Source organism: Thalia democratica, chromosome 5, assembly GCF_965202585.1.
Source record: "Thalia democratica chromosome 5, ktThaDemo2.hap1.1, whole genome shotgun sequence".
NCBI lineage: Eukaryota > Metazoa > Chordata > Thaliacea > Salpida > Salpidae > Thalia > Thalia democratica.
Window position 1 is genome coordinate 63,581,689 of NC_139169.1, and position 72,089 is coordinate 63,653,777.

The 72,089-nt window shown below is 26.0% G+C and overlaps 3 protein-coding genes across 3 annotated transcripts; 2 read left to right on the forward strand and 1 right to left on the reverse strand.

Moving 5' to 3' along the window:
- Positions 1-3,268: 3,268 nt before the first annotated feature.
- Positions 3,269-9,875, forward strand: LOC145836741 (multidrug resistance-associated protein 1-like). The gene is made up of 14 exons (XM_082944517.1): positions 3,269-3,396; positions 3,833-3,923; positions 4,113-4,199; positions 4,592-4,721; positions 5,024-5,178; positions 5,482-5,637; positions 5,981-6,180; positions 6,541-6,667; positions 6,965-7,066; positions 7,274-7,420; positions 8,227-8,385; positions 8,815-8,981; positions 9,230-9,424; positions 9,764-9,875. The coding sequence occupies exons 1-14, from the start codon at positions 3,269-3,271 to the stop codon at positions 9,873-9,875; spliced, it is 1,956 nt and encodes a 651-aa protein (XP_082800643.1).
- Positions 9,876-30,998: 21,123 nt separating this feature from the next.
- On the forward strand, positions 30,999-37,597 carry LOC145836742 (ATP-binding cassette sub-family C member 3-like). Its single transcript, XM_082944518.1, has 14 exons — positions 30,999-31,126; positions 31,561-31,651; positions 31,840-31,930; positions 32,324-32,449; positions 32,748-32,902; positions 33,205-33,360; positions 33,705-33,904; positions 34,264-34,390; positions 34,688-34,789; positions 34,997-35,143; positions 35,950-36,108; positions 36,537-36,703; positions 36,952-37,146; positions 37,486-37,597. The coding sequence occupies exons 1-14, from the start codon at positions 30,999-31,001 to the stop codon at positions 37,595-37,597; spliced, it is 1,956 nt and encodes a 651-aa protein (XP_082800644.1).
- A 2,981-nt stretch (positions 37,598-40,578) lies between these two features.
- LOC145836157 (peptidase inhibitor 15-A-like) lies at positions 40,579-43,332 on the reverse strand. The gene is made up of 4 exons (XM_082943970.1): positions 43,077-43,332; positions 42,480-42,653; positions 41,609-41,713; positions 40,579-41,187 (listed from the first exon to the last, which is right to left on the reverse strand). Exons 1-4 carry the CDS (start codon positions 43,320-43,322, stop codon positions 40,645-40,647), a joined length of 1,068 nt encoding a protein of 355 aa, XP_082800096.1. The 5' UTR covers positions 43,323-43,332; the 3' UTR covers positions 40,579-40,644.
- Positions 43,333-72,089: the final 28,757 nt, after the last annotated feature.

The following is a 72,089-nucleotide window of genomic DNA, read 5'->3' on the forward strand; positions in this document are numbered from 1 at the left end:
TAGCTCTATATCACCATTATAAGTAATTGACAACATAGACAACATTATTAATGTTTAAGTAACTAATAAAGGTTAAATTATTTTTATTTTTTATCTTTTTTATTATTTCTTGGTTTAAAGCTTTTAATAAAGTTTAGGTTTTAAAATAGACATCATATTAATGTTAGTAAACTAGTAAACTGTCCATTTTATTAGTCACTTAATTACAAATTATTACCCAAAGGCTTTTAAATGTTCTTAAGTGTTAAGATGACGTAACAATCAAGTTACCTGACTTTAGTTTTATTTATTCATTCGCTTTTTGTACTAAAACATTATCAAGTCTATTTTTATCTTTCCTATAAACTGTTTAGATTCTATCTTTAAAATGAGGAAGTTTTCTAGCTATTCATGACAATCAAAACCTTGTAAAAATCTACTTAAACTTGCATTAAATGATAATAATAATAACAATATACTTACTTTACGTTTATCAAAGTTTAAACCTATAACTTATCTTACTAGTTACTAATGAACTAATGATATATATTGTATTGAAGTTAACTGTCTTTGAAAGGTATAAAAAGCATCAAAGTGTGTCTAATGTTGTATTTATATACTTTTTTTAAATTCATCCATGGTACTGTGCTTATTCCAATAAAATATTTTGGGTCTCATTGATAGTTGTCAAGCTTTTTATTTTAGGCATAAGCGCTACAAACTTGTAAACAATTTAACAATATAATAAACTAATTAAGTTATATTCATTTAAATTATATTGCTCGAAAACATGGTGTTTTCATGTGGAATGATGGCGTAAAGGTCATCTCTCGTGTCTTTTGGTACAGAGACCCGAGTTCGAGCCCTCGCTGCATAACATTTCACCAACATAATTTCTTTCATTTTAAACTTTGTTAGCTTAGTTGTAGTTCTTATTTTTTAGTTGATGGATCAATTTATATTGAAGTGTGTAACTCATAAACACTTTAATTTCAGAATTGTTTTAAAATACCGAAAAATATTAATTAAATTAAGATATATACTGGCGTTTACATAGACAAACTTTTTGATTTGGTAACATTTAAATTCATATCTTTATTTTTGCTTTGTACAATGTTAGTCTGTTTCGAGTAAAGGTTAATGATATAATATATTAACACCAATAACAGCTTGTTCAAATGTATAGTTTTTTTTACGATTCTTTATGATTGCATTTTGATGGTTTGTTTTTAGCTAAGAATCTACACTTAAAATAGTAAACACTTTATTTATCGAAATCATAGTCACCAAATGGTAATAAACTTTTTTTTTTGGTTTTATTTTACTTTTGGTTGCAAAACTGTTACTAATAAGTTTGTAAGTCTTAGTGATCCTAAAACTATGTTCTTTTTCGATTAGTTCATTAAGTTGGTTTTATTAAAAATTTATGGGTCAGCGCAAACAGCATATGCTTGTTAAATATGCAATCGATAAATACTTTTCTATTGGATGTCTATTTAAAGTTTTAAATATTTAAGAAACTCATGAATCAGAAATCACAAGCTGTAAGCTTCAGTAACACACAAGGATCTAATCTTTATCAACGCCGATATGAAGTCGCAATTGAACAACTTTAAAAAAAAATAACTATTTTTGGTTGTACTAAAATACTTTAGATTTTACAACCATTAAAGAAAAACAAGTTATAATAAAAAAAATTATCATAAAAATAAGTTAAGTTTGTTAAATTCCACAATAAGTTTAAATCAGTTTAAATCTTAAAAGCTACTTCTTTTATTTCAATTAAAGAGCAAACTTATTTATTTAAATTTTTTACTTTTCCTACTATATCATTTTAAACTTGATCCTTTTAAAATAGATTAGAGATGGGTAACGTTTTGTATTTATACTATTTTATATGGTATTGTATACTTATTTGTCTATTAGTTTGGTATCTATAATATTTCAGCGCATGTAGCCCTTTTTGGTAAAAAACTCTGTTTTAAATTTGTTTTTACTTTCAATGTTAGTTTGAAACTTAAACTTACATATTAGCGTGAACACATCTCTAACATTAAAATTCTAGTTTGAATAATACCTTGAAAACAGAAAGTCCTCCAATTAAAGGGACACGCTTCGTTCCGACCCTAGCAAAATTCCCACCTTTATATTCCTCGAATCAAATAAGCTGACAAGCAGTCCGGTGGCCGAGTTTTTAAGGCGGTGAAATCGCAATCCATATTTAATGTGTTCGAATCCGACATGTGTCAGACTTTTTGGTTTCTAACCTGTCAATTTAAAATTACTTGCGAGATGTTATTCTGTGTGTATGTATAAATAGAGCTTTAAACTATTTTTAAATAACAATTTAATGGTTAACTATAATTAATAAAATAAAAATTATCAATGTTTAAATTTGCCTCTTAGGCTAGTTGTTTATTTTTGAAGTTTTTGTTTTTTACTTTAGTTGACAAGTTATATTTAAATATAGTTAAACTAAACTTTTTATGGTAGTTAGTTTTTTTCCCAAGGTAAAATGTTCACTATTTATTTCTTTGCAAAAACTTAAGTTAAGTTACAAACGAGATTCATTCAAATTTCTTTAAGCCTTTTTTTTTTGATAATATATTCATTATAAATATAAAGTTTAATTTAGACCTCAAGTTAAACAATTTACGATATACAATCAAGCATCACAAAATAACCTTTAAATTTAAATTAAATTACAAACAGGATTCATTCAAATTGCTTTAAGCACATTTATTTTATAATAACATACTATTCATTGTAAATATAAAGTTTAATTAAGACCTCAAATTAAACGAATTATAAGATGCTCCATAATCAAGTATCACAGTAGTTTGATTTTGGATGCATTACTTAATAAGAGTTATAATGTGGAATGGGTAATTTTACTTACATCTAAACGTTAGATCTTTAGAAATCTATGCATGTGTTTGTTTAAGTGAAGCAGTTGTTTACAAATTTAGTATTTTTTTCCTTTATTTTTACTTTATAACGTAACTCATTCTACAAGTAATCCTACTTTGAGTTATCTTATCTAATTACTCTACATCTAATTTAATTAAAAAACTATGTTTATTTCCAATATAAATAAATATTTTTTTTCGCTTATAATAGACTAGTGTAGTTTTTTATAATTATACAAACTTCTATAACTTTTCTCTACTTAAAATAAACACTTTTTTTTGCTTACAGATACTTTTAGCCGCTTATAATTAATTCGTAGTATTAAAAGTTGTCCAGTTTGTTTCTTATTCTTTGAAAACTTCTTTTGTTTTAGTTATAAATGTTAAAAAATAAAGGAAGTACGACATCTGAAAAATTAAACGACGAGTTTTATGACAACTATCTTGATGAAAAATCGGCAAAAGAAAAATTAAAAGAACAATTTATTAGAGTTAAGAAAAGTCTAAGGTACGTTTTAGTGTTACTATTTTTCAAAGCGTTTTTAATTTTTACTTGATAAATTAATACAAAACTTTGTTAAATAAGATACTTATGCAATGCTGCTTATACTAATTCCTTTTTTGTTAGTTCTATTTAAAAAAAACTTCATCTCTGTATATAGCACAACTAGTCTACATTCTAAAATAACTATGACCACTGTTATGTTATTAGCTACAAGGTTTTAGATAGATTCTAAAAAAACATAATTTTTTAAATTTATGCTTCAACTTTATGTCTTTAAATAATTTATCAATCTGTATTGTACGAAGATAAATTCTTTAATGATCAAATTTAATTCTGGAAAGAAAACGAAACTGCCTACTTAAAAGATAAAAATATTATATTTAGCATATTTATTATTTAAAAAGTACTTTTTTAAATTTTTATATCTAAATTTGTTTAGTAAAACTGGTACTCTAAAAAAAGAAACTAAAAATGAAATAAAATTGATCAAAGGAAAACTGATTAAGGAAGAAAGAGTAGAAAAAGGATCTGTTAGTTCTATGTTTATTATACTTATTTCAGTTAGTATTTTTTTTTGTAAAAATAATGAAAAATATAGCGATGCGTATTTACAAACTAAACAAAAACAAACATTTTAGACAACTATTTATACGCTTTTGCTATAGTTGTTAAGAATAATCGTTTTTTTTTTTTTCTTTATCTTAAAAATTTATGACCAGGTGAAACTGTCCTTGCTTACATCGTATATCAAAGCTATAGGAGTATCGATGTTTTCCATTGTTCTTACCACTGAATTTTTGTTCCAAGTTTGTGCTGCCGTAAAAAAATATTGTATAGTAAATAATAAATTTACAATTCATATTAAGTTATTAAAAATAGATTTACATAGTTAGTTTTTGCAAACTTTTTTTCCTGACAATCACTTAGTTTATGGGCAGAGTTTTTATTAAGTTATAATGCAAAATAAATACAGATAGTTTAACTAGAAAACTATAGTTTCAAAAGCGAATAAATTAAAAATCATGAATTTTTGCATGAAAAATAACTTCCTTTTAATCTAACCCATGACCACTAACTTTTCATTATAACAATTAATTTAGAAAAAATTCAGTTCCAGCTACTTTAAACTCTCCGTAACATATGAAAATAAGTAAATAAACTTTTGAACAACTAAAAAGCTTACGTGCATTGTTTTCAGGCGGCAGTAGTTGGATCATCTGTGTGGATACAAAAATGGTCTGAAGATGCCGACCACCTATCTACCGCTGAGTTTAGAAGTCAGACTGGTCTTAAAATGGGAGTCTACGCGGTGTTCGGCTGCTTACAAGGTTCAAACTTGATATTTTATAAAACATCTCATGTTTGTTTTAAAAAGAGAATGATTTAGTTTATCTCTTCACGCTTGTTGAGAGTTTAAGTAAGAGTTACACTTTAATCGTTAATTATCTATAGTTAGGGTTGTAGTATTTTTTAGTTTATAGTTCAAGTTTTCCTTATGACTTAATGTTAAGCTAAAATCTGATGGTTAACATAAATGAATAAAGTTTGAAATTTTCTAAATAGTAAATTTATTATTTTTTAAAGACAACTTCAATAAATTTTAATGTTTACAATTCACGAAAACATACAGCTCTATTCGTCATGGTTGAAGTGTACTTGCTTGCTGTTGGCTGCTTATCAGCATCAAGTAAACTGCACAAGACACTTTTGCAGAAAATTTTGACGGCTCCGGCCAGCTTCTTCGATACAACTCCGTTGGGAAGAATTATCAACAGATTTTCAAAAGTTTGTATTTAATATTGCATGCTGTTATCTAAACAAAAAACATTATAACAATATATCAAAGTAACTCAAAAAATTGTAACAAGTATAAGTGCTGGACAGTAAGTTAGTAAACTTATTTTAAAAATATCAATTATTTACTAGAAAAAAAAAACAATTTATACTATTAAAAAGTTTTGTGAAAAATCAATAACTTATTAAAAGTTTGCAACAGTTTAAAGAGTAGTATTTCTTATTAAAATGTATTAACTAAATTCTTTTACAAAACCAACAATTCTACAAAAAAAAATATTGTATCTGATTTAGGACGTGTTTGTAATTGACGAAAAGTTGCCTTGGTCAATTCGAAGCAGCAATCTCAATATATTATCAGTGTTGGGAGTTGTCATTGTAATTATTTACTCAACTCCTTTATTCGGATTGGTAATCATACCAGTCGGTGCGTTCTACTATGCTGTACAGGTGTGTTGTCTGTAAATAAGTTTAGAATTGAAATGAAAACAAGTTTAATACATAAGACTTTATGGTTTTTCAAAATTTATTACTGTTTTAAGGAGCACTTTTACTTTTGAAATTATACTAAACTAATGCTGATAGAATGCAATATGTGCAAAAGTATTAATAACAAGTATAAAAAAATTGCATAATAAGCATTTTTTTAAATAATGAAGTATAAACACAATACCTAACAGAATATTTATTATTTTATTGATCATGTGTAATTTGATCATGTGATTTAACTTTTTTAATTCATATCTATAGAGTTATTAAATATATTTCCATTTACTCATAATGCAATCTACAGAGATACTTCATTCGTACTTCGAGGCAGCTGAAGCGAATGGAAAGTGCAACGAGATCTCCTATTTACCAGCACTTCACCGAAACAGTGTCGGGTGCTGCTGTGTTGCGGGCGTTCGAAGCGCAACATCGCTTCACACAGACTTCCATGAATAAGGTTGATCTCAACCAGAAGTTCGTCTACTCGAACATCGTTTCGAACAGGTGGCAAATACTTTTCTGCATACTTCTACCTACTTGTTTTTGTTTCTAAAATGTTTAATTTTTACATAGTTTGTTTTGTGTATTAATTTAAATCGATTCACGTTAGATGCCTGAAATTTTAAGGTGCTTAATTCTCGGTGTTGCCTTGATATTAAAAAAAATGCCCTAATGTTATTCCTAGCATCTATGTTTTTGAAGGAATTACTTAATTTATATTTTTTGTATTTTAACATTGTTAGCAGTATTTAAGTTTTTTTAAACACAATCATATATACTTGATATTTAAATGGACAGTAATAGGCCTATACATAATCATTTATATAGTGTATGTATATAAAAGTTTTTTTTGGTAATAAACAGATGGTTAGCCATAAGGTTAAACACGGTCGGAAATGCAATAGTGTTTTTTGCCGCGTTGTTCGCGGTAGTTCAAAGAGAAACTGTTAACGGCTCCATCGCCGGCCTTTCTTTATCGTATGCATTAAAGGTGAGTTCGATTTTATTCATTTCCTAACTACAATATTATAGTTTAAGTTCTACAATGAACAATAAATTTTGAATTTATGGAGTTAAAAAAAGACAAATTTTTAACAACAAGATACGACTACCTAATTATAGACAAAATTAAATTAGTACATTACGTAAAAAACATAAGCTATTTATTTATACCGTACTTGTTTTAGAATTGAAAACGTTTTCCTTCACTAGAAGATATACTTTCAATTACTTACAAAGATAGCAAACAGTCAATAAACAGTGCAGTTTTTATCATAGTAAATTTTAGGTGACAGTTTCACTGTCCATGTTGGTCAAAAACATGAGTGAGACGGAATTGTATGTCGTCTCGGCTGAGCGGTTGAAAGATTATTCGGAAACTGAATCGGAAGTTAGCTTGATCAGTATAAGAAGTATTAAATACATAACATAAACATTAACTGTTGAGTTTTTACTAAAATTTTGTCACGTGTTTTGCTATTAACTTGTTCAACAGAAAAAAACAAAAAATTACGGTTTGCATACAACAAGCTTTTCATACTTTCATAGTAAAACAAACACCAAATAGTTTAAATTAGTAAAATATGCTGTTTCACAGGCACCTTGGCAGGTAAAATGCAGTCAGTTGAAAGATAACTGGCCCAACAAAGGCCAGGTTGAGTTTAACAATTACTGTACGAGGTACAGAAAAGGTTTAGATCTTGTTGTGAGAAATATAAAAGTTGTCGTTAAAGCTGGTGAAAAGGTGAGTACTTAATAGTAATGTTAGTTTACTAGATGTTTTTCTAAAAAAAGTACGAAAAAATAAAACGTTTGCTGTTTTAGTATATGTGTATTGTGCATAATGTATTGTATACTACAAGTTAATAAGACATCTAATAATTGAATAATATTCGTTATCATATCAGCGTGTTTTTTGTTATTTTTAAAGATCGAAAACTGAAATTAATTTAACATAGAGCCAATTTTACGTAATATCAAAAATAGTTTAAAAATATTGTTTTGTTAGAAATCGAACTCGTGAAAAGTGATACTGATTGGAATTTTTATGTTTAACTTATAAACTTCTTTCAAATACACGCTCTTACCATAGCATTTTTTTTTCTTGTTATATTACTTGATAGTTTTCTTTTTCATTTTATGTTACGTATTTCATATCGACTAAAAAAGAAAAAATTTTTAAAATAACTTTTTGTGCTATAAAAAACCAATTTAAATTAAATTTAAATGTTCTTTCAAAATTTTATTACTTTTTATTTCAAATATGTATACATCGCTTAAACTGTAAACTTTTTAAAACTTTATTAAAATTTATTAACAGTTAAAACACTAAAACAACTTTTACAAAACAAGTTTTGTCTAACATTAAGTCTTAAATACTTCCTTGTATGAATAGACATTAACTTTCAGTATACTTTTGTTTAACAAGCAACACAAATCAAATCGAGATGTGAGAAGATTTTAATATTTAACTTCTTGATAATAAAAACGTTAAAAAGCAATCTACATAAGAAAATGCAGTAAGAGTAAAATAGTTCTGAACAATGCCAGGTAGGAATAGTGGGAAGAACCGGTGCGGGAAAATCTTCACTGGCACTTGCGCTATTTAGAATAATTGAGGCAACCCACGGTAGCATTACTATTGACGGAATCGACATATCAAAAATTGGTCTGCACCAACTACGATCCAAACTCACCATAATACCGCAGGTTTATTGTTAAGTTAAAACGGTATTCGGTGTAATTTTAAGATGTGTAAATTAATCTTTTTTTGTTTTTTTTACCTTGATTTAAAAACTAATTGAATTGACGAAAGAATTCAAGTTTAATTGTTACTAGTTTATAAGTTAAGGTACGTATTTTGAAGAACTGAATATTTATTGCATATTAATAATCGTTGTGCACTTATAAATATTTCTCAATAAACTAAAACTATATTTACTTTAACAAACCTTAATTGACAATTTTTTTTAATTAATGAAATAATAATTTGTTTATTACTTATATACACTTTAAATTTAACCAACAGTCAAGACTTTGTTTCTATTAAAATCAGTAAATAACTCTTCAAAATATGATGTTATTTAACTTAATAAAAGTCACGAGTTATTTTTGACATAGTCAACAATTTAAATTTAGGATCCAGTTCTGTTTTCAGGGACAATTCGTATAAACTTGGATCCGTTAAACTTATACACAGACTCTGATATTTGGCGGGCTCTTGAATACTGCAACTTGAGGGCGTGCATCAGTTTATTTCCTGATAAACTGCAACACACTTGTTCTGAAGGGGGACAAAACTTCAGGTTTTTATTTTGCTGATTTTTTGATTTATAGTTTTCAGTTTTAATTTTCACTTGCGTAGAGTTTTATGTTGATTTGAAAGTCATAAAGTGTAAAAAAAAAGTAAAACTTATTTATTAAACTTGCTTTAACTATACAACATTTCAAACTTTATTGCAAGTAACCATGTTTAACTCAATAAAACAAAAACAAACTTCCACCAAGATATCCAAAAAGTGTCATTTTATTACTTTACCATGCTTGTTATCAGTGTGGGTCAACGGCAGCTGATCTGCCTGGCGAGGGCGCTGCTGCGAAGAAGCAAAATTATTGTTTTGGATGAAGCGACTGCAGCAGTCGACCTGAAAACCGACGATCTCATACATAAGACCATCAAGGATCAGTTTCGGGAAAGTACCGTAATAGCGATTGCTCACCGGTTGAACACCGTCCTCGAATACGATAAGTTTGTAAAACTATAAGTTATAACCCACTTGCTACATTATAGAGGTTTTATATCCACTTTTTTTGGTTAAAAACTTTTTTAGTAAATGTTTTAAGATAGTATTTAACGTTTATTTTACTGTATTGATCAAAATTGCTTTAAAAATGTTTATTTTTAAAAATAAATGTATAAAACATTTATATTTACACTGAATAATGCAAAAAATTTAAAATTGCTTCTGCTAAAAGTAAAAACCAATTAAAAGTTTTTTGTAAAAAGTTCCCAACTTTTACTTGTATATAAACAAAACAACTAATAGTCTTCTTTATTTTACTACAATTTTTATTTTTCTAAAAACAGGATTTTAGTTTTAAGTAAAGGAGAGGTTAAAGAATTTGAAAGTCCGAAAATTCTGCTAGAAAATCAAAATTCAATATTTTATGCCATGGCAAAAGACGCGGGAATATTGTAAAAATAAAATAACATACTTGCCATTATGTTTTTTTTTTCAAATTATATACTATCTTTTAAACTTTTGTTGATAAAAGTATATAAACTTTAAACTTTTTTTTTAATTCTTTGTAACCAGCTAACTTTTGTGCTTACAAATCTAAAAAGAAAAATTATGTGCATTCCAAGAGCAAAACTCCCTGTTAAAATGCCACGGACCTATTTTTTGCCCTTTACCATTAACTCCATAAATCTAACATGAAATTCAAAAGGAGTTTTAAGCACCCTTAAATTTTTGTGCAAATCAAAATAAACTTTATGCACACTGTGGAGACCACTAACCTAAATAATTTTTTTCGACATTTTAAAAATTTTGTAGCTAAACCTAAAGTTGAGTAACTAAAGAGTAACTTGCTTGTTTAGTTAACTCATTTTTGTTTATATTATACTAGCGAAATTACAAACTCGTATAAAAGAAGTTTATATTATCTTGAAAGTATGTTTTAATCAAAACTTTACCGATTGAGTAAACGTCGTAATATTGTATATTGAAAATAATACTTTATCTTTTAGTAATTTTTTAATTATTAATATTAAACAACTTAACTTTTTACTTAGTGTAATCAGAATATTAATGTCTTTACGGTTGTACTTTTTTTTACTTATTTTTAGCTGTTTATAACTTAGCTTTATCTAAAATTTTTATTATTGTAATATACCAAGTTTTTTTTAAACAAGTTAATAGTTCTATGTTTTTAATTATACAAAACAAACATTTTAAAAAATTTGACAGTTTTTCATCTTTGATTTTGACTTAATATGTTTATTTTCTTGCTTATATTTCTACCATCGAAAATGTGTCTTAGATTTATTTTGTAATTATGTACAGTACAGTGATAAAGATAACATTTAGAAACTTGATAGCGATGTCTTAGTTAAAGAGCTACAATTTAATTTTTTTTAAACAGTTGATCAACTTATAAATTTTTTTAAACATATTTCTATATAAGTAGTTGTTTAACAAATAAATAAACCTTTATGTTTAGTAAGAATTTATTATCGTAAAATACCTAAAGCTTAAGATAAAGTTTTTCAGTCAATAAACTTAAAACATATTTTGCAAAACCATTTAGTTTAGTAAAACTATTTTATTGCTTGTAGCTTAGCGATTATGGTATTTTAAGGTTTCAAAACATGAGTATAATTAAAAAAAAATTTTAGACTGTATATGTCAAACAAAATCTAAAAAAATTGTACGATTTATAATAGTTTTAAAATATTAGTTTTGTATGGTACAAATTATTAATGGCTAAAACTTCCGTCAAAATTACAATATAAGTAAGAATATTCTAAACGTGAAGGGTGAGCTATGCAGGGCTTTGTAGACAAGCTTATGTATATCTCAAAACATATTAAATATGTACTGTTAGTAAACGGTTTGACATATTCTATTAATAATAAATTTTGTTTAACTTTTCATATTAGCTTTTTTAATTAAAAAATGCATCGTTTATCTTACTTTATTAATTTTTTAAATTTATTATAATTTAACAAATTTTAAATATTTTTAAGTTAATTTTAGCCTTTTTTTTACAACAACTTGTTTAATATAATAGCACAGGTTAAAAGTACATACAACTGTTAATAGTAACTTATAGCAGTACTATTTGAAACTCAAGCTAAAAAGTAGAAAACAGTATGGTCTTGTATTTAACTTATTTAATTACAAGTATGACAGACTTAAAGTTTATAATGTAGTCATTTTTACTTACACTGGTAACAATATTTAAATCAATATTTGAACTTTTAGTTTAAGGGCCAAGACTCCTTTTTAAATAATTTTGTATCTGAATTTGAACATCACACAAATTCAAATTACAAAAAGTACATAGTAAGTAGATAATTTTTATTAACAGTTTGACCTTACACAGTTTATTAGGTAGATAGTTATAACTCTAAGGTTTTAACTTATTACTTCTAGCATTTATTAATTCTTTAAGAACAAAAATGGATGTTTTGTATAAATCTTAATGTATAAAAACTGGTTTCAGTTGATACTGTACAATTTAATACACCTTAAGTGAACTACTTTGTAACTTTAACGTTTGTTTACTTTGCGCGTTATTGGTTTGTATACAACTAAGATGATAAAACAACAAATTTAACTAAACATTTTTTTACGTTAGAATAAAACCTAATACTATTATTAATTAGATTAAGTTTTGTACAAAGTCTGTTTTAATTGTTTTTTTAAGAAAATATATATAGATATATATAGACATATATAGAAAATGTTTCGAAATAAAAATTATTCAGTATAAACTATTTTTTTCCTTTATTCAAGGTTTTGGATACTTTATAAGTTTGTGAAAAAGAACTATATTTATGCGACTACTTTTTATGATATTATTAATGTTGTTAATCAAATAAATACAAAGAAAAATAATATAAATAAAGAACATCATAGGTTTCGACTTATATTTTTATCAAATATTCACAAAACTACTTTATTTTATTTTTAGTATTACCTGTTAAAAACCCCATTGTCTAATAATAAATGTTTCGATTTCCTTAAATTAAGTTGAAGTTGTGCTTAAATTAAGTTTTGAACATTATTTAACAAATATTTAACATCATTAAACAGACTTATATAAACAGGTTTTTCTTTAATATTAATTTTTTACTTTGACTAAACATATTTTAGATTTAAATCGTGTTTTTTTAAATAAAACTTGCTAATAGTTTTCTATTTAAAAACACTTCAAATAATATCATTTACGCTTTTAGGACTAGTTAAACTTGTTGAAAATAAGATTATGTTAACTGTTTATAACGACAGTTATTTTATAGCTTAACCAGTATTTTTCATCAAAATCAAAATATATATTAAACCGCTTGAAATAATACTTACTTGAAAATGTAATAAATACCAAAACAAGCTAATATAAGATATATATACTTAAACATCAATATTTTATGTCTTCGAAATCAATGAATAAACTTTATTAAATAAGGTTATTAGTAATTATTTATTGAATCAATTCAATTTGATATAAACATAAATCTCAAAACTATATGTCTTCAAAATCAATTTTCTTCAGCAGCCTCTCCAACTTGGTCACAGTCCACTTGATTTTTTTCAGCAGCTTCTTGTCTTCTTCCAACACCTCCTTCTTATCGGTCTTTTTCGGCAGATCCTTCAATTTACTCACCAAATCCTTCGTCTTCTTAACGACTTCCTTCTTCTTCAGATCCTTGGTTTTCTTCACCTCCTTGTCCCTAATTTTCTTGACGAGATCCTTCTTCACTTGAAGATCTTTGGTAATCTTATGTTCAACATCAATACCATGTTCAATTGCAACAGTTGTCTGGTTGGTTGCCACGGGAGTCGTCGTTGTGACGGTGGCGCCCTTGCCAACGCAAACCTGACCCGCGGGGCACTGGCTCATGGAAGCCCCTCTCGTGTACGGGAATCTCCCCATCCAGTTACCGGCAGGCCCGTAGTTGCAAACTACGTACTTAGCGTTTTTGTAGGTGCTTGTGGACCTTTCTCTTCTCAGCAGGGGGCACAACTTGATGGCGCATCCGACTGCGTAGCTGGAATGCCACACAATCTGTGAAAAAAAAAAAATAAATTGATGTTTAATTTAGTTAAAAAAATTTATAAAGTGTTTAGGGTTAAAGTAGCAATGAAAATCTAAAAATGTTAACGGTTTAAAAATAATTAATAATATTTACCGTTTAGTTTCTGTGACGTGTTAACAAGTAAGAAGTTAAACTCAAAGTAATTATGCAAATTAAAATCATTTTCTAAACTGTAACGTATGAATAATGAGTGTATAATTATCATTTAAGATTTAAATAAATTTAAATACTTTTATAGAAGAAAATTTGTGCATGTAAAGTTCCTTTTTATGTCTCCTTTTTAAGTTTTTAGTTGTGATTTCATAAGCTAATAATCTATGAAGTTGTAAATGTAAATAATGTTTTTATAAAACTTAGGTTCGATTTATATTTTTTTGATAGTTTCCACATTGTAATACTTTTTTTGAGTACACTTACAACATGAAAGTTTACTTGTTTAACTGGACTCATGTAAATATGTTTCAAACAAACCTGAGTGTAATGTCCACATTTCTTACCGGGTTTGCACTTTCTAGTGTAGTAATTGTAATCTTTATATTCTTCACCCCAAAGCATGATTGCTCTTTCTATGTTTTCCTGTTTATGGTTTCTTATTACCAACATATAGTTTATTTTAAATTAAAATTTTCTAAAGTTTGTATTTATAGACTAGTTCGTATATTTGAAACTGATTTTTTTTTTCAATGCTTAACTTTTAAACAAAGTATAACACTAAGCCTATAAGGTTTGTTAAAATAAAGTTTTTATTCTATTTCTTATGAAGTGGTGGCTACAATTTTCTAGCTTAAGTCGGTTAATAAAGTAAAGATAAACTGTCATAAAGGATAAACGAAAACTTTGTATCCTCAATGTTTATATATGTATGAACACCAAACCACCTTTTAATCATACTACTTATGACTAAATAAGTTCGTCAAAATGAAAAATAAAAAAAAACTGTTAAAAATTTGAACAACAAAACTTTATATGTAAATAACAAAATATTTTATATTTTAAGCATACTATTTTTATACAAAGCTCGTTTATTTTAATACTTTAAAAAAGCTTTATAAGTGTTTCAATCAATACGTTTGTTTTTTATCTAAAGTGCATTGTAAATTAACTAAAACACAAATTTAATTAAGTTTAAAAAACAATAACAATCAATGACAAAAAAAGGTTTTATAAATGTTTTAATATATTCTGAGTACTGGCAGTGGCACAAAAAAAAACAAATCTTTGTTATTGCTTATATTCATACAACCGAACTACCTTCCAAGTTTGAAATAAAAAAGTATTTTTATAACAAGCTTGATACTTTAAATGATATAAGAAAGCTAATGTCAGCTACCTTGCCAGTAAGCCTGTTGATGCTGAAGTAAATATTCTCGCCGTGCATTTTGTATTTTGTGGTACCCGCGTGCTTGATGTGTCCGTACAAGCAAGTGCTCGCGTGCAATCTCGTCAAACCTTCGAGTTCCTTGTCGTACTTCATCTTCAACATGTTAATCGCTTCTGGTTGAACCTTAAATTTATATATATATATATATATTATATACATTTCTAAGATATAATAGACCGTGGTAGATTGGGTAAATAATCTTTTAAAACATTTTTTTTATGTTTTACTATTTGTATTTAATAAAAATATAAACTTTTAACTTTTTGAAAATATTAACTTTGTGGTTTAATCAGATGTTTAGCAACATATGATTTTCCTCACTGACAATTACATTATATAACACTTAAATAGTTTGAGGAAGATTTTAGTGAACTTGAAACAGTCAACACTTCTAGAGTAAGTTACTGTAGATTATCATTAAAAGCTACGAAAATTAATTTGAAAAAAAAAACTCTGATTGTTTGATTTAAACCATCATAGTATTTACAAAGTAACTACCACAAAAAGAATTTTAAACTTTTATACACGTGTACTTAACAAACCTCAGCCCTCCACTTGTTGTGAGCATCCACGATGCTCTTCTGTATGTCTTTGGTGATCACCTCGGATATCTTGGGAGCGGGAGTTGGCCGGGCTTGAGGCCAAATAAGAGGATTCCTCCTGTTCAGCATCCTCCTCGTTGAGGACCTCCTTGTGTAAGAGGGATTTCCCCCAGACCAGAAGTTGTTCACCTGCATCTGGCGGGTTGCAGATGTCAGGTAGAGTATGAGTATTGTTCTGAGTAACATGACGTGTTAATAAAATTCTGCAAATGGAAAGAAATGTTAGAACTTTCATTATTTTTTTAGGGACAGGAGGTCTTCGTTTATATCTGTTAAACAGCAGTGCTAAGGCGGATATAAGTTTAAGGAGTAAGATTGTTTTCAACTTAGGTTGCTCTTAAAAATACTTTAAAAATTTTACCTTTAAAAGGTTGTTTAAACATTAAAAAAAAACATTTGGTTATTTACCATTCATGTACAAAAGTAAAATTATTTTTTATCAAAATTTTACAAAACCTGATGTTTTTTGTAAAGTTTTGTAGTCAAAATGGAAAACATGAGCTAAAAAAGTTGATTTGTCATCACTAATAGCACCAGTTCATTCACAAAATGTAAAGAAAGTAATTTAGTGAAAACAAGAAATAAATTTTTATAAAATAAAGTTTTTGGTTAAAATTTCTTTATTGGTTTTTACAACTTTAAGACCTAAGTTGATTATGTACTTAGTTTGAATGGATATTTAACATTTATTTAACATTTATTTAAAAAGCATATACTAAACTAAGTTAATTATATGAATTATCTATGATTATCTTGAAAGTTTTTAATTAACAAAAAAAATATTAAATATTTTTACAACCAATAAAGTTTTGATGAAAAACTTAAATGCTACAATAAACTGGTAAAAATTATAACAAACTGTTCCATTTTATAAAGAAGCTTTTTATATTTTATAAAGCATTAAAATCTAAAGTGTGCAGCATGAATTAAAAAATATATAATTTATTTTAGAATTACAACAAGAGCTTTAGAATAAAAATGATAAACATAAAACTAATATTAGAATAACATAAGTTTATATATTTAACTTACCAGTTTTATTTAGCTTGAAAAAGCATAGGTATTACACAAGTAATCAAAAATAAAAATAAAAGCTTAATGAATCCATCCTACTTCTTTTTTATTCAGCTTAGAAAACTATATAAAATAAGGTCAAATTGTGAAAAAAGTGTTTTAACCCCCCTATGCCCTTCAAAAGTATACGTTTCAGGGTTTATTTTTAGTTTAATGATAAGTTCAAGGTTAAAAACTGTTTAAAGTTGTATAATAACATTGAAAAAATATTATGTTGTAAAATATATTTATTATCTAACCTGTTGCTTGTTCGTTCAAACATTTTTAAAATGTGATAATATAATGGTGGTTATGTTTGATTTAAAATATGATTATATATCATAGTAAAATAAACAATAGTAAAATCCAGCAGACAGATGTTACAACTTACTGTATGAACTTGTGATAAAGTAAAATAAATTAAAAAAAACTCACTTACAAAACTTCTTGTATGAACTTGGGTCACTCACTCCTATATCTCAACTCAAATTCAGAAGGAATTTCATTTTCAAAACTAGGTGATTGCTTCAGATCAGCCTTCTCACAATACCATACATAGAAGAAATCAAAAGAGTTTTTGGTGATGACATTTATAATACATTTTCTGTTAGAAGTTTAACAATATTGTTAACCTTTAATTAAGCTTTTACTTGTGATGGTTATCTTAATAATATTTTTCTGTTTAAAGTATTTGTATAAATAGTTGTATGGTTTGAATGTTTCAAGGACTTTAAAGATTAATTTAAATAGTTATAAGCACTAAAGTTTCATATAAATGAAACAGTTTGAATACAGTTCACAAGTAGGTAATGTTCATAATTAAAATTTTCCAAAAATAGACATTATTTAGTCTAGCTACATGAGAAGCAGTATTATATCAATACTTATTCAGTTAAATAAAACAAATAAATGACTTAAGAAAAACTTAAACTGGTCATTTTTGTGACTTAAAACTGCTTGAAATTTATAGTTTGGCCACAACAACAGCTGTAATATTTTCATTAAAAAAATATGCTTTGTTATGTTTTAAAAAACATTATGTTTTGTTAATTACAAAAAAACAAAGTTGTATGTTGGAAACATTATTTAAATTGTATCAATGAAATATGTGACATTATAAGTCAAGTTAATGTTAATGTAATAGTTCAGTGTTTAGACAAAAAACCAGTAAATAGAGTTGACATATTTTGTTTGTTTATTGAAACATTTTACAAAAATCTTAATATAATAATGGTTTTGTTTGAGCAAAATATGTTTCTAAGTAAAATAAAAAAAAACAGCTTTTAGATTCAAATTTGTGAACATACAAGTAATAGTTGTGTGAGAATTATAATAGAAATTAGTTATTAAACTATTTGAACTTTGTTTCAAAAATATTCTACAAGAGTTTTTTTTGTAACATAAAAGTAGTTATGTCATAAATGTTTTTATAATTGCTTGTTTGTTAAGCATTCACTCACTACGCACAATATGGCTTTTTGTTTTCTACCTGCTTCAAAAAATTTTACAACAATGAACTAACTAGTTTTGGCAAATGTGGCAAAACGATTCAAACTAAATTATAACTAAAATGTTAAAAAGTTATGTCATAAATGTTTTTATAATTGTGTATTTGTTTAGCATTCACTCACTATGCAAACTTTTTTTTCTACCTGCTTCAAAAAGTTGTACAACAATGAACTAACTAGTTGTGGCAAATATGGCAAAACGATTCAAACTAAATTATAACTAAAATGAGTTTGCAAAAGTTAAATGTAACCAGATGCAATTAAAGACTTGAAGCTAAATATAACAAATCTTATACAAGTTGTTAAGTGTTAAACATCTTTAAAACAAATAAAAAACAATTTCGTAAAATTTAGAGTTAAGTACTTAATTTATATACTTTTACAAATTGTAATTTTATGATCACAATGAATTACTGTAGCTTAAATATTAAATAATATGTTCAACCAATTATCACTAATGCAGAAAAAAAAAGTAGATATTAAGAAAGACTTTGAAAAGAATAAATTAAAATGAAAATAATATTTTATTCTTTACCAAAAAAAATATTTAAGGTTTAACATAATGTAAAGTATTTTACGTTCGAAAAAGCTAAAAACCACCCTGCTATGCTAACATAGTGTTTCAATTTGTAGTTTTTAATGAATTCTGTAAAATCTTACATTTTATTGTGACATCACAACAAAATAGTATTTTGCAAAATTAAATTTTTCAATGAATATTCTTTTGAGAAAAGCACTTGTAGTAGTAAGAGCTCTGGATGCTATATGTGTAAACTTTACCTTTTTTTTCTTTTTATACTGTTTATGTGAGCTTTGTAGGACACTTTAGCAAACTTTATTTGATTTTCAATGTTCTTGAAGATCAAACTTGATGATTGTTGCTCATTTTATCTTCAAAAATTCTTATATTTTTTTATTGTGTGAGTAAGTCTAAGACCTAGTTTGGGAATCAACAGTCTTGAAAGTTGATAATCTAATTTATTTTTCTCATGCAAAACCTTTGAAACAATTCTTTATTTTATCTTCTAATTCATCATGCACTTTATATTTACAAGATCAATTGGCTACTTACATGATGCTAAAACAAATCATCAAGAGGCTTTAAAAACTTGCATCTCAGTGTTTTTAATCTTTGAAACATCATTGTAAAGTGAACTGGGTAGAAAACAGCTCAAAAAAAACTTTTGAACCTCTGTAAAGTTTTATAACTTTTGAGCTTGTTTCAAAGCCTTTGTCTTTATAAGTTGTAACTGTGACTTTACCCTACTTGCAGAGTTTAGATCACACTTTTTTCGGATTCTGATTGGATGATTAGTACCTACTACAGCAGCTGTTGAGGTTAGTTTGTTAAATAGTTAGTTAGATTGTTTTAATTTGTGCAAAACTTAGTCTTTTTTTGCCAGCCAGACTAGTTGAATATTCAGTTACAAAGTTAAGGTTTTTTGGATATTACAATAAATGTTAAAGTTTTATACTTTCTACTCACTAATTGTTAAGACGTTTTGTAACTATTAAATTTTTTGAGTGCTCATGCTTGAATAACATTAAGTTTTGCACAAATTCAGACTAGCATTTCTATTCATAGAGTTGTAACCTTGGCTTCATTCTCCTAAGATCACTAGGCTACCTTAAAATAAAACTTAAATAAGAAAATAAATAGAATTATTAATGTTCACTTGTATAAAGAAGTGTTTTATTCATGAATGAAGCCCAAAGAGACAGCAAGCTATATGTAGAAGTTTATTTAGAACATAACATTTAAATTCTGATTGTATTAATGTAGTTTATATATTCATAGAACAATAATTTGTAATAAGAAGTACTTCTTAAGTGTGCATGAAACATAATTAGTAAGAGTAATTATAAAACAAAGTGTTATTAGTTTCATTAATTAAATTTTTTCAAAAGAAAACAGTTAAACCATATAAGGATTAGGTTTGCTAGTAAAGAAAATGTTCCAAAGTTGTAAGTTTACAGCCATATACTTACAAAGCAGTTCAAAGCAAGCAAAATTTAAAAGTTGTTAGTGCATATGTGTATGAGGTTTATTCTTATCTATGTTTGTATTCTTGTATCACTAACTTCTTTCTTTTCTGTTATCTACCAATAATTTATTTGTTCATGGGTTTGCACTAATAAGCTTTTGACAACAACTTGCTGTACTGTTTTTTATGTATATGAAAATGTAAAGACTAAATTTTGGGAATAGTACAAATATTAGCTTAATAGAGCCATGAAAATTCCAAATGATGTTAAATGCAGAGTATTTAAGATGCAAGTAACTTTAAAATTAACTACATGCCACCAAACATATGTTATTGACACAAAGTAGTATGGTTTAATTGTTTTAGTTTGAAACAATGTGTTAAAAAGATGTACTAAAAAGATAAATTGAAATCAGCAAACATCTTTAATTTGTATGCAAACTTTAAGAAATAGACAATAAAATGGCTTAATTGAATGATTGAAACACTAAGCATTCAAAGTTTAAGTATGTTAGTAAATATATAAAGTAAATTAAAGTATAGTAGTTAAAAAAATAGTAATGGTAGTAAAAGTGCATGAGAACCTATGTATTTAATAGACTGCTAGATAAATACTTAACAATGAGACCAACTTAACTATCATGGAAAACTTTAGCTTATGTAAATTACATGACATTAAAATGGTATACTGTAGTAGGAACAGTATAAAATTAAGGTAAAGAAAAATATATACAATTGAAATGCTTATTGAAAAAAATATGTTTACTACTTAAATCTAAATAATTTCAACTGTTTAGTTGAATCTTAAGTGTTTATTTATTTTTGAATATTTTAAGTTTTACGCTGTTTTTAAAAGGTTATCTAAGTAAAATACATAAGCACAGTAATCAATTTACATAAGCAAGTTAAGTGACTATTGCTTGAATAAACATAGAGTACAGTTCAATCATATAAATAGGTTTGTATATGTACACATCTAAAAAATTTGTTGTTTCATATTAATTTTTCTCTTTTTATTAGGTTTATTTTCTGTCATTAAAAAGTAAACCTATCTATGAGATTGATGAACTGTTTTCTATGTATATATAAAGTATTAGGTAATTAACTATGAATTTTCATTTAACTTAGGCTCTACTAAACCATAACTATTAAGAGTGTGATTTTAACAAAATAAATACATCTAATAGGTACGCAATCTAATAAGTACGCACCCGCATAAGGTACGCACTAGTTTTTTAATAACACATTTTCAGTTGCAATCAAAGGTCTTCTTTAAGGAGTACGCACCCGCATAAGGTACGCACTAAACTTTTAATAACACGTACTTGCATTAAATAAATATGTTATATAAAATAAGGTACGCACCCGCACAAGACACGCTCTGAATTTTTAAAACCCATCACCCATTTTGAAAAAATGGGAAATCCCCCAAACCAAAAATGTGGTGAAATTTTTTGATGGAGACTATTTAAAATTATTTTTTAAGGCATAAGAAAATTTTTTACCTTTTCCTTTTCTCTTTTTCTTTACGGCCTATTCTCTTGAAGGCCCTCTTTTTCTGTCAAGTAGACCGTGAGTAGCGTAACTGCCAAACAAATATACGTTATTGCGTTGTATTTGTACGGTCTTTATCTGTTATCTTTTACTAACCTTGAGCTTATGTGATCTAATTCATTGATGTGAAGCCATTAAAGGCCTGACGGTAATATCGGTTGATAGTTTTTTAGTTATTGACTGAGTGGTTTTGTATTGATGAGTTTGAAAGTTAAGTTTGAGGTAGCGGACAAGAATTAAAAAAAAACATCGAAGGGCTACGGCCGGTTGATGACACGGTGCTTCGCACCTGTCATCTCCCCGGCCTGCCCTTAGTTTTTTTTAAATTCTTGTCCTTTAGGCCCGGTTACTCTGCTGGTCGGCACCCCTTTTAGTTATGACTTGGATGTACGAGTAAATGTGCTAGTACTTTTAAGTCATGACTGAATTAAATTTTAACTTTACTAGAAGTTAAACTATCTATTATAATAGCTACTTTCACTCTCGCGTTGTATTTAAGGTAACAGATAAAACCAGTACAATTACTCCTGAGCTTAAGTAGATTACTTACTGAGTTTTAACCGTCACTAGTGTTAAAAGAGAAAGAAGTGGTTGGGCAAAAATTATTAATAATAAATTGCATTCTTAGCAGTACAAATCCATATACTTTTGTAAGTACTGTATGTATATCACTAATAGAGAAACTAAGCAAAAGTTTTCCATTTACATAAGTAAATTTTTATGTCTTAATTTGTATAAATAAATTTTGGCCATCTTTTAAATTAAACACTAACAAAATCCTATTTTTGTCCATAATTTTTCATTTAATTCGTTAAGATTTTAGTTTTTTTTTTATTACCTATTATTACGTCATAATCCAGTAGTCTCATAAAGTGTTATCTTACTAGTTTTCCTTTTAATTATAGAAATAAGTACATTACAAGTATGTATAAGACAATTGTGCTTTTTTGGAAACTAAACTTAAATTTTGTTTAATGCAGACAGTGCTATCACTAACTATCTATGCTAATCCATAACAAGCTTTAGATACTATTTTGTTTAATTAAATCTTAGTTTAAAGTTCTTTATACTGCATGGACAAAGTAGTGCAACTCATGTATTATGAAACAACAACATTACTAACACTAATTATATGTGCATAATGAATACTAGATAGTTTGTGCTTCAATTAGATTTTTACATATTTATATATACGATAATGAACTCATAATCATTTAATTTTGTTATTTAGTTATGATTGAATACTTTTTATCTTGAAATGAAGATCACCAGTTTAGTCTAAATTACCAAGTTTATCACTTAATTCGTTGTTAGTGATCCCTTTTTTGTTTTTTTTTAGTGTCTACATATCATTAAAGCTTGTTCAAACTACAGCTAATATCATTGATTATCATCTTGTTGCGGTGGTTTATTAGATTATTTTCAAAGTTTCCAAAAAAACTGTGTTTACTAAACTTATAACTTAGACGGATAAGCTGTTTCTTTTCAGTAATACATCCCTACTATCTTTCCTCTATAATCTGTTTTCCCAATCTGTATCCAATGAGTTTTACGCAGAGTTTGTTTTTTATTGTTAAGTAAACCAAATAGTTACAAATTGATTAAACGATTACCAGCTTTATACTTTTGTTTTTCAATAACTACCGTTATGCCAGTTTAGTAACTAACTATTTTTGATGTCTTAGAAACTTATCAACATAAATTTTTGTAGCTTTATATCTCGTTATTTAAGCGTAAGTTCTTATTTTTCTTTATAAGGTTGTGTATACCATACATTATATTAGTGGTACTTTTATTTGACAACGTAAACTTGCTGTCAATGAAATTGAAAAACAAAAAATCTCTTTGTCCTTTATTTTAATTATTATTCTTTTGCATGTATGTATTTATTATGTAACATTTATTTTTCTTGTTTAATACTATTCATGTTTTTTTTAAATGAAGACATATTGTCTATTTAGAAAAGAAGGGTAACAGTTTTCTCTAAACTGTAATGCGGCATCATGTAGTTCTGCCTTATGTTTTTTAGTTTGTTAACAAGTCAATCAAAATTAACTAAATTAAATTCTGTATTTATCTTCACAATTATGAAAGTTAACTAATTTTCTCTGTTATTTTTCTTTGCTTTTCCGATTATTGATATTTTTTGTTTGTCACCAGTGTAATATTTAATTTAGGCAAACGTTCATTGGCTCTCGATTTTTAAACATACACTTGCAACATACTTGTTTAAACAAATTGCTTTATTTACCAATTAATTGCACAAACATGTGATTTCAGCTTTTAATAAACCAACGTTAAAAAAATAAAAACAAATTATTCCTTTATTGTACCGTTTAAAAAGTATTCAGTTATGGCAACAGTGGCTCGTAAATTTTCTTCAATTTTGTCACTATTTACGTTGTTGCGTTCATTTCAATTAATATAATTATTAATATTGGTTTAGAATATAACAAAACTTTGGGTATTGTTGTAAATTATGTCTCATTCGTGATTAAACACACCTTATTCTCAACAAGATTAAGAGTAGATCCAATTTTGTATTTTAAGTTAGTAGCTCAGCATCTGTAAAATTAATTAAAAGCTAGTTTAAATAACATTTTATACGGTTTCTCTTTTAAATCAATAGCATTTGTTTATAACTCTAAAACGTTATTACATTTCTATTTTGTAGTTTCGTATCTAATTCTACTTTTAACCCTAAGTTAACAAAAGGCTGAATAGATCTTCATTTACATTTTTTTGTCTTAGTTTATCGAATGTTCTCTACTAAATTCAATCTGCTATAAAATAAGTAAAAACAATTCAAATTTTAATTGGCTTCTAACTTTACGTTTTATTTAATACTGTTGTTTCACTGGTTTGCGAAACTAACTCAGTCATTTTTTATTTCAGAAGTTTTTTCTTTCAAACCTACAGTATATGCAAGAACATACGTTAGATTTTTATCAATCTGTGCTTAATATCAATTTTATTAAACCAGATGATTACGGATGTAACAGTTTTTTCCATTAATTTCATTGATTTAACTTCATAACGTGTATCAAAACTAGTTTTATGGCTTTAATTTTTTTTTTGTGTTAAAGTCTGTTGTAGTTGCCTTGTTTGTTATTTATGCTTGCGAAGTATTACTTTAAATTTTTAGTTTGGCATTTATGTTTATGCTATAAATTTTTACTTCTTTGGCTAAGTTTAACATTAGATCATTCAATTTTGTTTAAGCTACTTGGCGATTCTTTTACGTTGTTTTACAAACTTTTTGTTTCTTCATAAGTGTGGAATTTATAAGTATATTATGAATTTTCTTGTTTAATTTTTTTGATAACCCGTTTAAAGTAGGTAAAAGCCTTAAATTTTAGCTACATCCTATTGGTAAAAATACTTACTTAAGTATTACAATAAAGTTAGTAGATTAAACTTGCTTTCCGACTGAAGTACTAACTATTTTGTTGTATAGCTTGCTTTTACTATAGAACCATACAAACATAGTTGTGCTAACACTTATGATATATTACAAAATTAATTCATTACAATAACCATGCAAAGCAAATAAAGTTTAAAAAAATGATTTAAAATCAAAACTACCAATTAAGTTCAAATTTCTCATAATAAACGTCTTAAATTACCCACGTAGAATTAAATGCTTTATTATAGTACGAAAGTTTTTTTTTTGTTCATTTAATTTAGGTGTTTTAGTTGAAATTTATGTTTGTCTTACACCCAATAATATTACGTCATTATATAGTCTCATTAAGTATATAATGTTTCTTTAAATTTTAGTAATATATGCTTTAAGTGTCCAAATGTATGGATGAAGAGCTTCTTTTAATGTTTTATTATAAACCATTCACGTTCTTGTTTTTTCATTTTTGTTCGTAATTTAGTTTACTATTTGGTTGGTTTGATTTTGGATGCATTAATCAATAAGAGTTATAATGTGGAATGGGTAATTTTACTTACATCTAAACGTTAGATATTTAGAAATCTATGCATGTGTTTATTTAAGTGAAGCAGTTATTTACAAATTTAATATTTTTTTCCTTTAATTTTACTTCATAACGTAACTCATTCTACAAGTAATCCTACTTTGAATTATCTTATCTAATTACTCTACATCTAATTTAATTAAAAATTATGTGTATTGCCAATATAAAATTCAATTGAATAAAGCAAATGTTCTCTATATCTGGTTTTTAAACTTCTGCAACGTACTTGTTTAAACGAATTGCTTACCTTACAAACTATTTACTAGAGATTTTAGTTTTAAATGAACCAAATTTTAATAAGCATTTAGCGTTCAATTGACGTATTTTTGTATTTCATACATAATGGTTTTGTCTAAGTTGTATTTTTGGAAAATATGTCAATAAAGTTGAAAACATTAAAACAAGTACTACATTTTGAGTTTTATGAAGTCTAAGCTGTTTGGTTTAACAATGCCTCTAAGTAATATATATGTTTCAATAATTAAAACAGTTAACAAAATCCTTTGTTATGTTTTATTGTCCATCTTTTCTTAACGATTCTGAGTTTGACTATTCATACTTCTTCTGTTTATCACCAATATAAAACTTGATTAGGCAAATGTTTATTAATTCTCGTTTTTAAATGTCTGCGAGTTTTACAAATGTAACTACTTCGTTGTAGCATTCATTGTAAACAATGTAGTTTTTTTATCGGATAAGTATTGGCTTTTTACAAAACTTGGAAATGGTTCAAAAAGGAGTTTTAATAATGCTTTATTTCTTCCCTCTCAACGAAATTAGATCATATTTTAGTTAATGTTTCACTGTGGAAATTTTTAAAAGTTTGTGTATAAAAATGTTAGTATGGTTTCTTATGAATTTATACTATAGTTTATCTATAAGTCTGATTTGTTATTATACTTTAAATTTATTATTTCATAATTTAATTCTACTTTGATAAATCTCGGTTAAAAAGTGGTTTCTGGATTTAAAAGTATGTTTTACTCAATGATTTAATTTACCTTAGCAATACTAAAGCTTTTATTTACCACTTCATTGTTTTGTTGTTGTTGTTGTTACAGTAAAACTGTTTTAAGGTTTGTTTAAAAATTAATCTACGGGTTTTCTTTAATTAATGTTGTTTGTGTATAAGTCTATTTTGCTGTTATATTATGTTTTTATTGTTTCGTAATCTACATCTGGCCCAAGGTTAAGTAAAGACTGAATATAGTTATGTATATTTATATTTAAAATGATTTTGTATGTTTTGGAAATCTAATAAGGTCGTTAAAGGTAGGATAAACATTGATTTATAAGTGAATAAAACTCTTGGATTAACTAAAATATATGTTCCACTCTTACCGATTTTAAATTGTATCGAATTTTGCATTTTTAGATAACATATGATTTCTTATGACTGTCAAGTTATTTAAACTTTTGTTCAACCTGAACTAGTAGTGTTTGTTATTGAGAGTTAATGCTGTTTCGTATTTAATTCTACTAACAGCCCAAAGCTAATTAAATACTTAACAGAATTTTATTATTTAACATATAGGTTTAAACTAAATGTAAAACTTAATGTTTTATAGTATATATCCTTGGTGTTGTACTATGAGTGGTATAGTTTTATAGTAGACAACCTTGGTATTATTCTATAAGTAACACAACAGTTTTGCGTTGTAGTTTAATTTATCAGTATCTATTGTAATTCATATTGTTAAATTACTTCATTTTATTTAATGCTAAGTCTCATAAATAGCAAATAAATTTTTAGTTTAGTATTTAACTATCTTGTAGACTGTTTGTTTATAAAAGTTAGTTAAAAGTTGTTCATGTCACTATTTTAATTTAATTACAATTAGCCATACTACGTGTTATTTGTTTTACTTAAAATTTATACCACATGGATTTATTTGACAACAATAAAAACAATTTTTTAACAATTTTAAAACAGTTATTGTAAATAAATTTGTTAGAGTTAGACTTTAGATATTGTAATTTAGTGCGAAATATGTCATATAAGTATCAAATGATAAAACAAGAGTTACTAACTAAAATAACTGTCATTCCAAATATATCACAGTTCGTCTATTTTTAATGTTCAAGTACACCTATAAGTCTTGTTTTCGCGTATACTTAAAGTTAATTATGTCACTATTTTAGTTTAATTACAATTTATACTACTTGTTAATATTTAAACAAGCCTTAGCTCTATATCACCATCATAAGTAATTGACAACATAGACAACATTATTAATGTTTAAGTAACTAATAAAGGTTAAATTATTTTTATTTTTTATCTTTTTTATTATTTCTTGGTTTAAAGCTTTTAATAAAGTTTAGGTTTTAAAATAGACATCATATTAATGTTAGTAAACTAGTAAACTGTCCATTTTATTAGTCACTTAATTACAAATTATTACCCAAAGGCTTTTAAATGTTCTTAAGTGTTAAGATGACGTAACAATCAAGTTACCTGACTTTAGTTTTATTTATTCATTCGCTTTTTGTACTAAAACATTATCAAGTCTATTTTTATCTTTCCTATAAACTGTTTAGATTCTATCTTTAAAATGAGGAAGTTTTCTAGCTATTCATGACAATCAAAACCTTGTAAAAATCTACTTAAACTTGCATTAAATGATAATAATAATAACAATATACTTACTTTACGTTTATCAAAGTTTAAACCTATAACTTATCTTACTAGTTACTAATGAACTAATGATATATATTGTATTGAAGTTAACTGTCTTTGAAAGGTATAAAAAGCATCAAAGTGTGTCTAATGTTGTATTTATATACTTTTTTTAAATTCATCCATGGTACTGTGCTTATTCCAATAAAATATTTTGGGTCTCATTGATAGTTGTCAAGCTTTTTATTTTAGGCATAAGCGCTACAAACTTGTAAACAATTTAACAATATAATAAACTAAATAAGTTATATTCATTTAAATTATAATGCTCGAAAACATGGTGTTTACATGTGGAATGATGGCGTAAAGGTCATCTCTCGTGTCTTTTGGTACAGAGACCCGAGTTCGAGCCCTCGCTGCATAACATTTCACCAACATAATTTCTTTCATTTTAAACTTTGTTAGCTTAGTTGTAGTTCTTATTTTTTAGTTGATGGATCAATTTATATTGAAGTGTGTAACTCATAAACACTTTAATTTCAGAATTGTTTTAAAATACCGAAAAATATTAATTAAATTAAGATATATACTTGCGTTTACATAGACAAACTTTTTGATTTGGTAACATTTAAATTCATATCTTTATTTTTGCTTTGTACAATGTTAGTCTGTTTCGAGTAAAGGTTAATGATATAATATATTAACACCAATAACAGCTTGTTCAAATGTATAGTTTTTTTTACGATTCTTTATGATTGCATTTTGATGGTTTGTTTTTAGCTAAGAATCTACACTTAAAATAGTAAACACTTTATTTATCGAAATCATAGTCACCAAATGGTAATAAAATTTTTTTTTTGGTTTTATTTTACTTTTGGTTGCAAAACTGTTACTAATAAGTTTGTAAGTCTTAGTGATCCTAAAACTATGTTCTTTTTCGATTAGTTCATTAAGTTGGTTTTAATTAAAAATATATGGGTCAGCGTAAACAGCATATGCTTGTTAAATATGCAATCGATAAATACTTTTCTATTGGATGTCTATTTTAAGTTTTAAATATTTAAGAAACTCATGAATCAGAAATCACAAGCTGTAAGCTTCAGTAACACACAAGGATCTAATCTTTATCAACGCCGATATGAAGTCGCAATTGAACAACTTTAAAAAAAAATAACTATTTTTGGTTATACTAAAATACTTTAGATTTTACAACCATTAAAGAAAAACAAATTATAATAAAGAAAATTATCATAAAAATAAGTTAAGTTTGTTAAATTCCACAATAAGTTTAAATCAGTTTAAATCTTAAAAGCTACTTCTTTTATTTCAGTTAAAGAGCAAACTTATTTATTTATTTTTTTTACTTTTCCTACTATATCATTTTAAACTTGATCCTTTTAAAATAGATTAGAGATGGGTAACGTTTTGTATTTATACTATTTTATATGGTATTGTATACTTATTTGTCTATTAGTTTGGTATCTATAATATTTCAGCGCATGTAGCCCTTTTTGGTAAAAAACTCTGTTTTAAATTTGTTTTTACTTTCAATGTTAGTTTGAAACTTAAACTTACATATTAGCGTGAACACATCTCTAACAATAAAATTCAAGTTTGAATAATACCTTGAAAACAGAAAGTCCTCCAATTAAAGGGACACGCTTCGTTCCGACCCTAGCAAAATTCCCACCTTTATATTCCTCGAATCAAATAAGCTGACAAGCAGTCCGGTGGCCGAGTTTTTAAGGCGGTGAAATCGCAATCCATATTTAATGTGTTCGAATCCGACATGTGTCAGACTTTTTGGTTTCTAACCTGTCAATTTAAAATTACTTGCGAGATGTTATTCTGTGTGTATGTATAAATAAAACTTTAAACTATTTTTAAATAACAATTTAATGGTTAACTATAATTAATAAAATAAAAATTATCAATGTTTAAATTTGCCTCTTAGGCTAGTTGTTTATTTTTGAAGTTTTTGTTTTTTACTTTAGTTGACAAGTTATATTTAAATATAGTTAAACTAAACTTTTTATGGTAGTCAGTTTTTTCCCAAGGTAAAATGTTCACTATTTATTTCTTTGCAAAAACTTAAGTTAAGTTACAAACGAAATTCATTCAAATTTCTTTAAGCCTTTTTTTTTTGATAATATATTCATTATAAATATAAAGTTTAATTTAGACCTCAAGTTAAACAATTTACGATATACAATCAAGCATCACAAAATAACCTTTAAATTTAAATTAAATTACAAACAGGATTCATTCAAATTGCTTTAAGCACATTTATTTTATAATAACATACTATTCATTGTAAATATAAAGTTTAATTAAGACCTCAAATTAAACGAATTATAAGATGCTCCATAATCAAGTATCACAGTAGTTTGATTTTGGATGCATTACTTAATAAGAGCTATAATGTGGAATGGGTAATTTTACTTACATCTAAACGTTAGATCTTTAGAAATCTATGCAGTTGTTTATAAATTTAGTATTTTTTTCCTTTATTTTTACTTTATAACGTAACTCATTCTACAAGTAATCCTAATTTGAGTTATCTTATCTAATTACTCTACATCTAATTTAATTAAAAAACTATGTGTATTGCCAATATAAATAAATATTTTTTTCGCTTATAATAGACTAGTGTAGTTTTTTATAATTATACAAACTTCTATAACTTTTCTCTACTTAAAATAAACACTTTTTTTTGCTTACAGATACTTTTAGCCGCTTATAATTAATTCGTAATATTAAAAGTTGTCCAGTTTGTTTCTTATTCTTTGAAAACTTCTTTTGTTTTAGTTATAAATGTTAAAAAATAAAGGAAGTACTACATCTGAAAAATTAAACGACGAGTTTTATGACAACTATCTTGATGAAAAATCGGCAAAAGAAAAATTAAAAGAACAATTCATTAGAGTTATGAAAAGTCTAAGGTACGTTTTAGCGTTACTATTTTTAAAAGCGTTTTTAATTTTTACTTGATAAATTAATACAAAACTTTGTTAAATAAGATACTTATGCAATGCTGCTTATACTAATTCCTTTTTTGTTAGTTCTATTTAAAAAAAACTTCATCTCTGTATATAGCACAACTAGTCTACATTCTAAAATAACTATGACCACTGTTATGTTATGAGCTACAAGGTTTTAGATAGATTCTAAAAAAACATAATTTTTTAAATTTATGCTTAAACAAGGTCTTTAAATAAGTTATCAATCTATATTGTACGAAGATAAATTCTTTAATGATTAAATTTAATTCTGGAAAGAAAACTAAACTGCATACTTAAAAGATAATAATATTATATTTAGCATATTTATTATTTAAAAAGTACTTTTTTAAATTTTTATATCTAAATTTGTTTAGTAAAACTGGTACTCTAAAAAAAGAAACTAAAAATGAAATAAAATTGATCAAAGGAAAACTGATTAAGGAAGAAAGAGTAGAAAAAGGATCTGTTAGTTCTATGTTTATTATACTTATTTCAGTTAGTTTTTTTTTTTTTGTAAAAATAATGAAAAATATAGCGATGCGTATTTAAAAACTAAACAAAAACAAACATTTTAGACAACTATTTATACGCTTTTGCTATAGTTGTTAAGAATAATCGTTTTTTTTTTCTTTATCTGAAAAACTTATGACCAGGTGAAACTGTCCTTGCTTACATCGTATATCAAAGCTGTAGGAGTATCGATGTTTTCCATTGTTCTTACTACTGAATTTTTGTTCCAGGTTTGTGCTGCCGTAAAAAAATATAGTATAGTAATTAATAAATTTACAATTCATATTAAGTTATTAAAAAATAGATTTACATAGTTAGTTTTTGCAAACTTTTTTTCCTGACAACCATTTAGTTTATGGGCAGAGTTTTTATTAAGTTATAATGCAAAATAAATACAGATATTTTAACTAGAAAACTATAGTTTCAAAAGCGAATAAATTAAAAATCATGAATTTTTGCATGAAAAATAACTTCCTTTTAAACTAACCCATGACCACTAATTTTTCATTATAACCATTAATTTAGAAAAAAATCAGTTCCAGCTACTTTAAACTCTCCGTAACATATGAAAATAAGTAAATAAACTTTTGAACAACTAAAAAGCTTACATGCATTGTTTTCAGGCAGCAGTAGTTGGATCATCTGTGTGGATACAAAAATGGTCTGAAGATGCCGATAACTTATCCACCGCTGAGTTTAGAAGTCAGACTGGTCTTAAAATGGGAGTCTACGCGGGGTTCGGCTGCTTACAAGGTTCAAACTTGATATTTTATAAAACATCTCATTTTTATTTTTAAGGAAATAGTTTAGTTTGTCAGTAGATTTTGTTTAGAGTTTAAGTAAGAATTACACTTTACTCGTATTTATCTATAAATAGGGTTGTAGTATTTTTTAGTTTATAGTTCAAGTTTTCCTTATGACTTAATGTTAAGCTAAAATCTGATGGTTAACATAAATGTATAAAGTTTGAAATTTTCTAAATAGTAAATTTATTATTTTTTAAAGACAACTTCAATAAATTTTAATGTTTACAATTCACGAAAACATACAGCTCTATTCGTCATGGTTGAAGTATACTTGCTTGCTGTTGGCTGCTTATCAGCATCAAGTAAACTGCACAAGACACTTTTGCAGAAAATTTTGACGGCTCCGGCCAGCTTCTTCGATACAACTCCGTTGGGAAGAATTATCAACAGATTTTCAAAAGTTTGTATTTAATATTGCATGCTGTTATCTAAACAAAAACACTTTAACAATATATCAAAGTAACTCAAAAAATTGTAACAAGTATAAGTGCTGGACAGTAAGTTAGTAAACTTATTTTAAAAATATCAATTATTTACTAGAAAAAAAAAACAATTTATACTATAAAAAAGTTTTGTGAAAAATCAATAACTTAATAAAAGTTTGCAACAGTTTAAAGAGTAGTATTTCTTAGTAAAATGTATTAACTAAATTCTTTTACAAAACCAACAATTCTACAAAAAAAAATATTGTATCTGATTTAGGACGTGTTTGTAATAGACGAAAAGTTGCCTTGGTCAATTCGAAGCAGCAATCTCAATATATTATCAGTGTTGGGAGTTGTCATTGTAATTATTTACTCAACTCCTTTATTCGGATTGGTAATCATACCAGTCGGTGCGTTCTACTATGCTGTACAGGTGTGTTGTCTGTAAATAAGTTTAGAATTGAAATGAAAACAAGTTTAATACATAAGACTTTATGGTTTTTTACAAAATTTGTTACTGTTTTAAGGAACACTTTTACTTTTGAAATTATACTAAACTAATGCTGATAGAATGCAATATGTGCAAAAGTATTAATAATAAGTATAAAAAAATTCCATAATAAGCATTTTTTTAAATAATGAAGTATAAACACAATACCTAACAGAATATTTATTATTTTATTGATCATGTGTAATTTGATCATGTGATTTAACTTTTTTATTCATATCTATAGAGTTATTAAATATATTTCCATTTACTCATAATGCAATCTACAGAGATACTTCATTCGTACTTCGAGGCAGCTGAAACGGATGGAAAGTGCAACGAGATCTCCTATTTACCAGCACTTCACCGAAACAGTGTCGGGTGCTGTAGTGTTGCGGGCGTTCGAAGCGCAACATCGCTTCACGCAAATTTCCATGAACAAGGTTGACCTCAACCAGAAGTTCGTCTACTCGAACATCGTTTCGAACAGGTGGCAAATACTTTTCTGCATACTTCTACCTACTTGTTTTTGTTTCTAAAATGTTTAATTTTTACATAGTTTGTTTTGTGTATTAATTTAAATCTATTCACGTTAGATGCCTAAAATTTTAAGGTGCTTAATTCTCGGTGTTGCCTTGATATTAAAAAAAATGTCCGAATGTTATTCCTAGCATCTATGTTTTTGAAGGAATTACTTAATTTATATTTTTTGTATTTTAACATTGTTAGCAGTATTTAAGTTATTTTAAACACAATCATATATACTTGATATTTAAATGGACAGTAATAGGCCTATACATAATCATTTATATAGTGTATGTATATAAAAGTTTTTTTGGTAATAAACAGATGGTTAGCCATAAGGTTAAACACGGTCGGAAATGCAATAGTGTTTTTTGCCGCGTTGTTCGCGGTAGTTCGAAGAGAAACTGTTAATGGCTCCATCGCCGGCCTTTCATTGTCTTATGCATTAAAGGTGAGTTCGATTTTGTTTATTTCCTAACTTAAATATTATAGTTTAAGTTCTACAATGAACAATAAATTTTGAATTTATGGAGTTAAAAAAAGACAAATTTTTAACAACAAGATACGACTACCTAATTATAGACAAAATTAAATTAGTACATTACGTAAAGAACATAAGCTATCTATTTATACTGTACTTTTTTTTAGATTTAAACACGTTTTCTTTCACCAGAAGATATACTTTCAATTACTTATAAAGAAGCAAACAGTCAATAAACAGTGCAGTTTTTATCATAGTAAATTTTAGGTGACAGTTTCACTGTCCATGTTGGTCAAAAATATGAGTGAGACGGAATTGTATGTCGTATCGGCTGAGCGGTTGAAAGAATATTCGGAAATTGAATCGGAAGTTAGCTTGATCAGTATAAGAAGTATTAAATACATAACATAAACCTTAATTGTTGAGTTGTTACTAAAATTTTTTCATGTGTTTTGCTATTAACTTGTTCAACAGAAAAAAACAAAAAATTACGGTTTGCATACAACAAGCTTTTCATACTTTCATAGTAAAACAAACACCAAATAGTTTAAATTAGTAAAATATGCTGTTTCACAGGCACCTTGGCAGGTAAAATGCAGTCAGTTGAAAGATAACTGGCCCAACAAAGGCCAGGTTGAGTTTAACAATTACTGTACGAGGTACAGAAAAGGTTTAGATCTTGTTGTGAGAAATATAAAAATTGTCGTTAAAGCTGGTGAAAAGGTGAGTACTTAATAGTAATGTTAGTTTACTAGATGTTTTTCTAAAAAAAGTACAAAAAAATAAAATGTTTGCTGTTTTAGTATATGTGTATTGTGTATAATGTATTGTATACTACATGTTAATAAGACATCTAATAATTGAATAATATTCATTATCATATCAGCGTGTTTTTTGTTATTTTTAAAGATCGAAAACTGAAATTAATTTAACATAGAGCCAATTTTACGTAATATCAAAAATAGTTTAAAAATATTGTTTTGTTAGAAATCGAACTCGTGAAAAGTGATACTGATTGGAATTTTTATGTTTAACTTATAAACTTCTTTCAAATACACGCTCTTACCATAGCATTTTTTTTTCTTGTTATATTACTTGATAGTTTTCTTTTTCATTTTATGTTACGTATTTCATATCGACTAGAAAAGAAAAAATTTTTAAAATAACTTTTTGTGCTATAAAAAACCAATTTAAATTAAATTTAAATGTTCTTTCAAAATTTTATTACTTTTTATTTCAAATATGTATACATCGCTTAAACTGTAAACTTTTTAAAACTTTATTAAAATTTATTAACAGTTAAAACACTAAAACAACTTTTACAAAACAAGTTTTGTCTAACATTAAGTCTTAAATACTTCCTTGTATGAATAGACATTAACTTTCAGTATACTTTTGTTTAACAAGCAACACAAATCAAATCGAGATGTGAGAAGATTTTAATATTTAACTTCTTGATAATAAAAACGTTAAAAAGCAATGTACATAAGAAAATGCAGTAAGAGTAAAATAGTTCTGAACAATGCCAGGTAGGAATAGTGGGAAGAACCGGTGCGGGAAAATCTTCACTGGCACTTGCGCTATTTAGAATAATTGAGGCAACCCACGGTAGCATTACTATTGACGGAATCGACATATCAAAAATTGGTCTGCACCAACTACGATCCAAGCTCACCATAATACCGCAGGTTTATTGTTAAGTTAAAACGGTATTCGGTGTAATTTTAAGATGTGTAAATTAATCTTTTTTTGTTTTTTTTACCTTGATTTAAAAACTAAAGAATTGACGAAAAAATTCAAGTTTAATTGTTACTAGTTTATAAGTTAAGGTACGTATTTTGAAGAACTGAATATTTATTGCATATTAATAATCGTTGTGCACTTATAAATATTTCTCAATAAACTAAAACTATATTTACTTTAACAAACCTTAATTGACAATTTTTTTTAATTAATGAAATAATAATTTGTTTATTACTTATATACACTTTAAATTTAACCAACAGTCAAGACTTTGTTTCTATTAAAATCAGTAAATAACTCTTCAAAATATGATGTTATTTAACTTAATAAAAGTCACGAGTTATTTTTGACATAGTCAACAATTTAAATTTAGGATCCAGTTCTGTTTTCAGGGACAATTCGTATAAACTTGGATCCGTTAAACTTATACACAGACTCTGATATTTGGCGGGCTCTTGAATACTGCAACTTGAGGGCGTGCATCAGTTTATTTCCTGATAAACTGCAACACACTTGTTCTGAAGGGGGACAAAACTTCAGGTTTTTATTTTGCTGATTTTTTGATTTATAGTTTTTAGTTTTAATTTTCACTTGCGTAGAGTTTTATGTTGATTTGAAGGTCATAAAGTGTAAAAAAAAAGTAAAACTTATTTATTAAACTTGTTTTAACTATACAACATTTCAAACTTTATTGCAAGTAACCATGTTTAACTCAATAAAACAAAAACAAACTTCCACCAAGATATCCAAAAAGTGTCATTTTATTACTTTACCATGCTTGTTATCAGTGTGGGTCAACGGCAGCTGATCTGCCTGGCGAGGGCGCTGCTGCGAAGAAGCAAAATTATTGTTTTGGATGAAGCGACTGCAGCAGTCGACCTGAAAACCGACGATCTCATACATAAGACCATCAAGGATCAGTTTCGGGAAAGTACCGTAATAGCGATTGCTCACCGGTTGAACACCGTCCTCGAATACGATAAGTTTGTAAAACTATAAGTTATAACCCACTTGCTGCATTATAGAGGTTTTATATCCACTTTTTTTGGTTAAAAACTTTTTTAGTAAAAATTTTAAGATAGTATTTAACGTTTATTTTACTGTATTGATCAAAATTGCTTTAAAAATGTTTATTTTTAAAAATAAATGTATAAAACATTTATATTTACACTGAATAATGCGAAAAATTTAAAATTGTTTCTGCTAAAAGTAAAAACCAATTGAAAGTTTTTTGTAAAAAGTTCCCAACTTTTACTTGTATATAAACAAAACAACTAATAGTCTTCTTTATTTTACTACAATTTTTATTTTTCTAAAAACAGGATTTTAGTTTTAAGTAAAGGAGAGGTTAAAGAATTTGAAAGTCCGAAAGTTCTGCTAGAAAATCAAAATTCAATATTTTATGCCATGGCAAAAGACGCGGGAATATTGTAAAAATAAAATAACATACTTGCCATTATGTTTTTTTTTTCAAATTATATACTATCTTTTAAATTTTTGTTGATAAAAGTATATAAACTTTAAACTTTTCTTTTAATTCTTTGTAACCAGCTAACTTTTGTGCTTACAAGTCTAAAAAGAAAAATTATGTGCATTCCAAGAGCAAAACTCCCTGTTAAGATGCCACGGACCAATTTTTTGCCCTTTACCATTAACTCCATAAATCTAACATGAAATTCAAAAGGAGTTTTAAGCACCCTTAAATTTTTGTGCAAATCAAAATAAACTTTATGCTCACTGTGGAGACCACTCACCTTAATAATTTTTTTCGACATTTAAAAAATTTTGTAGCTAAACCTAAAGTTGAGTAACTAAAGAGTAACTTGCTTGTTTAGTTAACTCATTTTTGTTTATATTATACTAGCGAAATTACAAACTCGTATAAAAGAAGTTTATATTATCTTGAAAGTATGTTTTAATCAAAACTTTACCGATTGAGTAAACGTCGTAATATTGTATATTGAAAATAATACTTTATCTTTTAGTAATTTTTTAATTATTAATATTAAACAACTTAACTTTTTACTTAGTGTAATCAGAATATTAATGTCTTTACGGTTGTACTTTTTTTACTTATTTTTAGCTGTTTATAACTTAGCTTTATCTAAAATTTTTATTATTGTAATATACCAAGTTTTTTTTAAACAAGTTAATAGTTCTATGTTTTTAATTATACAAAACAAACACTTTAAAAAATTTGACAGTTTTTCATCTTTGATTTTGACTTAATATGTTTATTTTCTTGCTTATATTTCTACCATCGAAAATGTGTCTTAGATTTATTTTGTAATTATGTACAGTACAGTGATAAAGATAACATTTAGAAACTTGATAGCGATGTCTTAGTTAAAGAGCTACAATTTAATTTTTTTTAAACAGTTGATCAACTTAGAAATTTTTTTAAACATATTTCTATATAAGTAGTTATTTAACAAATAAATAAACCTTTATGTTTAGTAAGAATTTATTATCGTAAAATACCTAAAGCTTAAGATAAAGTTTTTCAGTCAATAAACTTAAAACATATTTTGCAAAACCATTTAGTTTTGTAAAACTATTTTATTGCTTGTAGCTTAGCGATTATGGTATTTTAAGGTTTCAAAACATGAGTATAATTAAAAAAAAATTTAGACTGTATATGTCAAACAAAATCTAAAAAAATTGTACGATTTATGATAGTTTTAAAATATTAGTTTTGTATGGTACAAATTATTAATGGCTTAAACTTCCGTCAAAATTACAATATAAGTAAGAATATTCTAAACGTGAAGGGTGAGCTAAGCAGGGCTTTGTAGACAAACTTATGTATATCTCAAAACATATTAAATATGTACTGTTAGTAAACGGTTTGACATATTCTATTAATAATAAATTTTATTTAACTTTTCATATTAGCTTTTTTAATTAAAAAATGCATCGTTTATCTTACTTTATTAATTTTTTAAATTTATTATAATTTAACAAAATTTAAATATTTTTAAGTTAATTTTAGCCTTTTTTTTACAACAACTTGTTTAATATAATAGCACAGGTTAAAAGTACATACAACTGTTAATAGTAACTTATAGCAGTACTATTTGAAACTCAAGCTAAAAAGTAGAAAACAGTATGGTCTTGTATTTAACTTATTTAATTACAAGTATGACAGACTTAAAGTTTATAATGTAGTCATTTGTACTTACACTGGTAACAATATTTAAATCAATGTTTGAACTTTTAGTTTAAGGGCCAAGACTCCTTTTTAAATAATTTTGTATCTGAATTTGAACATCATACAAATTCAAATTACAAAAAGTACATAGTAAGTAGATAATTTTTATTAACAGTTTGACCTTACACAGTTTATTAGGTAGATAGTTATAACTCTAAGGTTTTAACTTATTATTTCTAGCATTTATTAATTCTTTAAGAACAAAAATGGATGTTTTGTATAAATCTTAATGTATAAAAACTGGTTTCAGTTGATACTGTACAATTTAATACACCTTAAGTGAACTACTTTGTAACTTTAACGTTTGTTTACTTTGCGCGTTATTGGTTTGTATACAACTAAGATGATAAAACAACAAATTTAACTAAACATTTTTTTACGTTAGAAAAAAACCTAATACTATTATTAATTAGATTAAGTTTTGTACAAAGTCTGTTTTAATTGTTTTTTTAAGAAAATATATATAGATATATATAGACATATATAGAAAATGTTTCGAAATAAAAATTATTCAGTATAAACCATTTTTTTCCTTTATTCAAGGTTTTGGATACTTTATAAGTTTGTGAAAAAGAACTATATTTATGCAACTACTTTTTATGATATTATTAATGTTGTTAATCAAATAAATACAAAGAAAAATAATATAAATAAAGAACATCATAGGTTTCGACTTATATTTTTATCAAATATTCACAAAAATACTTTATTTTATTTTTAGTATTACCTGTTAAAAACCCCATTGTCTAATAATAAATGTTTCGATTTGCTTAAATTAAGTTGAAGTTGTGCTTAAATTAAGTTTTGAACATTATTTAACAAATATTTAACATCATTAAACAGACTTATATAAACAAGTTTTTCTTTAATATTAATTTTTTACTTTGACTAAACATATTTTAGATTTAAATCGTGTTTTTTTAAATAAAACTTGCTAATAGTTTTCTATTTAAAAACACTTCAAATAATATCATTTACGCTTTTAGGAATAGTTAAACTTGTTGAAAATAAGATTATGTTAACTGTTTATAACGACAGTTATTTTATAGCTTAACCAGTATTTTTCATCAAAATCAAAATATATATTAAACCGCTTGAAATAATACTTACTTGAAAATGTAATAAATACCAAAACAAGCTAATATAAGATATATATACTTAAATATCAATATTTTATGTCTTCGAAATCAATGAATAAACTTTATTAAATAAGGTTATTAGTAATTATTTATTGAATCAATTCAATTTGATATAAACATAAATCTCAAAACTATATATCTTCAAAATCAATTTTCTTAAGCAGCCTCTCCAACTTGGTCACGGTCCACTTGATTTTCTTCAGCAGCTTCTTGTCTTCTTCCAACACCTCCTTCTTATCGGTCTTTTTCGGCAGATCCTTCAACTTACTCACCAAATCCTTCGTCTTCTTAACGACTTCCTTCTTCTTCAGATCCTTGGTTTTCTTCACCTCCTTGTCCCTAATTTTCTTGACGAGATCCTTCTTCACTTGAAGATCTTTGGTAATCTTATGTTCAACATCAATACCATGTTCAATTGCAACAGTTGTCTGGTTGGTTGCCACGGGAGTCGTCGTTGTGACGGTGGCGCCCTTGCCAACGCAAACCTGACCCGCGGGGCACTGGCTCATGGAAGCCCCTCTCGTGTACGGGAATCTCCCCATCCAGTTACCGGCAGGCCCGTAGTTGCAAACTACGTACTTGGCGTTTTTGTAGGTGCTTGTGGACCTTTCTCTTCTCAGCAGGGGGCACAACTTGATGGCGCATCCGACTGCGTAGCTGGAATGCCACACAATCTGTGAAAAAAAAAATAAATTGATGTTTAATTTAGTTAAAAAAATTTATAAAGTGTTTAAGGTTAAAGTAGCAATGAAAATCTAAAAATGTTAACTTTCTTTCGGTTTAAAAATAATTAATAATATTTACCGTTTAGTTTCTGTGACGTGTTAACAAGTAAGAAGTTAAACTCAATGTAATTATGCAAATTAAAATCATTTTCTAAACTGTAACGTATGAATAATGAGTGTATAGTTATCATTTAAGATTTAAAAAGCTAATAATCTATGAAGTTGTAAATGTAAATAATGTTTTTATAAAACTTAGGTTCGATTTATATTTTTTTGATAGTTTCCACATTGTAATACTTTTTTTGAGTACACTTACAACATGAAAGTTTACTTGTTTAACTGGACTCATGTAAATATGTTTCAAACAAACCTGAGTGTAATGTCCACATTTCTTACCGGGTTTGCACTTTCTAGTGTAGTAATTGTAATCTTTATATTCTTCACCCCAAAGCATGATTGCTCTTTCTATGTTTTCCTGTTTATGGTTTCTTATTACCAACATGTAGTTTATTTTAAATTAAAATTTTTTAAAGTTTGTTTTTATAGACTAGTTCGTATATTTGAAACTGATTTTTTTTTTCAATGCTTAACTTTTAAACAAAGTATAACACTAAGCCTATAAGGTTTGTTAAAATACAGTTTTTATTTTATTTCTTATGAAGTGGTGGCTACAATTTTCTAGCTTAAGTCGGTTAATAAAGTAAAGATAAACTGTCATAAAGGATAAACGAAAACTTCGTATCCTCAATGTTTATATATGTATGAACACCAAACCACCTTTTAATCATACTACTTATGACTAAATAAGTTCGTCAAAATGAAAAACAAAAAAATAACTGTTAAAAATTTGAACAACAAAACTTTATATGTAAATAACAAAATATTTTATATTTTAAGCATACTATTTTTATACAAAGCTCGTTTATTTTAAAGTAAATCTATACTTTAAAAAAGCTTTATAAGTGTTTCAATCAATACGTTTGTTTTTTATCTAAAGTGCATTGTAAATCAACTAAAACACAAATTTAATTAAGTTTAAAAAACAATAACAATCAATGACAAAAAAACGTTTTATAAATGTTTTAAACTATTCTGAGTACTGGCAGTGGCACAAAAAAAAAACAAATCTTTGTTATTGCTTATATTCATACAACCAAACTACCTTCCAAGTTTGAAATAAAAAAGCTATTTTATAACAAGCTTGATACTTCAAATGAAATAACAAAACTAGTGTCAGCTACCTTGCCAGTAAGCCTGTTGATGCTGAAGTAAATATTCTCGCCGTGCATCTTGTACTTTGTGGTACCCGCGTGTTTGATGTGTCCGTACAAGCAAGTGCTCGCGTGCAATCTCGCCAAACCTTCGAGTTCCTTGTCGTACTTCATCTTCAACATGTTAGTCGCTTCTGGTTGAACCTTAAATTTATATATATATATATATATATATAATATACATTTCTAAGATATAATAGACCGTGGTAAATTGGGTAATTAATCTTTTAAAACATTTTTTTTATGTTTTACTATTTGTATTTAATAAAAATATAAGCTTTTAACTTTTTGAAAATATTAACTTTGTGGTTTAATCAGATGTTTAGCAACATATGATTTTCCTCACTGACAATTACATTATATAACACTTAAATAGTTTGAGGAAGATTTTAGTGAACTTGAAACAGTCAACACTTCTAGAGTAAGTTACTGTAGATTATCATTAAAAGCTACGAAAATTAATTTGAAAAAAAAAACTCTGATTGTTTGTTTTAAACCATCATAGTATTTACAAAGTAACTACCACAAAAAGAATTTTAAACTTTTTTACACGTGTACTTAACAAACCTCAGCCCTCCACTTGTTGTGAGCATCCACGATGCTCTTCTGTATGTCTTCGGTGATCACCTCGGATATTTTGGGAGCGGGAGTTGGCCGGGCTTGAGGCCAAATAAGAGGATTCCTCCTGTTCAGCATCCTCCTCGTTGAGGACCTCCTTGTGTAAGAGGGATTTCCCCCAGACCAGAAGTTGTTCACCTGCATCTGGCGGGTTGCAGATGCCAGGTAGAGTATGAGTATTGTTCTGAGTAACATGACGTGTTAATAAAGTTCTACAAATGGAAAGAAATGCTAGTTTTGTAGTAAGTATATCCTTCCTTAAGGATAGAAGATGTTCGTTTGTATCTGATAATCAGCAAATGCTAAAATTTAAGTGGACAAAAATTTAAGAACTAAGACTGTTTTTAGTACAAATTATCTTTAGATAAACAAGCTTTAGCTACATTTATTTTTGTTTAAATATTGTTCTAACATTAAATAAATCGTTACTTACTTACTTTTTAAATACAGGTGTAAAAACTATTTGTAAACGGAAATTTTTTTATTATACGATTTTAAACTAGGTTTTTGAAAATTTATACTCAGTTTAGATTTTAGTTTTATTTAACAATTGTATAGACACTATTCAATGAACCTTTTTTAACTTAAAGATAGGCTTGTAGTAAAACTTAAAGAACAAACTACCAATATAAAATTAATTTAACTATTGTTTGTTATGGATGTTAAAAATATTTGATTTAAGCTTAACTTTAAAATAAAGTCCTAATTTATTTTAAAAATACTAAAGGTTTATTTTAAACGGAGGTCGGCAGTCTTTACAAAGAGGTTGGATTTACCAAAAAAGATGTTGATTAGAGGAAGTTATACTGAAAAACAAGTAAAACTATAAAAAAGTTTATACTAAAGTCACTACTTATTACTAACAATGTTTTTAGAAGTATTCTTATAATTCTTACAAAATTTTATATAAAAATTTTAATTTATCTAAGTTATTAAATGTTTTAGCAGACAGTACATCGTTAGTAAAAAATCTTTGCAAAATTTGACTTAACTTGCCTACCCTGTTGTAAAGGGTAGATGTCAGAAAAGCACAGCGTCACTTTAGCACGGGTCGTCACTTTAGCACAAAGTGACACTTTAGCACGGCGTCACTTTAGCACGAAGTGTCACTTTAGCACGGCGTCACTTTACACGAAGTGTCACTTTAGCACGAAGTGACATTTTAGCACGGCGTCACTTTAGCACGAAGTGACACTTTAGCACGGCGTCACTTTAGCACGAACTGTCACTTTAGCACGGCGTCACTTTAGCACGAAGTGTCACTTTTGCACAGGTCGTCACTTCAGCACGAAGTGACACTTTAGTACGGCGTAACTTTAGCACTAAGTGTCACTTTTGCACGGGTCGTCACTTTAGCACGAAGTGACACTTTAGTACGTCGTCACTTAAGTACGGCGTCACTTTAGCACGGCGTAACTTTAGCACGAAGTGTCACTTTAGCACCATCTGACACTTTGGCACGGCGTCACTTCAGCATGGAGTGACATTTTTGCACGAAATAATTTTAAATTTTTCAAAATGTTCCTTAAAATAATGTTTAACTATTTAAAGACTGTTAAGTTAACAAACAAACAAATTTAAAAAATAGTTCTAACACTTTTAAAAATATTGTCCTAAAAATTTACTAACAAAGTTTTTACTATGAGCTTAAAATGAAGTAAGTAAGTTTTTCATTTTTAACTGTTTCACCTTTTACTTAAAAGTTACGATTAAAGTTTAGCCTTATTATAATTAATTTATGCCTTTTTTTAGTCTTAGAGCTTGTATTTATTGCTAGTTTATTAACATAGTTTTATTCGAAAAATAGATAAAAGTATGTAAATATTTCTATTTAAAACTAAATAGTAAAAGAAGTTAATAATGTTTTAAAATTTACATTTGATTTAGTTTTAACTAAAGCCTAAACTTGTAACTCATTTAAAGCTTATTAACTTTTAGTTTACATGTTACATAGTTCGTGTTTAGATTTTTAAATGTAACAGTACCTAATGTTATCGAAGCATAGAAAAATAATTGCAATATAAATTCTGTACTTGTATGTCACTCCGTGCTAAAGTGTTACTCCGTGCTAAAGTGTCACTCCGTGCTAAAATGTCACTCTGTGCTAAAGTGTCACTCTGTGCTAAAGTATCACCCGTGCTTTTCTGACCCGTTACCGATGTAAAAGTATTGAGTTTTGATAGTTGAGATACTCTAAACCATGGCTTCTGAAATTCATTTTTAGAATCTCTAACTTGGCAAAACTAAAAAAAAAACTTTTAATAATTAATACCAGATATTGGGCAGTTTAAATACCGACTTATTTCCTTGATAGTAAAAATCGCTCAAAGATAAGTTATTACCCGTTTTGGGAAACACTACTCTAAACTGACTGCCAAAACAAATGTTTTACTTAAAAGAAATAGATTAAATAAAAATTGAATTAAACAAAAACTACAAATTAATTATCTTCGACTACCACATGAATTAACCATACGGTCATTTGATTTCATTTAAGTTTGTTTAAGCTTATTGATCAGGTTTTCTTCGACAATCCTTGATTAAGTTTAACAAATCAATAAAAACTAGTTTTATTATCTTTTAAAGTAAGATTACTTTGTTGTTTTCTTGACTTTGAAAGAAAGTAAAGCTAGAATTGCTTGTAGGTTTTAGCTTATGTTAGCTAGTTCAAACTGTTTTCAACAATGGTTAACTTAACGGTTATCATAACGATAAATATTATCAAAAAGCACTTTTAAAATAACAGGAAATTACGTATTCTATGGCGTAGGACTTAGAAAGATAAACAATAAGTTACCTAAGCTTACTCTTTTGTTTTTTTATACTGAAAAGTAGGTTAAATTAAGTTTAGTAAACAAAATAGTAAACAGCTAATGATTTTCTTTATAACTACTTAGACAAGCTTAATATAGTTTTCCCCTTATAAGCAATGTTACAAAATGGTATAAAAGGTATGATATGCTTTAATTTTGTATCATACTTTTTGCGATGTTTTGTGTAAAAATTAAGGCTCAAGTAAAATAATTGTCTGTTAAACATTTCTAAATGCTCATCTTTGAAATCAACAAACTTGTAGTTAAAAAAAGAATTTATTTTAATTTTTTTTATTTACCTTATTGTCATTTTACTTTAAAGGTAATTGAGCGTTAGCACCTTAATATTTATTAAAAAAAGCTTTTTACTAAAAGTATTTTACATCTGAAAGAGCTCTGTTTTTTATGAGCCTCATTGTTTCACTTGCATTGTATCGTTTTAAGTTACGCTAAAATAAGTTAATTAATTTTTTTTTTTCGTATAAGTCTATTTAACTTTATGAAAGAAAAATTAATTGTAAATTTTTCTTTTTAGGCTTTATCCTACTTGTCAAAAATTGACACACGGCTATTGACTTTTGTTTTAGTTAGAATGTTTTATAAAAAAATATCAACAAAAAGTGTAGTTAACTTATTTAACTAAAAAAATATGCTTATTTACAAATAAACTAAAAACCAAATTAAATTAAAGTTTTATTATTATTTTGTTGATTGAATAGATTTCTCAATATAAACTTAAACAACTGCTACAGTTTTCAGTTTAAAACTTAATAAGTTTTCAAACTGTAGTCTTTAGTAACTTATTAAGCTAGTGTCTAAAAGTAACATTCTAATTTAATTTAAATACTGCAAAAGATCTTTAATATTAAAAAATATTAATATATGTTCACATATAATTTACTTTAGTATAACTAAAAAATATGTAACTTTATTAACTTCAAGGCTTGAAATAGTAATTTTTAAATTACAAGCTTCTATTTAAATAATTTTTTATAACATTACTTAATTAAATTACCAAAGTTTTGTTTACAAAATACATGACTTAGACTGTGTTAGACTCAAATTAGTAGTATGAATAGTATGAATGTTTTGGTATAAGTTAGTTTAAAGTATCTGAAAAGAAAGCTAAAAAAGAATACATTTTTAAGTTTTTATTCAAAGAACACTCCTTTTTTCATAGAGAATTAATTTAATTTTGATAATTTCTTAATAGTACTATTTATATATTTCTGCATTTTTGAAGTTTTTTTATTCTTTTAAGGTAAGTTTTATCGGGGTGATAAAAATTTAAAGTTTAGTTTTTGGTTTCTCTAGTACAAATTTGTATTTTTCACAATATTTGTTTTAAAATCTCGTTATGATCAAAAAAAAAAAAACGATTACATTAAAGTTTAAACAAAATATTTATTTTTATAAAAATACCTTTTAAAGTAACTAAAACCTAACTTTATGTTATCTTAAGTTTAATAATAATTAATTTTTTGTTTTGGTTTAATAAAGTTATACAACTTAAAAATAATAAAACTTTAACAAATTATAAACATTCTTTGTTTGTTTTTATTTATTAATAAATTTTTAACTAGTTATAAAGTTTAAGTTTACCCATCCTACACTAAAATAGTCAGTAAACAAGCTTTCAAGTTGACATTTCGTTTAGAAAATTTAGGTTAAAGTGTGCTAGTGTAGAACTTTTGCAGTTTTAGAAATTGTTGTTTACTTAACTTTAAAGTGCATAAAATTAAGCAAATAAAGCAAAATTTTGTCAATTAAAAACTTTGCCTTTTATTTCTATGCGTAGGCTAATAATTTATAATTAAATTTAAAGAAGTATTTTTATTAATAAGATTAGAATGATAAATTAACAAAATCGTTAACTAGTATATATATTTAGAAATACTTACTAATTAGATTCTTTTTTTTAAGAATAACAGTAAGCTTTGCAAAGTTTTAATTTAGCTATTTTTATTAAAAGTTTCGGTTGAACTTAAATTATACCTATACATATTAAGATATGAATAGAAGATCATTTAAATACAAAACAAAGTCAAATATGTTATATAAGTTAAGGTTTTCTTGATTTTAGTAAATATTATAAATGATACAAAAGTTGTATGTTAGTATACTTACACAAAATAGTAAAAACTTTAACTTAAGATGGTTTGTTTCTACTTACAAACTTAAAAGTCAAGCTAAAAGAGTATAAAAAAGTTAGTTTACTTCAATATAAAAAATATATAGTTTTTCAAGTTTGTTACTTTTAAACTAACTTGTTAGAATCTCTTGTTAAACAAATTTATGGAATCGGATGCTTGAAATTTTTTTCACAAAATTTTACTTTTTTATAATTTTCATTAGCACCTTAGATGTAATCTTTTAAATAAATGATAATTTTAGTTATACAAGTTTATTAGACTAAAGAATTTTATTTATTTTTATTTATTTATATAGTTTAACAGTTTTGTTTTATATTACTTTAAAAGCCTAATAAAATGTAAAGAAATATAATTTAGCAAAACATTTTAAATTTGATGATTTGATGAATTGTAAGACAAAAAACTTAGGTCTTCAAACAACTAAAGTTAATGTTTAAATTTGTTTTCTTTGAACTTTCAGTCTTTTAAGACATAAAAAGAATTTAAAAATAAAGTATTACGTTTTAAAAGTAAGTAGTTTAGCCTTGTTGCTATTTTGATTTGACTTTAAACAACAGGGTCTTATAAATAAAAAAAACTTCTTACATAACTAAAGTACAAAATGACTAGTAGCAACAACAAAACACCCATACAAGAAACTTTCGACCATTTTCTGAAAGAAATGACAGAAAACAGACAACTGGACACTACAGACCATTCACCTAAACGAAAAAAGTTTTTGGTCCTATTGCGGGCTATTTGTTTTTCTTTTATGGTCAGTACCTTTTTGGGGCTCCTACCTGCAAATCCTGTATATTTAATACTCGCTTATTTTGGGTTTCAGACATCTTTTTTACTTTCTGATTAGCGTTTTGATTATTTTTGTAGTAGAAAATTGTTTAAAATTATGCTTTTTTTGTTCTCCCCAAAAAGCATTTGTCTATGACGACTTAAATGTTTGTTTTTATTCAAGTTGTTCAATCAATAAAAAACATTCACTTTTAGGTATTTTACATTTATCATTACGAAACAATGATGAAATTAAGTACATTTATTTTTTTTTACTTACTGGAAACAGGTATAGTTTACACTTAAATTGTTTTGTAATCGTTTATTAATACTTTGTTTAGTATTTTTCTACTTAACTTTGTAGAAAATTTTTCAAAAACTTTTAATTTTCTTATTTTTTCGTTTTTAAAATTGAATTGATTCAAAATTGCTGATTTTACATAGGTGTTAGCTTTTATGTTTGAATACGAAAAGTAGTTAATGGATAATTAAATTAGTATTAAAGTTTTTAATAGTATATATGATCTAAATTTGATTATTAGTTGACAATCTCACAGTAAAGAAACTAGCTAAAGTTAGTTTAAGTACAAATGCACACGTTTATTCTTACGTCGTAAATAATTTTCCGTGTAAGAGATGAATTGATTAAACATAAAGATGAATAATAATTTTTTAGCAAGCAACAATTGATAGAATGCGAAGTTATCGAATCACAGTGTTTATAAATACAGAAAAAAAAACAACTTTAAGCGCTCTAAGTCAAAAACTGCTTTGAAACTTTTTTGTAGTGTTTTAATGGTTAAATTGTGAAACATCTTTAATGTTACAAGAGTTTTGCGCGCATTTTAACTTTTTTATAATTTTAGATAAACTTTTTTTTGGATAGATATAGTTTCTTACTTGTTTAAACTGAAAATAGTTTTAAAATCATTAATATCAAAGTGCGAACTCAAGCGGAAGTCTTCTGTATTTATTAAGTGGTTTATGTTTTAAAGTTGTTAATATGTTTGTTTTGACGTGGTTAATTTTGTAGTTTATATTTGTCGTTTTACATTACACTAAAAGTCTTTATAGCATAGTGATTAAAATATTTCTTTGAAAAATATTTAATTGACAGATTTTTTTTATTACTTGTTTAATCTATATAGTTTAAAAAATCTTGATCACAATTAAAGTTTTTAATTCAAAAAAGACTTTTTTTTGACTTTATCAGAGTATAGATCAAAAAGATATCAAAAAGTCTGCTACAGTTACAATACAAAATTTTAACCTAATTAAAAGTTTTTTAATTGATTACTTTCTGTTCACAAAATTAACTGTAAATTTGAATATAAATAAAGAAAAAAATTGCTAGAATTTACTTTTTCTAAGGTTATTCAAGTCAAGTTTTTAGTAAATATGGCTTGCTGATAACAAAAATTGTCCACAACTGACCTAAAGATTTCATTAATTTCAAAACGATTCATATCTAAACAGAATTGATTACAGATTACACAAGGCTAATTAATTAAGTATTTTAATACACTTTACTGAGCTTAGAAGAAAATAACTGTATTTTTTTTCTTAAGCCCTGTAAATTACTTTGAACACAGCCCAAAATACGTGCATAAAAGTACTAGACTAAATTACATTTCGAACACAATTTATTTTGGCTAAAAAGTGCTTACTTAAGAGAAAAATTACTCTATAAAATGATGGGGGGCGATTTTTTTTAATTTCTGAAAAGTGGGCGATTTAGTAAATGAGATTGGGAAACCCTAACCCTTACCCTTGGTGTTTTTTTTTTCCTAATAAATTTTTTCATATTTTCTTCTTATTATTTTACTACAGCTATTGCTGCTAACCTTTGGTCGTTATATTCTTTCTATTTTTACGTTTTTATTATACGCTAGTGCAATAATGACAATTCGTGCAAAAGTGTCTTCTTCCGTATTTGACCCGTGCCCTTTACTTATTGTTATATTAAATACTATAAAAGGCAATATATAGATAAATGTTGCAAAAGTTTTTAAATATGTTTATACAAAGAAATCACTTAAGTAGTAGACATATTTCAAAATTTTATCATCTTCTAAATTAAGCAAACAAAAGTTAAAGATAAGAGCTTTAAGCAAAATTTGCTTTTAAAATAAAAACGTACGGAAATTATAAGCAAAACACATAAACTTGCTTTATCACACTAAATAAAGTAAAAAGAACAACACTTTATTGGAGTAAGGACTTAAAAAAGGCTTTTTATATTAAAGTTTTGGAATAAACTAATAATTTTCTGTAGAGAATAAAAGGAAGTTAATCTTGAAACTTTTATTTTGAAATAATCTAAAGTGCATTAAAAACGCTTATCACTATATGTACATGAAAACAATCACAGTTATTTTCCTAGTCTAAATCTCAAGCTTTGGCATCTGAACAAGACTGTAACCCTCAAGTCTCTCGGTAACTCGACACGATTTTTCGCACCACTCCTCCAGGTCCACGTCATAACACAAAACGGTTGACGTTTTTTCACCAAACACAAAAAACCTGTTGCCAACCGCGAACGCTCCCACCGGCGTGTCCATCACGTCATACTTGACCGGCAACGATTTCAGAGCAACAAACTTTTTTGAGAAGGAATCGTACACTTTGCACGCGTCAGTTCCGCCCCCTATGACAAAGAGTTTGCTCTTGATCGCCACCGACTGGTGGTAGCTTCTGCGGTTGATCATGCTCGGGAGTCGCGACCAGGAGTTGCTGACGTGGCAGTATTTTTCCACTGTGTTTGTGTCTTTACCAAATTCAGGATCGACCCACATATATTCGTCTTCTTCTTCGTCTTCTTCAGAGTCAGAATCGTACTGCATTCCACCGGACACAACAATTTTTCCTTCGAAATTGACGGCAGCGTGCCGAAATCTTGCTTCGAGCATGCAGGCTCTTCTTCTCCAAACTTCGGTATTTGGGTTGAACTCAAAACATAGGTCACTTATTTCGTCTCTGTCGTAACCTCCCATCAAATAGATTCTATTCATCAAAACGCAAATAGAAAACTGTTCTAGGTCGTCTGATAACTCGCTTGAAGTGGCTATTTCTTTACAATCATTCAAAACGGGAGAGTACTTTTCAATTGATCCAGATTGATGTGGGTTATCAAAAAAGTAAACTTCGCCTTTTAAAATAACTGCTTTATCACCATAACGGTACCAAGATGTCGATGTGGGCGTATTGACGCAATTAAAGCTGGCTTGATCAATTTCTTGAATTTTCTTGGCATGATCTAACTCATTAAAAAGTTTCCTCGTGTATCCTCCCGACACTAACAACGAAGAAAACTCGTTCGTGCAATATCTGTACTTTTTGCAACTTTTTGACTGTTTCAAAAAATTTTTTACGTTTTCTAAAACAGCGTTAATTATTGGAAGACATTCTTCTACGTGTTGAAATGAAGATTTCCTTCTTAAAGTTCGGGCCAAAGCTCGAGTTGACAGTAACGAAAATCTGACTTGTAGCAAAAGATCTTTTGCGTGTTTACTTCTTTCCTCAGGATCGTGCGTTATTCATGCATACGCAGCATCAAAGACTTCAACTTCAGATGTTGTTCGAAGGTAAGAACTCGACAGCAGTTCAAAGACACGCGCAAAGTCAAGCTTTAAAAAGGACTCGGTTTCAACATAACTTGTGAACCACCTTTCTCGGTAGTTTCGTTTCATCAGCCTAGCAAGACTCGGAAACTTGAAGTACTCTTGAGATTTAGTCAGCTGGTAAAATTTGTAACCACTATCAACTTGTAGATTATGCTTGATAAAATTGCACAGTTTTTTATCTAAACTTTTATTTAACACTAGCTTGTACATTCTAAAGGCTGGTAAGAGATTATTTTCATCCAGTATAAAGTTATCTGAAAAATAAAAAATGTAACTCTTTGATTTTAGGTGTAAAATGTAGTAAATTTTGATTGAGACTTTAGAACTGTTTAAGAATTTGTTGCTTTTAAGTTTTTATAAAATACTACATATTTTATTAAATTGAATATTTAAGTAAAAGCATTTAAAAAAAGGACTGAGTTTAAATTTAATAATATTTAAGAACCTTTATTTTTTATTGCAAGTAAGTTAAAATATCCCATCGCTAAAACTTAATTTTTTTCTAAATATTAAGTAAATATAAGTTTTGGTGCTAATTTTCAGATACTTTATTAAATTTGAAGTTAGGCAAAAATATTGTTCTTATTTCACATATACAAAAAACGGCGGCCTGCAAATGTCAATTTCTTGTAGATCATGTTAGCAAAATACTCCATTTTTTATCTAGCTCGTTGATTAAAAAATTTGCGTACAACATTGACCAATGTATAACCATTAATAAGTTATAACGAAATAAGTAAATCACGTAACTATGCTAGCTAACGGTTTTACAAACATAAAATGTTACCTTCTTGAGTGCTTATGTAAAATGTGCTGTCGTCAACTTCTTCGAAATGCTTTATGATTTTCATTCTACATAAGTGCGTAAATTGCTTGCTCCTTAGTGTTTCTTGATAACTGAATTTGTATTAGGTATAAATAAAAAAATATAATTATATATAGATGTCATGACATTATAAATTTTAGTAGTTTTAAAATGTGCATTTTAGAGTACTTGTAGGAACTTTTTAGGTAACATTTAAATGTCATTTAAAACTTTTTATTAGATTATAAAGTTAAACTAGTAATGTGAGCCAGATTTTACTAATATTAGACTTAAATTTAACTTTTTTGAGCAAGTTATAATATTGTTTTTTTTTGCTTTACAACTTTTAAATAAAACAATTTCGTTAACTAATTAAAATACAACTAAAATCTATGCTGTAACAGGATTCAAGTTGCACTTGATTACTGTTTAGATTTGGTTGGAAGTTTTGAGCTAAAAGTTCATCCAAGCGTTAAGAGAAAGCTCGCAAGGTCAAGTTTTATACTGATGCAAGTTTAATACAGTTGACAAAAGGAGAAAATAAAGTGCAGACTAGAAACCCTGATGCAACATTGAGTTATGGAATGTTATATATAAGCTGGTACAACAGACAGATGGGGAGATTCTAGCCACAGCCTGCTGCAGTAAACGTGATAATGAAGAATAGACATTTATATTGTTTTCTTTTGTTATATAAAGTGTTTTTTGATTAGTACTATTTTTATAAGTATTTCTTATTTACATTCTAAGTAGTTAAATTGTATTTTCTTTTATACATTCTTAAAGTATATTCTTGCTAGCTTAAATCTTGTGTAAAGGTTTTGACCACATTTAAAGTGTTTTCTAAATTTGATGTTCTTTATATATTTGTTAGTGTTTGCAATTGTTCTTTATATAAAATATGTTAACTCATGTCATGCCTAGTTTTATATAGAGTAGCCTAAGTATTATTAGTATCATTATTTAGTATAAGTTTAGTTTAATATTAAAGGTACCTACATATGAAGGTTACAATGCAATGTATGTATATATCAGTTTACTTCAAAACACAAAAGTTAAAAAACAAATGACTTATGTTAATAGTCCTCAGTTATTTAGATAAAAAATTAACGTTGACAATAAATTGTGTCGGGAGTCAGGCTTAAAATTAAGATTGCTAACTACAGCTCTTTTGTTTTTGCACACGCTTTTAAAGCTATAGTAAATAGAGAGAATGAGAAAAATATAAGCAGCCAAAAGGCAAAACAGTTGGTACGCTTGACGTGCTCGAATTGTTCTCTTTCTTTTTCTATTATGTTCTTTCTTGTTTAAATTAAATCCTACCGCTGGGTATTAGTTATTAACAAATACAGTTATTTTTACCAAGCCCATTTGGAAAGGTTGGAAAACGCACAGTCTGCAGTTGTTAGTAATAACCCGGTTTGTAGACAGTGCTTTAAGGTGTTACCGCCATTGAGCATGTTTTAAATCAAGCGGGCTGTTTAAGCAAAAATAATAAACTTACTTTCTCTTTTTGACATTTAATAAATCACTATTGAAGTGTAACAAATTTTAGAGTCATTTACTGAATGTTTGTAGATTTTAACTTTTAGCTTAAAATGAAATAATGTATAAAACGTCATTCACAAAACTCAAAATCATGCAGTAATGTTTTTAAATTTGTTTACTTTATTTACTTCTATAAATGATTTTTTTAAGTGAAGTAGGTAAAGATTAGTAACATGCAGCATTTGTTCTACTTTCTATAAAGCATTTTGCTATAAAATAATTTAAAAATCCCTTCGAGTAGGCATAGTAAATGAAGCTAAATTTCATGTAGTTGACTATACTTAGCTAAAAAATGTTTTTTTTGCATATTTTACAACAACTAATAAAAAAGCCACATTTTAAACTCTACAAATATATTTGGTTGGTTCAAAAAATAAATAGTTAGTGTGTCAATAGATTGCAATTTAGGTTGTTGTTCAAGCTATTATTTTTTAATAAAACTTCAGGTTTATATAACTATTTAACAATAAGAACCTTATGTTAAGTTTCTTTTTTGTTTTTAAATACTGTAATAAAGACTATATTGATTTTCATCAATACAAAAATAAAAACACTTTTTTAACGTAAAAAAACCAAATTAAACAAATTATTTCACTTACCTTTCATTGTCAATATGTTTTTTGATAAAAATTGTTTAATAAAATAAATTTAGACTTTGCATTTTTATTAAAAAAAAATATATTGTTACTTATCAACTTTTTTCGTAAAACTTTATACTTTTATGTAGTTTTAGCAAACTTTTCAATTTTTCAAAAATTTTTAGTTATTTTGTTTTAGTGTACTCGTCTGGTTAAAGCAAAAATAACCTAAAGTAATAAATTTTAGTTTTACAAAAATTCAACACTAACAATATTGTCTTAATTTCATAGTTTATATATTATAGAACCTTACACATAAAATCTATAACACTGTGTACAAAACAATTACTGTTCTTAATTAAAGTTATACTTTTCTAACTAGTTCTTACTTTCTGGGATAAAGAATAATTTAAAGCCACAATGAAGGTGCAATCTTGCATATGTCATAAATTCATTATACAAAAATTAATCTATTTTGAAAATATTTGAAAGGTTGTTACAATCTGTTAAAGTAAACTACGGTACTAACTTTTTTTGTCGGAAGTCAAATAAACAAAAAATTTCTTTCGAGTTCTCGGTATTTAAAAATGTTTAGTTTACTTGTTAAACTAAAACTCTGAAGAGTTAAACTTTAACTTAATGAACGTTTACTACAAAAACGAAAACTAATCAAGTTAAAGTGATTTATAAAAATTGAAAGCACGTTTAAAAAAAAAAAGACAAATCCTACTAATTTTGCACAAGTAGTTTACAAGCTAAAACTATGTTACAAATCAGATATTTCTGATTTACGTGCCGGAAACTACACACCCTTATATAAACTGTAGATAATCGGCATAATAACAATGTATATATATATTCTTTTTATTTATTCTCAGTGAATATCAAACTACCTGTGATCAGCAGTAGTTGACCTTGTAGTGTCTGTCTCACGTAGCTCCTTCTCATAATATCCATCAAAATTACTTTCTATTTGGTCACCACTCTTTTTCCGGTACTCATTGATTATATTGAAATATTTTTTACATAAGTTTTACAATGAGTTCTTATAATCTGCTTTTGAAATTTTTTTTTTTGTAAACTTAAATTTTATAAACAACTTACAGTTTACTATTTCACATAAAATAAGAAAAAAAAGATAAATTAAAAAAGCCAGTTTAAAAAATGTACTTAAAAGTTAAAACTCTCTAGTATAATTTTAATTTTTGTTTGTGACTACTCTCAGAGTATATAATTGTTAATATAAATAGATGAAAACCGTTTTTTTAAAACGTAAAGTTAAACAATTTACATTTACTATAAAGATTCAATTAGTTCATATATTTTTTTTTTGCTATTGATAGATTTAAAATATAACTAAATATAGCTAAAAATGTAATTTAGTTATTATAGCTAATGGTGAAAAGTTTTAATATATTAAGATTATAACTCATTTAAAAGTTTTCTGAATAAAACTAATGTTTTAACATTCTGAATAACTTATTTTAATAGTTTTGAAAAACTCTTATTGAAAAACTAAAAATTAATAGTGATATTTTACAGTTACTTTCTACTTGGTTTTTCAAGCACCCACGTTTATTTATAAAATTTGTTAATCTAAATTTCAAACCGTGCTTGTTATGAAAGTTGTAAAGAGTTAAAATAAATTGTATTGTTTTTAACTTAGTGAATTCTATTCGTTTAAATTTTTTGATCTATTTCAATTACTGTCCATGAAAAACGGAGGTAATTAACAAACTACAAAGCTGCAGAAGGTTAAATTAAAAAAGGTAAATATAGATTAAGGTGAATAAAAAGTATATATTTAATATTACTATGCGTTTTTCTAGTAGGTTAGAAAAACTGTTACATCTTTTGACATAAAAAACCTAAGTCACAAAATCACTACTTTCACTGATCATACACAGTATAGAAATCTTTGTACTTAATAGACTTTATATAAGAAATAAATAATTAAAACACACCTGCTTGGCAATGTGCAAGCAGTTGAAATCGAGCGGATCCTTCTTCTTGAAGTTGTAGAAGAAGAAGGGAGAGGTGATGAGGAGGAAGGAGCAAGGAAGGAGGACGAGAAAGGTGTGATGGAAGCAGGGAGGGAATGAGGGCAAGGCAAAGTGGGTAAAGTTGGCGTACTGTTAAGGAAAAACTAAGTTAATAAAACTGTTTTTTTTAATAACTTTTATAGTTGTTCACTTTTTACGGTTACATTTTACTTGTTTTATTTTATAAACTTTTTTATTTTTTTCAGGTTTATATATTACTTTTTTACTGTAAAAATTGAATTTTGTACATTAAATATAACTATTTTAAATAGACAGTTGCAAATATGTTAATTATCAATTAGTTTTAATACAAAACCATATGTTTTAGAGTCTACTAACTTAAAAAAAACCTACAGCTAAAATAAGCTCTTACACTCTGAAAAACCACAAAAAAAAATGTGTCTCTATATATTTTATGTAAAAATTACAAATGTATGCTTAATTTTAAAAGTATTTATACTGAAAAGCTATTTAAATCAGAAGTTTTGTTTATTTTACTTTTTAAGCTAGCTGTGAGTATCTGAATAAAAATAGCTTTTAATTTCAACAAAAAAAAAGGTTACAAACGTTCAGTACAACTTTTTGAAGTATTTGTTCCTTTAAAAACAAACTAGTAAATATTTTGTTTTAAATGTAAAACTTAATTTTGATAAAAACTTTAAAAAAAGGTTTTTAATATAAATCATGTTTGGTTGAAGAGTAGCCTATTTGAACAAACTGTTAAGTAATTTTGTAAAAATATAGTATTTATCGCTTAAATTTAATTTACTTTATATGTTTTATACTACATTCTTGCTTTAGAATTTTAAACTGACTTGGTAATAAATATGTTTAAAAATTTGTATTAAATTAAAACTAATAATTAAAAACATAATGGGAATTTTAGCTAGTGAATAAATTTTATACCAAGAGGTTTTATTGTACAAAGTATTTCAGTAGCTTGTATTTTCCGTTTTATAAGCAAATGAAAAGTACAAAAGCAAAGGTTTTCAATTAAAACAATAGTTTCTAGTAACTTACCAATAATGAAGAATTGCAGTAGTCTTTTAAAAAATCTTCATAATACATTCCACATTTGTTTATACTACTCTTCAAGATAGTCTAAAATGTTACGTTATAATATGCATTAAAGTTTAACTTCAAAATTAACTGAGAAATTAAAAGCGAAAAAACACCTACTAAATTATATTTTATTAACCATTCGAATCAAAAACAGAAGATAATAAGTTATTAAAATGTTATAAATTTTTATATTATTTTTTTATATTTACGGTACAAACTATTATTACACACCTTAAGTTTTAGAAAATTGCTAAAATTAGTTTTGATAATATCCAGCTTAACAACGTTTGATAATTTTATTTCAAATTTAAAAGCGATAAGTTATTTATAAAAAATTATTTTGTTTCTTAGCAACGATTGCTGCAACCATTATTGATCATTTGCAGACATTATAATTGACTTTAGCGAATAAGTGAGATAATCGCTTAATTAAGAATTAGTTTTGTTACGCTAGTTAGTAGAATACCACAATACAAAACAATCATATACTTTTGTATTATGTGAATTACGTTTGAATGTTTTTAATTATTTTATTAATGTAGTTTTAGCTTAAATAAAACATGACTAACTGTTAAATAAAAATGAAAACAAATTGTACAGTTACTGTTAAATACAGTTAAAGTTAAGTTAGTTGAAATATTTTAGTGAGTTTAAAATTTTTTAAGCGTGTTCAAGTTTTGTTTGTTAGCAACATGTGTTACAATTAACATAGCTGTTTTGTGGTAAGTTAACAAAAATTTAATAAATAAACAACTTGAAAACAGTTAGCAATACACTCCAAAGTAACTGTTTCGTTTGGACAATTTATTATTGGACATTTTTAATAACTTAGGCTTCAAAATTATAAGTAATACTTCAACTTCGCATGTAAGACATATAAATGCTTAATTAAGACTACAACTTTTGCTTTGTTTATATGACACTTTCAACAAGCCATTTATCATATAAGTTTGAATGCAATGACTAAATATGACATAAAATAAAGCTTTTACTTTACTAGTATAATTATGAAGTATTTCGTAAAAAATAAAAAGTTTTGAAAATTTGAAAAGGTAAAGTTGTGCTCACAGTTAATAAGTTAAGTAAAAAAAATAGTTTAAACAAAAATATTTCTAAGAAGCTTCAGTTTGAAATAAAAATATTATAAATACATATATACAAAAAACTATCAGTAAAACTAATATAACGTTACTCTTCAAGTCTGATTTTGCTTCAAATTAGTATAAAACTGTATATATTTCAAAAAACGTTTTAAAATCAACAAAAAATAGTTCAATGTTTATTTAGACAAAGCTAAAAATACTAAAAGAATAATAAAGATTAATAAAAGCTATTAATCTTTTGTACTTAAATCTTTTATAGAAAACTTACGTAAAAATAAATAAAAATAAGTTCTATAAAAGATGCTAAAAAGACAACTACTTTGTAAATGCTAAAACAAGCTAAATATTTAATGTAAACTGTAAAAAATTGTGTAGGCTTCTTGCAATATAGAGAAAGTAACAACAATGTAGTATGGAAGTAAAACTATGTGCAAGCACAATTCGTTGTGAAAGTATTTCAAAAAGTAACTTTAAAACGTTTTTAATCAACTATGCTTTTATATTATTTTATTGTTCTATGCTCTATACTTTTATTATTTTTATGAAAAGTAACTATTATAATTAAATATTTTAAATTCAAACATTTTGTTTTGAAATCTATTTTATACAATTTTGATCAAAAACATTAAAACTTATTGTTTTCAAACTATGCGTTTTTTAAGGTTTCCTTTATCTATAAAACAACATCCTCAAGATACAACATTATTTTAAAGTTTTAAAAATTTAATTAGAAATCTAATAAACAATAAAATTGCAACAGATGAAAATTAGTTATTTCAAATTATTTCAAAACGATCACGAACTTAATTGAAAAACTTTTACCACACTATAACACTTTTTAAGCGGCATTTTTTAAATTTCATACGTTATTTTTTGACTAATGGAGAAATTCTACCAAAATTAATAATTAGTCAAGGATTATTAAAAAATCTAAAGCACATAATTTAAGGAAATCAAACATTTATATCAAACTATTTGTTTAAGTAATAAAAGTAATACTTTTAAATGCATAGCTAGTTTTAACTAGCCCTAAAAAATAATTAAACACTTTTGTTTCCTAAAAATTGCGTTGCAGCCCTAACAGAGTTTTACTTACACCATACTTGGTGTTCTACAGTCTACGTATTTTTCTAAAGTTTTGTTTTCATGTTTAGACTTTAAGATTATACTTACAGCTAATATGTTACGATCACTGTAGAAATTTACACAACTATATCTTTATAGTGTTAATTTTTAAAAGTGAACATTAAGACTATTATAAGTTTAAAAATTTTTATGTGAGGTTTTACACAAACAAAAACCAACCTCGAATTTTTATTCAATAACAAACATAAATATTTATTTATACGCGTTGGCTAATTTAGATTTTAAAAAGTGAGAGTCGTCTCACATCAACTCACTTAAATACCAATTTAAATTCTGGCAATTAATCTTTTAGGTAAACACGAACCTAAATCACAGCCTTTCAAAACAATCAATCAATAGGATAAATGCAACAAATATGTGTTATAAGTACAATCGAATTGTTTTTTGTTACTTTAAATAACATAACTTGTTTTTTTAAGAAGTTATATCCAAGATAATTTAAAGTTTTTAAACATATGTTTAGCTTCAAATTAAAAACCCATACAATTTAGTCGTCTAAAAAAAACGAAAATTGATTAAGGAAAAAATTGTTGACAGAGTACAAAAATAAGATAAATTTAATTTGTAGTTCGATAAAATACTATTTGAAAAAATGCATGCTAAATATTATTAATTGTTTTAACTTTTACTTATTTGGATGAAACTCATTTTTGCCATGCATATTGTTTATTGAACGACAAGAAAGACGCTCAAAATATTTGGTCCTAGGACCTGGTGCATGAAAAATCTTTCGGTTATCAAATTGCTTACCACTTGGAAACCTTTTACGTCTTGTCCCGGACAAAACATGTTGTACAGCTATGTAAAAATAAACAGTTGTGTAGAAGTTTTTAAAGTTATTAAGAGACAAGTTTAAAACTACACCTTTATTTTTCAATTATTAATACTTAAACTAGCTTAAAGCGTTTTAGCAACTAGGATTTCCTAAAAGAACCTTAATTTTATCTACATTTATAATAGATATACTATGTTTTTGTACAACAGACTTAAAATAGCCTATTAATTAAACAATAAATAAGTACAAACTAGTAAGTAACTGTCTGTAAAGTCTCATGAGGCTAGTTTTTGCAAAGCTTGGTAGTGAAAAACTAAAATATAAAGTAGAAAAAATAGTATTTTTTATTGTTTATAAAAGATAAACTTTATAAAAACCTACGGCTTTTGGTTACTCAGGTACTTCCAAATCTTGAAATTTAAACTTATTAAATTACTTAGAGATAACCACTTATTTTAAGTTGGAATAAAGAATAACAAGTTTATTTAACTAGTACTTATTTTAAACATTTTCTTTTAATGAAAACTATAAATTTTTTGGTATATTGATTTTAAATATATAAACGTCGCTAGTCTTTTAACAAACTTATTACTGTTAAAATTGTCGTAAATGTATTATTTACTTTAAATTAAATTTTAATTTAAGCAAAATTTTATCCAAAAATAACACATTTGTAAGATTATTAGCTATTGCAGATATTCTAATTTATATAACTAAAGAAAAGCTTTGGTATTTTACAGTGATTCGCTAACTTGACGAGCCTAAAAAAATTCAATTATCACTTTAAAAGTACTCTTAACTTATTTTAAAGTTGTAATTTTGTATAAATATTTACTTGCATTGACCCTTAATTTTTCTGAAAATAGTTTAATTGTAAAGTACTAAACTTCAAATGTTTCTCAAACACTGCTTATTTTCAATTTATAAAATATATAAACTTAAGTAATAAATAAGCTGCTTTTCGAGTGATATCTACAAAAACACGTTGTTTTTCTATGACAAATTTCCTATTAAGATACTTCAAAAAATAAAGAAAAATCAACTAATAATTAAAATTAGTTATTTAGAGCAAATATAAGCTAAAACTAAATTTAAAGACATATTTACTTCCTTTTGTTGAAAAAATAATTAATTTACGTTACGTTCCGATCATTTTTATTAGATATATATTTTTGTACTTTTTTTTAAATTAAATTAAATAAAAGTAAAAGTTACACAGTAAAAATAAACTAAAACATTTTTTTTTTAAATCTTGCTAATGTATTTATTTCTGATAACATCAAAAGTTTTTGTTCAAAGCTTTTAGTTTTATTGCTTAACTAACAAGTTGTGGTTTTTATGTAATGATGTTTAGAAGATCAAACGTATTTTAACTAAGTATTAAAAAATTTGAGTCTAAAAACTTAATTGAACCTAAAATTTTAAAACAATTTTTATAAAACTATGAGACTTTTGAAACTATAATATTTCATCAAAAGAAAAACAATTATGTTATAAGTGTAGAAACTCTGAAATCAAGTGTAAAAGTTAAAAAGATTATTGATTAAGTCGTACTTATTTTACAAATCTTAAACTTGTTTAAAGTTTTTGATTTTTTAATTTAAGTCATTTTCTAAAGAAAAATTCAAGGCAGAAAATTATTATTGGTCAAATTTTGCTGTAACCACTTTGTTTTTTGACTTTAAGAGTTTTAAATTAAGTCTTTATTTGTAAATTTAACTTGATCTTGACTGATAAAAAAAGTGCAGTAAGTTTTACTCATAATCGAGAATGCCTTAAAAATTATTTATAAGCTCATTTATTCTAACAACTTCTTACAAAACTCCTTTTTTCTTTTTATAATTACTTTTTCACAAGTTGTAATTCTAAATATTGTAGTATTTTTTCACATATACAAAAAACATGATATTTGTATCAAAATATATGTATGATTTGTTTGCAACTGTATGTTGCTTTGTTTTGTTTATAAAGTTTTAAAAATTCAGCAGTTAAAATTATAGAAGTTAAAAGTTAACAAAAGTATTCTTAAATATAAGTAAATTTAAAGTTTTAGTAAATACATGCTAGAAAAAAAGAAAGTTTTATCTCAAAAGCAAACTACAAACAACAAAAAGTTTTGATATAAAGTACTATGCATTGACAATTTTTACGACAGACAATCAATAGCAGTATAAAGTTTTAACTAAACATTTTTAAACTAGTACTTTTTAAATTCATAAAACTTAAAAAAGTTATGTACTATAAAATGTTTAATAATCAAATACATGTTATATTATATTTAATTTTTTATATACTTTTAATTTTACTAATACTAAAAAAAAAGTTGCTATTTTCTATTGAATCGATCAGTTTAACGAAATCAAAACGTACTTGAGCTAAAAATGTTAAATTCTTTACAATTAGCAAATACACTCACTTGTTTATTGTTTATTGATTAAATTAAGATAAATGTTTTAAAATAGTAACTTATATAAATGATTTTATTTAAGCAATATACTACCAACTATACTTGGGCGTATTAGAACATTACAAGTATTTTTTGTTCAAAGTTGTGTGAATAAGTTTTTAGTATTCAGCCAAAACGATTGTTAAACAGGCGATTTTATATTTCACATAAATGTGTTAACCACTAAAAAAAGTTCACTTTTACCACATAATAGTAAAAACATTAAAATGTACTCACAATTTCATGTAAAAAGTTGATCGCGAACTTTTGTAGTGCTCTCAAAAGCTTAGTTTACAAATTTTTCAAGATTTTCTTTTTTTCATAAACCTGTTTAAAATATTTTTTAATTGGGTAAGTTGAGTTTGATTGATTTAAGAAAAAGAAGTATATTGAAAAGAAAAAATGTATATTTTCATAAACTAATGTGAAAAAGCTTAGTAAATAACTTTATCTTTTTCTCAAACAACAAATATTTTTTCATTACGTTCACTTAGATTCAGTATTAATGAGTAGTTGAACAAACTTTTTTTCTTATTTGCTAGACTGTAGAAATGTATTTTATTTTTAAGTGTTTTAATAAAAATTAAACCAAGATGTATAACTTTGTTTTTCAGTACTAACATTAATTTAAAACATTTAAAACATGTAATTTTAGCACTTGACTATTTAAAAGTCTTAAATAGCTAATACATTATTTTGTGAATTTATTTTTTATAGTTTCTTTTAGATTTTTTTTTTTTTGAAAATTATTACAATATCCGGAAACCAATTTAAACTGAGCACGCTACAGTTGTAATATTTTTATTAAACACAGTATAGTGCTGCAACAAAACACTAAAAGCTAATTATTAAAACGCCACTGTTCCAGTAAGAAGTTTGTTTTTATTTATGTGGTTTAGTTTATTATGAAGAAACGAAACTCAGTAAATATGTTTTCAATGATGAAATTTTAGTTAATTTTTGTTTTTTATTACTTTTAAGTAACATATGATCGTCTTTTCAACTTTAGTATTGCATAAATCTTAAAAACAAATCACACCTGATGTGAAAAAGCAAACCGTTTTGTTTGGTAAACTTAAATATTCGAATTCGTTTAAGTCAGATAACACGAGCGTTTATTGCATAAACGTAGATTTTTTAATTTTATAGTATTTTTTTTTACTTTGAAGTAAATATTCAAACTTTAAAGTTAATTTTGTAGGTTAGTTACAAATATGGTATATACACGTTTCATTTCAAATTTAACTGAGATCTCTGTCATCATGACGCAGTTGGTAAAAACAAGAAAACAAACTTGGAATTCGGATGACACTATTTTGATTGTAATTTCGTCCCTCTTGATTGTTGCTGATTTTATGCTGGTGGCATTGTTTTTTTACAAAGTTAAAATGCAAAAGAGCTTTGAGATTTTGAGCAACAGAAAAACGACTTCAATACTGGACAAGTTGTTCTATGCTACTTTTGTTATGCTGGTTTTTCAAGGTGTTGTGTACTTCACTATGCTTTTTATTTCGAAAAGTGTAACAAATGGTGTGACTTGCTCATATCTAAGCTTTGTCTTTCACGATTTACACTTGTTAATAAAGTTTTCAAACATATTAACACTGTATCTTTTCCACTACATTTGGTTCAAGCAAAGGGTTGTAAATTTTTTGTATTTAAACAACAAACTGTATCAACTTCTAAAATCACTATTTGCAATTGTACTTAGCGTAAGTATTGTTTTGCCTTTCAAAATGAACATAGATGTTGTTTTTGATGTAAAAGGTGGAATTTGTCTAGGCATGGGATTCAGTTTTCAACATACTTACTCAATAATTTGCATTGTCGTTGTATGTTTCATAGCGGTTTTTCTTGTTTTCAATCAGCTTTACTTTTTGTTCAAAACTAAAAACGAACAAGCCAAGCATTCTAACAAAAAAAGTGTAATATTTTTTGCAATTATACGTAGACAAATAAATTGTTTTTTGAAACTTCATTTGTCGGTAGCGCTTCTTTTGGTAGTATATTTAGTGTGCTTGAAATTGTTGCATTATGATGGTTTAGTTAAATTTGCTGATGTCAAATACCTTGTGCTGCATCTTTACAACTACTGCTTCAGTTTAATCTTGTGCTTTTTCAGGCTTACAGTGTCAAAACTAGACATAAAAGACATTTACTTAAAAATAAAGAACACGTTTTCTACTGACTGCTACTAAATGCTTTATTTAAGTATTTTTGAGTAATTGAAAAGTTAAAAAAAAAGATTACTAGCTTTAAAAATTTTATTATCACGTGTTAGAATTTTTGAATTATTAAAGGTTTTATTTTTTTTTTTGTTCTTTAATAGATTGTATTGTGTTATGCTTTAATTATAAGTGTTTACATATATTAATCTGGAGTTCGTTGCAATAATAAACAAAAATCAAAATTTTTCAACAATAGTATTTTTTTTTTTTAAGATTCTTGTTTGGTAATGTTTTTTTTATATCTAAAAATTTTAATTTCAAAGCACAAAAATTTACTGACTTTAAGTGAACAATTTTTTTTCTGTTTTATAACTGTACATTACGAAACAATTTAATTGGTTTTTTCAAATTACCTGTTATTCTTAAAGTGTTACACCAAACTTTGTTTGAAATTAAAAATAACTTAGCTTTGTCTAAACGACAAAATTTTTGTATATACCAAGTAAGTTTATTGTATTAATATATAAAACTAAAAATCAGTTACACAAACTTAATGTACTACCAAAGTGTGTTAAAATCTTTGTAAATGTAAATAAACCAACTGCATATTTTGTCTTATTTTTAAACTTACTTTTATATACTTGACAGTTTATAAACTTTCAAAGAAACATCTATTTTCTTCAAAACTAATGCTAACTTTACTACAGTTATAGAATTCATTCATTAATGACATTATTAAAACTTTTATTTAACTTATTATACATTTTTTAAATTAACTATACATTTTAATGCCATAAATAATGTTTAAATAAACAAAAATCAACAACTACAGCATAAGTCTGTCGTAACTAAGCCTACTTTGAGCAAGTTTTTTTTTGATAATTTGTTCAGTCGACGGGCTTAACTTTATCCGCTGAATTATTTTAATAAAGTAGGCGAAAATAGTAGTTTCGAAACTGTTAAACAAAATTATAAGTTGAAGAAATAAATATAGCGATTGCAAACGTTTGCCTACTTAAGTAAATGCAGGAGTTTGTTCTCTGAAATATGTATAACTATGAATTTTCAAAAAAAAAAACTAGTAAGTTTAATAAATGAATACTTTAAACTTTATATAGATTTATTTGTTTACTTTAGAAACATGATTTTGTTTCATTTTGTTCTGAATAAGGTTGAACACTGTTAAATAGTTTGAAGTGACTAGACCATCTCCTAAATCAAGTATTTTAGTATATATAATTTTAGTGTTTATCATGTTGATAGTTTGCTTAAAAGTGTAAAGTTTTAAAACTTTTGAAACGATGAGTAAACAAAGCCGTTCAAAACCAACTAACAACGGAAAACAATACCTTCCTTTTATTTAAACTTTATATTTAAAATTATTTTAAAGTTTTTAGTTCTTTAAAAGTAAAACGATTAACTAAAGTTTTAAGTTTAGTAAACATGATATTAAGCATTGCAAAAGTTGGAAATAATGTGGTATGGTTATTATAGAGTATATTTCAAAGGATGGAAACTGTGGTCTTTTCTGTTCGTTAAAACCTAATATGTATAACTACTTACTAGTAGTATATAGTTTTTTACTAATATAAGGTACGCATAGCGACTTTTACTTTTTCGATTCTTTTGTTTTATTCACAACAAAACTTAAAGTAAAGCAGATTAAGAAAATTTTTAGTGAAACTAGAAAAACTACTAAAAACCAACTAAAGTATACATGCTACTTTTAGTAGTATTCCATAAATAATGAACGTACAAGGTAGCCTACGGTATTTGCTCCCAAACTTAAAAACACTTTGCAAAAATCATATAACTAGAAAACAAAATGAAATTTTGTATAAAAAAATGTATTTTAAATATTTTCTAGATATTTTCAAAAATTTACCTTTAGTTTAACCCATTAATATATCTATTGGACTTTTTAAACTATATGAAAAAATATATGTTAGAAAAAAATCAACAAAAAAATCGACAAAGTCTACAGAGCCGTCATGATAGCAAAAACAGTACATGAAAGTAAAAACTATTCTTTATTAACAAAATCATATAACTTTTTTATATTTTACAAAATAAGAGATTTGTATGGATACATACATTTATATTGCCACGTTAGCCAATTTTTAACAATCTTTGAACTTGCTAAGTTGACGACAAAAAATGCTAAAATAAAAAAAGTTTTATTTCCACATTACTTTAGAAACTTACTGTTTGGACAACTGTTTGTGTAGTTGTAACACATAAAGGCCATGCTGATACAAACTTAGTTAAATCTCATAAGTACATGAAATGTAACAAAACAAAACTGTTAAAAACTTTATCTGTTTAATTTACATTTGTTGTGTTATCTTATATGAGTGGCTAACTATTTAGTGCTAGAACATTTATCTTACTCCGTTTGTCGAAGCTAAGTTAACATTTAAGTATTTATCATGTTATTGTTGGTTATTAAAATATTAATTTATTAATGAAGTGATTATCAAAATTTTAACCAGTAAAACTTGAATCAACATTAAATAGCTAAAAAAACATCATAAACAAATAATTTTAGCTATAAACTAAAAAAGGTTTTAATTTGATTTGAGTGAGAAACAAGTATTATTGTATAAGTAAATAGCTACTATTATGCACATAGAAAAGCCGAAGTTGCAAGACCAAATTCTGTCAGTACAATTAATTCTTCTTAATTAAAAAATAGACAAGTCTGAGATTCAACCATAAACTTTTAATGCAAAAATTTTAATGAAGTAGTTTTTTTTTTATTGAAAAAAATCTTTACAAAATGTTCTTACAGTCCGCTATTATTGTTTTTATATGAAAAAAACATTATGCTATTTTTAATTTAGTTTTGTAGGAATGGGTTATTAATATAATGAATAAACACTGAATTATTGTAGTAGTTTCTTACTTTTTTTTGTATTTAGACTAAATCAAGTTAATCATTGGTTTTTTCTTTAAAATAATTGAAAAATATTTGTTTTTTTTTCTATCTGATCCAAAAACCAACAACATATAATTCAAACAATTTAAAACTGGTATACTGAAAATATTTTTGGTAAATGTTTGCTTTTAAGAAGCAATGGAAACAGAATTTAACAAAACTTACTAAATCTTAAAGTTAGTAAGCACTAAAAAAAAATTAGTGAAATTTGTTTAAAATCTGTGCAAGTTTTTGACGAAATGTTTTGTATTTCAAATGCTTTTATCTACACATTTACTTCTGAACAATTTATTTTAAAAACTTAATATTTTGTTTATATAAATTTAATTTGTATTTATACTATAGTTTAAGATTAAGAAAAAATTAAATACTTAAAATGAAAAATTTGAACGTTTTTATATATAAAACTTTTATATTCATCATTAAACGAGGTTTAAAACTTCAATATTTTAATTAAACTAAGTTTTGTCAACTATTTGCTTAAATAAAAATATTCTTAATACATTTTAAACTATTTGAAATGCAAATCAGTCTAGCAATTAAAAAAACATTAAAAACTTAAAAAACTATTGTGCTAAATTTTACAATACTTCAACTTTAATAAAAACATAACAGAATTGTTTCAATAATAAAGTTTTGTAATATAAATGTAAAAATAAAATAATTTAATCATTTATAATTTGAACCATTTTTTTTTACTTATACTGTACAATGAGTATAATTTTTTTTAAGTTATGCTTTTAGTTTAGTTCGGAATGATAGTGTTGCTATACCAACTGAATAATTTATTGGTTTATTTCAACAAGTATGGTTTTGTTGTAAGATCGTAAAATAACTAAGTAAAGCTTAATTTTTGTACATTAATTGTAGCTTTAGCACTTGTAAGAATAAGACTTTTAAACTACTATATTTTTGCTTATGTAAACAATAAAACTTGTTGGAAAACACTTTAAAAAACTTGTAAATTTATGTTAACAGTTTATTATATGGATTTTGTTTAAGTGCACGAAGTGCTTCTACCAATTATTTTATTTAGATTAAACGTTTTTTTTTTTTCTTAAAATGTACATGAAAATCATTGAACTTTAATACAGTTAATGTAAATTACATTTTATTATAAAAAAAAACATTTCGGAAAGATTTTAACCGTGATTTTTAGCGCTAACTTCTTAAAATCTTTTAAAGTTCTCGTTTTATATTCGGTTTAAATATAATCTGTCTTAAAACTTTGTTAAGTTTCTCATTTCATTTCAGGGGGCTAAATGGAGTTTTAATTGAAAAATTGTTCAGTTTATTATAAAAATTCGTTTATTTTTTAGTACTTACATTTATTAATTCGACTAGTTATCATCTTCATCGGTTTTTACATAAAACTTATTTTAAACATTCTTAGAATCATGATACAATATATGTAATTTTTTTTGGTTTCGAATAAAAACCTAAAAACATGTGTTTGAAAAAAAAATCAATTTTAATGATATTTTTTAGATTAAAGAGTTATTTTTAAAACTTTGATACAATCTTTATTCAGTGTTTCATAAAAACAACTTATTTAGAATGTCATTAAAGTTCCTCGAATCAGTTAAAGGAGTAAAATACAGCTTAAATCGAAAATTAACTAAAATTGCTGATATACATTTGAAATATTCTTTTCTAATTATATCAATTTCAACAATAAAATTTTAACATCGTTAAGTTTTTCGATAAATAGAAAATTATTTGAATTGTTTTTTGCTAATCTTCGAAATATATATAATAATATTTTTGGGTTACAGTAATGTTTAACTCAATTTTTAAAATTTCTTGAGTATGAACAAAACTATAAATAATGATTTTTTTCTTGTCTAAATTTAATTAGTAACATACTATTTTTGTCTTAGCTTTATAAAAGAAGTACTTACGATAATTAGTGTACTCAATTTCTGCTTTTTATTCTTTTTAAATGCATTTTCAATTTTTATTTTATTTTATGTAATATAGATTTTTTTAAGTTGAATAGCCTTTGTTCCAGAATTGTTGTATATTAGTATAAAACAATTAAAAAAGATTACAGTAGTTATAAAGTGATAAAACTCTACATTACAAGTTTAAAAGTTTTCGGACTGACTGTTTTGTCGGTTGTCTTTTGTAAGTAAGTTGAGAGGTTGACCTTAAAAACATGTTTTGTTTACAGAAGTTAATTATTATTATAAGTTTATGCTACAGAATTAAAAATTGGTATATTTAAAATAAACACAAAAAATTTTATCGTTTATTTATAGAAGGTATTATAGCATTATCGCAAGTTATTTAGCATTAGAACAAAATTTTTTTTATTTCGATAAGCAACAGTCATGTATATTTAAAAGCAAGCGTTTTATAAATTTTTTTTATAAGATTTGTAAAGAAGGTGAAAGTAGTTTAAAACAAAAGTCCAAAAAGTATTCATAAATAGTGACCTATCGGATCCAAAAAGTTAGGATCTGACTGAAGTCGAATCCGGATCTTTTTAAAAACTAAAAATTCTGTCGGATCTAGATCTCTTTTTAAAAACAATGAGAAATAGTTAACCGTATGATAATGAACCAGTTTTTGTTTTAATTAATCATCATGTAAGTTAAAAGTTTTTTTTATTTCGTTTTTAAAATTATTCATTTTTAAAAATTCCTGATGTTTTAAACAGTATGTAGTCTAATTAATTCTAAGTGTAAAATTGAACTTAAAAAAAATTTGGATTCTACTAGATAAATTTTTTTCTGGTTATAATTTACTTATAAAATAAAACGTCCCGAAAAATTCTATGGCGAATAAATCTCGCCAGTTAATTACAAACCGCTGCCATGTCGGATTTGGCATGCCAATAAAGAGAAAATCTAATTTTTATTTTGTTATTTTATCAAGCGTTTTTTGTTGATAACAATGATAAAACACAAAGATTAACTTAGAAAACTAAAATAAACATCAATTACTACTACTTCAAAGTACTGATAGTGTGAATTTGTTCAAGATATATAA

Bases quoted from the DNA above. Each gene is read 5' to 3' on its own strand.
- LOC145836742 (XM_082944518.1), top strand. From the start codon at position 30,999: ATGTTAAAAAATAAAGGAAGTACTACATCTGAAAAATTAAACGACGAG. The intron at 31,652-31,839 runs GTTAGTTCTATG...ACTTATGACCAG, and splicing joins AAAGAGTAGAAAAAGGATCT to GTGAAACTGTCCTTGCTTAC. The intron at 33,905-34,263 runs GTGGCAAATACT...GGTAATAAACAG, and splicing joins TCGAACATCGTTTCGAACAG to ATGGTTAGCCATAAGGTTAA.
- LOC145836741 (XM_082944517.1), top strand. From the start codon at position 3,269: ATGTTAAAAAATAAAGGAAGTACGACATCTGAAAAATTAAACGACGAG. The intron at 3,924-4,112 runs GTTAGTTCTATG...ATTTATGACCAG, and splicing joins AAAGAGTAGAAAAAGGATCT to GTGAAACTGTCCTTGCTTAC. The intron at 7,067-7,273 runs GTTAGCTTGATC...GCTGTTTCACAG, and splicing joins ATTCGGAAACTGAATCGGAA to GCACCTTGGCAGGTAAAATG.
- LOC145836157 (XM_082943970.1), bottom strand. From the start codon at position 43,322: ATGTTACTCAGAACAATACTCATACTCTACCTGGCATCTGCAACCCGC. The intron at 42,654-43,076 runs GTTTGTTAAGTA...TATAAATTTAAG, and splicing joins ACAACAAGTGGAGGGCTGAG to GTTCAACCAGAAGCGACTAA. The intron at 41,714-42,479 runs GTAGCTGACACT...AACCATAAACAG, and splicing joins TCAACAGGCTTACTGGCAAG to GAAAACATAGAAAGAGCAAT.